This window comes from Diadema setosum, chromosome 5 (genome assembly GCF_964275005.1).
Source record: "Diadema setosum chromosome 5, eeDiaSeto1, whole genome shotgun sequence".
Classification (NCBI taxonomy): domain Eukaryota; kingdom Metazoa; phylum Echinodermata; class Echinoidea; order Diadematoida; family Diadematidae; genus Diadema; species Diadema setosum.
Genome location: NC_092689.1, coordinates 16,509,817 through 16,581,905, shown reverse-complemented (window position 1 = coordinate 16,581,905; position 72,089 = coordinate 16,509,817). Strand labels below are relative to the sequence as shown.

General features: G+C 38.1%; 3 protein-coding genes across 3 annotated transcripts; 2 read left to right on the top strand and 1 right to left on the bottom strand.

Moving 5' to 3' along the window:
* Nucleotides 1-4,124: 4,124 nt before the first annotated feature.
* Nucleotides 4,125-8,375, top strand: LOC140228750 (uncharacterized). The gene is made up of 5 exons (XM_072309028.1): nt 4,125-4,231; nt 4,442-4,610; nt 5,457-5,723; nt 6,988-7,360; nt 8,287-8,375. Exons 1-5 carry the CDS (start codon nt 4,125-4,127, stop codon nt 8,373-8,375), a joined length of 1,005 nt encoding a protein of 334 aa, XP_072165129.1.
* A 20,496-nt stretch (nt 8,376-28,871) lies between these two features.
* On the top strand, nt 28,872-39,015 carry LOC140229149 (tRNA methyltransferase 10 homolog A-like). The gene is made up of 7 exons (XM_072309415.1): nt 28,872-28,911; nt 32,258-32,434; nt 33,458-33,626; nt 35,256-35,402; nt 36,271-36,417; nt 37,649-37,754; nt 38,538-39,015. Exons 2-7 carry the CDS (start codon nt 32,292-32,294, stop codon nt 38,822-38,824), a joined length of 999 nt encoding a protein of 332 aa, XP_072165516.1. The 5' UTR covers nt 28,872-28,911; nt 32,258-32,291; the 3' UTR covers nt 38,825-39,015.
* Nucleotides 39,016-55,429: 16,414 nt separating this feature from the next.
* Nucleotides 55,430-67,868, bottom strand: LOC140229148 (protein TBATA-like). Its single transcript, XM_072309414.1, has 7 exons — nt 67,834-67,868; nt 64,545-64,784; nt 63,141-63,437; nt 59,179-59,423; nt 57,402-57,483; nt 56,594-56,874; nt 55,430-55,921 (listed from the first exon to the last, which is right to left on the bottom strand). The coding sequence occupies exons 2-7, from the start codon at nt 64,771-64,773 to the stop codon at nt 55,652-55,654; spliced, it is 1,404 nt and encodes a 467-aa protein (XP_072165515.1). The 5' UTR covers nt 64,774-64,784; nt 67,834-67,868; the 3' UTR covers nt 55,430-55,651.
* Nucleotides 67,869-72,089: the final 4,221 nt, after the last annotated feature.

Sequence of the window (72,089 nt, the reverse complement as noted above, 5' to 3'; positions counted from 1 at the left end):
GCCCTATATATGCGCCTTGAGTGCTGTACAGAGTGGATTTGGCGTAGTACGTGTATAAGCTATTATTATCATTATTATTATTATCATTCATTATCATTATCATTATCCTTACTAATATTTCATCATAATTTGAATGTTTTATTCCATGTAAATCGGCGCATTGTTTGCTTGTAGGATTTCATTTTCTTCAACATATTCACACACAGATCCAAATTCTTGTCAGTAATATCACAAACTGAATCAATATAGGCCCTACGAATTAAAATGTACATGATTCGAAGAAGGAAAATGAATGTGTACATTAATTACATTAACAAAATATGTATTGTATTACCTAATTTGCCAATAATTAATTGAGAAATTATGCAGAAGGAAGATTGCCACTATAAGCGGTGGGGGGGGGGGGGGAGGGGCTGGGGGATGGGGCGGGTAGAAATTTTGGTTAGTGTGGAGAAAAGACCTAAACGTTTATAAGGCAGTATGGGTTTATATTCTAAGGTGATGAAGATGATAATGATGATGTTGATGATGAAGGTGATGGTGATAAAATGAAATGGTGGGCACAGAAACATCGCGTGTATTTGCAGTAGTTTAAGATCTAATTCACACACACACACACACACAAAAAAAAAAATCTGATCAAAACAAAATCGATGTTTCCAAATTAAATGTAGTCTGACAGTAACATAGTTTCCTATCTTGGTTATAGCCATAAAAAGAATACGTTTTACATGTGCTGCAGAATTGGGTTTGATTGCATAAAGGTGTAGAATTGTGCATGTAATATGTCATCATTCTCCCAATGGAATCAAAGGTTCATAAATGAGGTATATAATCATATAGGCTTATCTATATCTATTTATTAGTGTGTGTGTCTGCGCGCGCGTGTGTGTAGTATGTATATATATATATATATATATATATATATATATATATATATATATACATATACATAGAATCTCCCCAAATCCTCATCTCATCCGAGAGTACCGAGTCAGCGAATTATCCGTGTCATGGATATATATATATATATATATATATATATATATATATATATATATATATATATATATATACACGTATTATACGTTTTCGCTGATCACATAACTAAGTTCGATGTTGCGTATTTCACGAAGAAGTAGGTACACAAGTACCTGGTATCTCCTCAAATCCCCATCTCATCCGAGAGTTCCGAGTCAGCGAATTATCCGTGTCGATGACAGACGTTCATTGCGAACTTCTTCGCAATAATGGAAACACACATTTCTTTTCTGTTACCAATGTCTGTACGTTTGATGTATCGTCGGAGGGCCTTGTGTCTGGAAATGGTACAGTAACAGACGAAACCACAACGATATACAGACTACATTGTACTGATCTATGAAGAAACCAGTCAAGGCAAACTGATAAACTTCTGATGATTATTGACCCATAATAGTCGCAGAGACCAATGTTAAAAACAGGAGGTATGATTATGGAAGTATCTTCGGATCCATTTGGGACCTACCTCTCATTGTCAGGCAGTGAATCTCAGCAACTCGGCAATATTTCATAGATTATCTGAACATTAATGATTAGAAATATCAACTCCGCCAAGGGAGGAGGTTATGCTTTCACCATCGTTGGTTTGTTGGTTAGTTAGTTTGTTTCTTTCTTTCTTTGCTTGTCCGTGCGCAAAATAACTAAAAAGTTGTAAACGTATTTGAATGAAACTTACATGAGGTTACTAATGACATAAGGAAGAGATGATCAAATTTTGGTACTGTTCCGAGAATATTTATGGATTTAATGAAGGATTTTAAATATTTTGGCAGGTATAGGGTCAATTAACTTGGGAGATCAAGCTGCCTCTTGGCGGAGGTCTGCGCTCTCAGAGTGCTTCTCTAGTTCATGATATCATATCTGCGGCTTGCGAATGACATTTAGTGCTTCGCAGGGCGTATCCTCGTGCCGAGAAATGGCGCCGACCCAGAAACGGAGATGATATTGTCTCAATAATTACACAAAACATTATTTTGTTTCACTATATTTGTAAAAGAAAAGAAAACATGATTTCTGTTACTATCTTGTTGTTGTTGTTGTTGTTTTTATTTCACATGAGCTCTGGCAACCTTTTGACCGTTTCTATTTCTTGCTACGCTCAATAAACTCCAAAAATTCCAGAAAGCTTGCGAGCTCAGACTAGCAGTGCTGTAAAATCCGAAGAGCATATATTGTATAGAATTGCCCATCACTTGTACCTTTCGCCACACCTTTTCAATACCTCATATTGACTCAAAAGCGCAAGAGTCTTGTACTTATCGATTTCTACAAGTAAACCCACCGATTCATGGCATCGGTGCACGTTAACTGTCTATCGAGGCGACGTATACATTCATGGGCGGGTGAACACTCCATGACTTCATACGCGCGCGGAAATGAGCTCATTTCAAGTTGCGACCAAAGAGTATAACTGTACGGCTAGGGTTCACCGGTCATTGATAGAGTGGTAAACGAAGTTAATACAAGTCGAAAAACTAGATGTTTGGACCTCATGAAATCATGAATGCATCTACGACAGTCGCTATATGATGCACGAAGTGATGTGAACAACAAGAGAATCTGTAAGTTGACGTCTCCATCATTGTTACCTGCACGAAACTGCTGCTCGTTGACTTCCCACGAATAAAGCGCAGACGATTTAAGGTGGATCTGAGGGTACACGTTCTCCTGCCCCACTAATCCCAGAGCAATAAAAATGAACGGGTTATTGATGGTAGGAGACTGAGCGGACGCCAAACTTTGCACTGTGATGTCATCGAGATCAGGTGAGTTCACCGCGTCATGAGCAATGTTAGCAATCCTTCTATTAGGATCAAATGTGGTAATTTCGGCTTGATTAAATACTATGTGTGCAACCATGATAATTTTCAACGATGTATGAGAAATTGTATATTCCTGAAGCATAGAAGCACCACTGGCAATGCCGATTTATTGGTTGCGTATAAGTAGACAAGTTGACTCTAGAACTCTATAGACAGAGCTCTTGCCTATTACATTCATATCCCGTCTCATAGCAACTTGCATGGAAATATTTGCTCGATTTGATAGGTTTTGTCCCCATACCTGCACAATCGAGCTCTAATGTTTGAACAACGCTTCAGCGTAGAATGATATAAACCCGTACATTGTACGCCTCTCTCCTCTTTTTCACTCTCTCTCTCTCTCTCTCTCTCCACCTCTATTTCACACACAAACGCACATACAACAAAATTAATGTATACATATCTAAGGTCCGACGGATGATAGAGGTCACATATGCGCCGCCTGCTTCCAAACCAAAACCAAAACCAGTATCCCAATTAAAGTGCATAATGATACACTTTACTCAAAGACATTTACAGCAGACATTGTGCAAAAGAAATGCGCCTCTTGCCAGTTGCTTGCGGTGAAATGTACTGTCCATTAAAGGGAATGAGCAGAGTTCGAAAAACAATATTGGAACGTGGTAGAGCCGTGTCATGGAAACTACTCATACTGAAAGTAGTATCAGGTGCTCGCCGTAGTCTTCTCCTTTGTGACTCTCAAGTATTATTTTCTCTTTTATGCTAGGTACATCGTGTGTGCGACGAAGATGTGCCTTTATCGATTACATCGGGAGTTCTTAAGTGGTTAAACATGGTGGATTTGAATAGATGCTATTGATTTTGTCGACGGCCGGGGTGTGCGAAAAGAAAGACAAAGGAAGCGATTCGCGCCGCTGAGTCATTACACTGAAAAAAAAAAATCATTGTCCTCGCCAAGAAACGTAAATGTGTGTTTTTCGCTCCCTGCGCTTGACATTCTCCGAGCACCGTTCCCGTTGACCAGCTCATACCCTGGTTGTTACGCCTGAACAGCTACCCCCCGTTTTTGTCTTTTCACGAGACATGCTCTTCAGGCAGAAGTAAGTGCGAAATATTGGTCTCACTCCTTTATTTCGAATGCTGCCATCCATTTCTACTTGCCCAAGAAGCCAAAGATTACCGGTAGGCCTCCCTACCCATTTATTACATAACCAAACGATGAATGACGGCCACTATTTACGTTGACTAGGACAAAACTGCTGCTTTGGTTTGAGCAGAAAATACATCATTATTACCAAGATGGAAACAAGAATAGATGCTGGAATGAAGGTTGCTTCGCAGAGTGATGTCCAATCACAAAGAGGAAAGCTGGTTGACACGAACGCTAACGTAACGAATGATCAAGCGATGTGGAAGACCAAAACACCTGTCACAGCACCGAGTCTGCAGCAACAAACCAGCGTGGCGATCCGAAACGGAGCTGCTCCTTTCAAGCCGGGATCGAGCAGGTGGAGAGTTGTGGTACCGCCCATGGCAACGCAACGCCACGCGCATAGCAACCAAACGAGAATGCCGGAAGAGTACAATTCTTCAGGTTCAGCGTTTCGAGATCCTTGCCAACTTGGTGACGTCATTTCCCCTCGAACGTGGTCGGAAATCATCGCACAAGACATTGCTGTTCTGTCAGAAGGTAGTCAGTATAGAAACGAAGGCAGTGATTCATGTGCGGAGAATAAACTTGGCAATGCCATGAAAAGTGAAAGCGGAACGAAACGGCGACTATACGTACAGGATGTCACGTTTCATGTCGAAGAACCTAACGGAAGAGATAGTCCAATTCTCCAAAGGAATGATATGAACCTGTCAGATGGACTTATCACATCACGCACCTGGAATAACATGATTAAGGAGGACAGATTTGAACCACAAGCATCCGAAGTAAGCATGTCTGCACCACTACGTTTTCACATTTACACTGTATTTTGCATGTTGAAAGATGCATTATACGTCACATGCATAAAATCGTTGTCTCGTTGCAGTTGGTTTCTGCACACACGAATACTTTGTACCTTCAAATACACCTCACCACCATCATCATGTTTTTTTTCTTTAGCAAATAATTACTTTTCGGAGAGCCCATATCTACAAAAGATTGGAAGCCTTATTATGCTTGCGATCGAATTAATGCATTGAAAACGATGGCCGCTTTGTCATATAAACAGGGAACCCTTTCCAACTAAGTTTCTTTTGTGCAGTTTTTTTTTTTATACAATCATAGACATCCATTATCTATAAATGTGGAAGGTCGACATTTTCTCACACAATGACAGAAATCTCGCTCGCTCCCTTTCACACACCAACATAAAAGCATTTATGCATACAAACGATTAACACATACAGACACTGGGCAACGGGGAACAACAGATTAAATGTGCGTTGTAAATACAGTATACATAAACTAGACTGTCATGATTGGCTTTCGAAGATATACACAATACATAACTATCTTCTTTTTTTTAAACTAAACGGAACGCTATTGTATTGTACATTGTAACTTCCATTAAGTTAACTTTCATGAATACTGTAAGCGTTATCCTCTGTCTTGCTATTATGACCCGTGTTGAATTAAAGATTGCTAACGTCCATGTAATACCAAAGATTGTCAACAATCGCTTTGTATTAAAGATTGCAGCGGCGGTAGAAACGTCCTCGGACCTAAAGGACCTCTCGCCGGACCCACTGTCTTCTTCCATCCAGTACGCGTGGCCAAACGGCATCCGTGTGGTTGACGGACAAGGAAGCAGTGACTCAAACCAACCAGATGAGACGCGTCCTGAGAACACTTCTCCGGGGACGGAGCGGTTGGAGTCGAGCATCCAGATGCTTCGAAGAGAACTGGTACGAATGGTAGACACCGCACCCCTTTCAGTCCTGATTCCAATAAAGTTTAACATGCAGCGTGAAGGCAACTTTTTAATTTCCCCAAGGCGCCAAATTGACGTAGGCGTATCGTTCCATTCAAGTACAAGGCGCCTTCTCACAGTATATTGATTTCCCTATATCGCGACGCTTTCAATAATGTTCATATACATGCAGTATGTGTACACATATATATATATATCATCAAAAACGAAACTGAAATTAAGTTCATGCTGTATTCACCAACAGTTTATTTCGGCACATAAATTTTCGAGAGATTCGCTCTTTCTCAAGTGTTTTTTCAACATTTGTGTGCCGAAATAAACTGTTGGTGAATACAGCATGAACTTAGTTTCAGTTTTGTTTTGATGATATTATCACGCCAACACGTGGACAACTTATTCAATATGTGTATATGGCGCCGCGGAGCGTTTTTTAGTGTGTGTGTGTGTGTGTGTGTGTGTGTGTGTGTGTGTGTGTTTTGGAGGCTGCAGCCCCCTGGTTCGAAAGCAAACTATTGTTGCGTGAATTTTGATTTACCGATCAAAATACTTAAAGATCAAATACCCGGGTCTAGTGATTGAGCATGTGTGCGTAACTTTGGCGTCCAGAGGTACACTCATGATCAAGATGTTCATGACCCGTTCGAAGTTGCAAAACGTCACTTTATTTTAACTTATACTTGCGAATATTCCAATAAAAATCCCCCAAACAGAATTACAACAGTCCTTAAAATTACAAATTCACATGACCATTCGTTGCACGCAGTCACTCAGATTTTACTATAGATGAAAACATACTCATTACAGTGCAGCAAATTCACTGTTATCAGAAACTAAAGTGACTGAGGAGTGAAGACTTAAAAATCACCGAGGGACTTTTAACTTTACTTTCATAAGATATTAGATTTACTTTTTAACTACTTCTTTCTTAATACTTCTTTGATGTTATCACTCACGTCTTAAATGAAGGGACTTCTATACGACAAAGACTTCTCAATTTGAAAAAAAAAGATTAAGAAATTAAAACGTCTTTTCTGAAGAAAATGTTTTAAGATACTTTTCATCCCTTATGCATGGGAAGTCAAAAGTGAATACGTTAATTCCCTCGCACTATGATTTTAGCTGGAAAGTAGAAGTTCTCAGCGTGTTTAGCTTATTTGCAGTTGCCTTTATTTTGGAAATGCTTGGTTTAACACTTTGTTACACTGATAAAAAATGATCATAACCTTTCCCTCCTGCAGAAAAGTATGAGACAAATCGACCAAAAGATTTTCCGCCAGCTCCTGAGAAACTACGAGATGATTGGTGAAATGTTAGATCACGTGCACGTTACCATGGTGACGCCGTCCTCGACACCATCTCCGTACCCCGCCTCGCCATGTTCCACACCGAGCTCGCCGGAGAAGTCGAAGACGTACGCGGCGGATTCTGGAGATGCCGATTTGCTTAACATCGTGAGAGAGGCCCTGGCGCAACCGGGTTCGCTGAACATCCAGAAGATCGTAACCCAGTTATCTCCCATACGCCGCAGGAGGAGCAGCGAACCGCCGCCCGTAGAATACGACGATTTGCCTTTGAACTTTGATGCAGAGGATGACGACATAGAAGCAGACGGTAAGTGGAAATTAACGGGATGGTATAGTTTCATATGGGACGGGCCTTCGTGTTTCAAACGTGTTTTTGAAGATCACTTTTTTAAATAAGATAATGAGAAACATCTTATGAAATATGTGAAAGAGCATTTAATTGCATAAGGGGAATCCAAAGTTCATTTTATGAAAACTAATTTTTGCAATGGCTGAGATATCTAAAACGAAGTGATCCTAATAAAAACGAGGACCCAGATTTTATTAGAATCTCTGTTTTACTTTGTTTTTGGATATCTCGGTGATTTCAAAACCAATTTTCATCATATGAAATTTGAATTCCTCATAGAATTGTATGCTCTTAAACATTTCATTAAGTGGTTTCTAAGTGTCTCGCAAAAAAAAAAAATAAAAGCTGAATCCTCATTCAATTAACCAATACTATCCCATCCCTTTAAACTTACGGTTTAGCGGGATTCACAGTAATGTATCTCCATTATAATGTCATGGTCTGTGTAAAGATGCGGATCTCGCCATTTGTACCAGAGTACCGTTTTGAGTGTAGTAAAAGTTAATGAAATTTTAATAGTCAAAAACTTATGGTTTAGCAGGAATCACAGTATCTCCATTATGGTCTGTGAAAAAGAAAATGAAGGTTGGGCATGTCCATTCGTATCAGAGAACTGTTTTGAATATAGTCAATGTTTATGAAATGTTGTTAAAAAAAAAATATTGGTTTAGCGGGAATCACAGTATTTTCATTATTGTCATGGTCTGTGGAAAATGTAGATGCGTATGTCCGGCAGAGAGCTGTTTTGAGTGTATAGTCAAGGAAGTTTATGATTGGGAAGATCCTTTCATTTCGTTGACACGCATTTAGACGTGTCATGTACAATACTCTTCTTTCAATTTTTACTCATCTTTTTTATTATTTTTCCTCCTCTCCTCTCGCAGATCTTCTGAGTTTTTCCTGTCCGGTATTGAAGCAACCCGTGGCACCATCGAAGAGAAAGAGCCTGCCGAATTTACCGGATGGGACGTGACAGCGTCCTTACTGACCCTCAGCACAATAAGAATGAACTTGATACTAAGATTAGACATGCAGTTATATTCCTTGGCAGTTTCGCAATCTGATTATCCTGAGTCAGCGCTTTCTCCTATATCCAGAGGAAATTTATACTCTAGTTAGAAATGTATACCATTGAAAGGGTGAGAGAAAAGGTAATTGACAGTGTGGTCAAAATCGCATCTTTCGTAAGAGACAAATTGATTACCCGTCTGAGTGTCATCCAGCCGTCAAATCTAAAGTGCTATACGTGGGCATGACAGTCGATTGCAAAAATAAAAGTCTTCTTCTTTTATTGTTTTTCTTTTTCGGGAAGGGAGGGGGTTGAGCCGCCCTTGAGACGATACATGGGATGATTATTTATGATTGATAGTAAGATCTTATTCATCCAGGGTAGCCTCTTCAGTGTTGCCACTGCTCTACCAGAGGGTCCTGGCATTATTATTACCCTATAGCGTTGCCAGGTACTCATTTATACACCTGGGTCGAGAGGGGCATATATGGGTAAAAACATCTTGTCAAAGGACGTAAGCACTGGGCGGGATTTGAACTCGGGTCCTCCGATCAGGCCTCTGATCAGGAGTCGGGAGTCTTATCCACTATGCCTCAGCGCCACCATTTTATACCTTTGTAAAAGACAAATTTATACTTGTGCCTCTAGTTTTGTTTACCCCAAAAATGAGTTCCCACCGCTTTTCACATGATCACCCCTTTATCGTCTACAGACATTGACAGAAGTCGTGGTCTGAGCTTTATCTTTTATCATGTGGCGTACTCGAGCTGTTGCTTGTTCCCATCATGCATATGAACGTCATTTCACGCGCTCAAGACTGCTGAAAGTATGCCGGTAGACATGCATGCCTGTGTATATAACTACACCAGCACACGCACACCTGCAACCTTAGCTCTATAAACTTCATCATTCCCCTTGTGCGCACATGCTCATCCTCCCAAGCGCATATGCAATCATATTAAAATTTCACTGCCATGCCCGGATGAAGCTCAACTATACAGCGTAAATAGCGTTTTTCTTCTCTGAACAACTGTTCTGCGAGACTATATTAATCGAAGTTCCCATTTATGCATGATCATTTGGACAATCAAAACTTTGAGAAATGGTGATTTCTCCATATATTTAATCGCGCAATCTCTCAATCGCTGTAGCCAAGCAAATGAGTGGAAAGCTAGTCACCAAAATCAAAAGTTTTCTTGTTACGGAGATCAATCAAGGCTTTTATTCAAATAAAAGATTTCTGTGTATCGAATGTATACTTAGAGTAGCTTTTGCGCTTAAAATCTGATTGCCAAAAGACTTTTTAGTCGCCTCTGTTTTTAAACACATTTTTTTTTTAAGTAGGCCTATACGTTTCCCTTCATAATGGTCGTAAAGAAAGTTGAGGGATCTTAATATTTATATGTAGTAACTTAATTGCCAGTCTTTAATAAAACCTATTATGGCATGTGATTTGTTCTTTGTGTGTGTTATTTTCCTAGTGTTCACACGTGTGTGTTCCTTGCTGAGTTGTCTCTACAGGGGTCGTTCAGCTGTGCAAATTCGCCTTGTTTAAATGATTACAATAATGACCACATATCATGTCACAGCAGTATGCAAAGACAAATTTGTTGAAATGTACAAGAAGTCAAACACAACAATGTTTTCTCAGTGACATCTAACAATAATATATCCACGAGATATCGAATACTTTTTCCAAAATCTGTGCATATAGTGTATTTTCATATCTACACGTATCCGTTTTTTTTTATTGATTCAAGTTGTAAATCTTATCGTATTTTTGTATCATGTTTGTTTCAATTCAGTTACAAACCAATGATTATAAATGATTACATATATTTACATCACAATATTTCTTAAGGGATCATTTTCAATAAGCCTACTTTGTGCTTCCCATGATTCCGCCACTATCATATTTGACACCATGTATTTTTGTTTGTTTGTTTGTCTGCCTGTTTGTTTTTAATGCAAAGTTTGTAAACCAATCATGAAAGTGGAAATAAATGAAATGAAGAAATGAAATAAACTGAAAACATTAGATTAGAGCGGTGAGATCTCCCCCCCCCCTTATACCATGCCTAAGTGATTCACCGTGTGTGGAAAATAAGAATGATGATATAATGATATTCTTGATATTCTTAATTTTGGTATAAAATTCTTGTGTGTGTGTATAATGTGTGTGTGTGTATAATGTGTGTGTGGGTGTGATTCTCTCTGTGTGTGATATCACACATACAGAATCATAGATATGTGAATGAAAGAGAAACTCATGATTACATCAGTTTGGCTTTTAATCATGATATTGATATAGTCATGGTGATAATCATGGTTAATATCGAATCAAACAATTGAAAAATTGAAAAACGATCGAAAAAAAAACCTATTTCACTGCTAATCGATTTTCTTTAATCCAAGGAGCATTCTTCTCGACTTCGATATTAAAATTCCAACTTCTGTAACTATATTTGAGGATAGGCAACCATAATTATTTTCTTATTAATAAGTGAATTATTTATAAAGTGTTATCTTACATCAAAAGCCTCTTCGTTCTGTCGAGCTCTCCGTAGACCCTGACGAGTAGCCGGCCGTGTCTGTTTCTAATATTACATTACAAACGCACGTAATGGGTACCTTGACTGCTTGGGAAAATAAAATGTTGCGTTCCACATCGAATTTGTAGATTTTGTCTGTGTATCAAGAGCGAACTATGAAATCAGAACAAAACAAAGACATAACACATAAAATTGTTCATGATACATATCATAATTATAAGGTTGTAACTGGCTTTATGCTATCATTCAGGGCGATCATAATCATTTTATGTTATTCACCAACATTTTGACTACACTGAACTTCGCATCGACGAAATAAATAATGCGAATTTTGTGCACACTGAAACTAGTTCTGCACAATGAAGCACAATGGTTCGAAATGCAGTTTGTATTGATTGCTTGTGTGTGCCAGATTGTGAAGTTGATAAATTCAGTGTAGGCCTACCATGATAATATATAGTACTGATGCGATGTCACGGTCTTTCGCCGAGTGATAATGCATACACTTGGAGCTACATCAATATGAATTCAAGGGTAACAAATGGAGAGGTACTTTTCAGTGAAATTCATTTCACGACGTGTGACGCTCCGAAACGAACTCTATAGCACTGTGAAATTGGAAACACAAAAACTAAAGTAGCGGCCCGGAATTTAGAAATGAAATGTTCATGCCTTAGGCCTACTCAAATGGAAATTCGACTGCATTTATTAGGGCCTATATACTTTACTACGCACTCCTTAAAAAGTTTTATGATGTCAAACCTACAACATCTATAAATATTTCTAATCAAATAATGATATGTCCAAACACTATAATGACAATAATTCAACTGACCATGATGACAGTGATTTTTTTCTTTGCGGCTGTTTTAAAATTATTTTCTCAATACGCACACAATAAACTTTGCTCACAGCAATCATACTCTAACCTGATGGAGTTAACTCACTGAGCACACACCTAATATGATTAGTATGCAAAAGATGCACTGTCTTACTATGGGCCTAGTCATATTTAGGCTACGGTACTCGCCTAGCATCCCCCATCGGTACATAAACGGTGTGCACGTCACGAGTTCGAAACCCACGAGTCATACAGTTGGTACAGCCCACTGGCGAGCTCGACACTAGGCAAATAAGGCCCATGAGTCCCACGCTAGGCAAACAAGGCTTACGAGTTCGACACACGGCTAAAAAGGCCCACGAGACCGACACATTAAGCCTCGTGATGTAATGTCGAACTCGTGAGCTTTGTTTGCCTTAGTGTCGAACTGATGGACCTATTTTCTTATTTTTTATTTATTATTATTATTTTTTTTTTTTGCCTTGTGTCGGACTCGTGGGCCTTTTTTGTCTACTGTCGTACTCATGTGCCTGGTGTTGAGCTCATCGGCTGTATGACTCGATCGTGGGCTGTATGGACTTTTTTTTTTTAATGTCGAAGACGTGGGCCGTATGGACTTTTTTTTTTAATGTCGAACACGTGGGCCGTATAACTCGTGGGTGTTGCTCTCGTGGTATGCCTGCACATAAACGACCCCCACTCCCCTGTGATGCGAGTGTGGGCATTTGGCCATCCCTTTCACAGAAGTGATTGGCAATTTGATATAATGCCTAGAGAAAATAACACGGGAGCATGACAACTTTGATTAGTCAGTTCAGTAACCTTGTTTTGTTCACAATTACAATTACAATACAATTACAATAATTTCATTTTATAGCGCTCTTACAAACTCTAACTTGTTTCATAGCGCAGCAGCTGCTACAAACTAGTAGTACTCTATTGCGCTGCATTGCAAAAAAAAAAAAAAGTCTCATGTCAGCTTAACTTCTCTTCAAAATCATAGGCCTATATAATATTATATGCCGCAAAAATCTAAAAGCAAAGACAACTTATCAAACTTGATACACCATTACAAAAAAAAAAACCAACAAAAAACACGGAGACCGTAATAAAAGAGACAAAAAAAAAAAACCACCACAAAGTGTTATAATGCAGCTGTGACAATAACAATAGTACCAACAAACTCGCCTACTAGCCTGCAGTCATGAACACTGAACAAACTCCCTATCAAATCCGCCATCTCCTAGCTCGGGGTAGACATAGAGCTATACAGCTCTATGGGGTAGAAAATACTAGGACATTGTGTATTCGCTCGGCGACGTGACGTGACCACAGAACTCTTACACAAGAGTTCTGGTGTTTTTTTTTCGACGCTTTTTATAGCCTTTATTCAGACCAATCAAATGAAATTGTTACATTGTAGTGACACAAAAATAACTATAATACACTGTTCAACGGACAACAAAAGGTTGCGTGCAAAATATAGATAAAACATACATCAATATATTGTACACATTTGACATGATTCAGTCACCAGTCTGAATAAAGATTTTATCTAAGACAGATACAAAAAAAAAAAACAAACAAAAAACGTGAGAGGTGATGGACTTACAAAATCTTTAAAATGTATTCTATTCACCAGGTATGAACATCATAATGACTAATATCTCTCTGGGTCTTATGCAAGTCAGTGGAGATTCATAGCCAGATAATATTTGATTAAGTTTTAATGGTATGAGGATCAGAGAAAATAAACAAGTGGAGAGGGCAAAGCTGAAAACACCGGATATTCAAATCATTTTAAATAGATTGACTGAGGTAAATACAAAAAGAATATATATATATATAATTATATATATATATATATATATATATATATATATACATATATCTTAACAAGATGCAATAGTTAAACCCGGTATTCTTTCATGAAGTATAATTTTCCCATTTCGCGTAGTGTAATGTCAATTTATCCTTTCATGTTGCTTTTTCATATTCAGACTGTTTTGAGGTGGCGATTGCCCTACATATTTCTTCACAGGTTGGAACTCTTCCAATTTTACGATTAGTGTAAATCATATACTTAATCAAAATTAACACATGATTCAACACGGCATTGAGCTTGACATTTTCCCTGAATCCAAGTAAAACATCCAGTCAATTTATATTAATAAACTGAGGAAATTTTAGTTTATTTCCTACCTCGTTCCATATTCGATAAACTAAAGGACAATCATAAAATATATGATAATATGTTTCGACCTCTTCCCTACAAAAGGAGCACAGATTTGAATGTGTTATTCCAAACTGGTGAAGTTTATCATTACAAAAAATAACATTGTGCAGAAGCTTATACTGGAATTCTCTCAGCTTCCAGTCTAGTGTTGAAATTCTAGGAATAGAGAAACAGATTGCGTTTGCCGATCTATCCATGCTTAAAGCTAATACTTCTGGGTGTTTAGAAAGGAAAGAATCTTCAATTGTACCAATAAAAATATTGTAAATCATTTTTGAAGATACTGACACTAAGGGGTACACATTTTTGTTAATATTAAGATTAATTTCAAAAATATCAGCAGGGTTATCATTCAAAATATGATCCCTCACATTACCTATTCTCGCCACCTTCCACTCTGCTGGAAAATTATTGTACAATTAATAAAGAGAAATTAAATCGTCTACATTTAAACCCTTTCTAATAAAATACGCCCCTGATCTAATTTTTCCACCAGCATCAGTAACGTGTTTAACTTGAAAAACATTAGCGTTAAATAATTTTTCATTAAAAGAAAAATTCCTTCCTGAAATAAAAGTGTTATTAAAAATTATTTGATTTTCATTGTGCGTTTCTTTAACAATAACATTCTTTCCTTTCAAATAATTCCAAATATCTAAAAATTCTAAATACAAATTCGGCGCTTGAATGTTTAATAACCGGGGATCATAATTACAGTGAAAAATTAATCTCCCTCCCACTTTCTTAAATACATATTCAACAAACTGTTTCCACTTCATATTCTTATCACCTCTAAAAAGTCTCTTAATCCACATTACGCGCTGGGCATACACCATGTACCTAAAATTCAGCATTTTCATTCCCCCATTATCATAGTTCATATACAGTATGTTTCTCTTTATTTTGTCACGACCATTCCAAATAAAATTAAAACAAATCGTTTCTACCTCTCTGAAAACCCATCGAGGTACTGATATTATTGAAGAAACGTATAATAGTTTAGATATAGCAAATACTTTATAAACCAGTTGAATTTTCCCAAAGAGGGTCAAATCCCTTTGCTTCCACCATCCCAACAATCTTTTTATTTTACTCAAAATTTCTTTATAATTAATTTCTTCTTTAACATTAATATCTAAAGAAAAATATATTCCTAACACTTTAACTATTTGAACCAATTTGCCCAGCGTTATTCCAGTCAGGTTATCATTAATCTGACTAGAAGACCCCAGTTTCATAATATATGTCTTATCCCTATTTATTTTTAAACCTGATATGTAATAAAAAGAATCCAATATATTATCTAATCTTTCTATATCACGTTTTTCTTTCACAAAAATTGAACAATCATCTGCATACATTACTATCTTTGTCTCCATATCACCAATCCAAATACCCTTTAAATCTTTTTCATTCCGAATAAACAGTGCTAGTGTTTCTATAATCCAAAAAAAAAAAAAAAAAAAAGGTATGGAGACAAGGGATCCCCTTGCCTTACTCCCCTGCCTATTTCGAAGTATCCCGTGGAGAAGCCTCCATTCATAACACAACTAATTGCATTATTGTATAATACTTCTATCCATCTACAGAAATATGGACCAAAACCATATTTTGTCATTAATAATTTCATGTAAGAGTGTGAGACGGTGTCAAAAGCTTTCTCAAAATCGACTGTAACTCAATAGCCCTGCACATTGTATACCTGCGTATATTATCATCAATAATCCTTACGGCCTCTCCAATATTCCTCTCAGGTAAAAACCCAACTTGATCTACGTGTATCACTTCTCCTAATACCAATTTTATTCTTTCAGCTAACACTTTAGATAAAAGTTTATAGTCTACATTAAGAAGAGTGATTGGTCGGTAATTACGAGTATCTAAAGGATCTTTATCTTCTTTTTTAATTATTGTTATTACGCCCTGTCTTTGTTAGATTGATAATTCCCCTCTCTCAAAAGATGCATTAAAGGATTCTAAAACAAGGTTTCCTATATCAGACCAAAATGTTCGATAAAATTCAACTGTTAATCCATCATTTCCTGGTGATTTATTTAAAGGCATTTTATTTAATATCGAAATACATTCACCCATTGTAATTTTCTCATCACATGATTTTTTACTAACTTCACCTATATTCAGATGGGGCATATTAGTAAAAGGATCCTCTTTATTGTCTATTATCTCACACTGAGTATACAAATTTTGGCAAAATTTTTTGATTTCTCTCAGAATCTGCTTCGGATCAGTGATTTCTACATTATCTTCTAATTTTAATTCATCTATAAATGTTTTCCTCTGATTAGATGCTAATAATTGTTTAAAATAATTTTCATTAATTTCACTGTCCTCAAACCACTTAGCTCGCGATCTCACTTTTAACCCCGCTACTTTCTGATAATCCTTTCATCTCATTTCTTTTCAATTCTAATTGATGTAAAGTATCATTATCTTTAGAAATGATTAACAATTGTTCTAAATCAGAAATATTTTTCTGTAATTTCCTTATTTTTTCCTGTATTTCTTGCGCCTTTCCTTTCGAATATTTGTTATTTCACGAATTTTCATTTTAACAAAATCCAAAAGGACTCTAACATCTGTAAACTCCTTCTTTCCTTGCTCTATTATAGATTTAATTTCTGCTCTCAGAAGATGTACATATCTTTATCTAAACACAAACTATTATTAAACTTCCAATAAGATGGTCCTATATTCTTTAGGATGTTATAATTTAAAAACAATCCTAAATGAATAGCGGAATGATCAGGGGCAATTGATGAGAAAATATTACACTCTGAAATTTGCTTCTCCAGTTGATTAGAAATTATCCAATAATCTAACCTACTTTGTATTAGAGGGTTCTTCTGCTTGTATGTAAATTGAATCTTATCTGGATTTCTTTTCCTCCATATGTCTAACGCATCGAAGGTTCCAAGAAAATGTTCGAATTCTAAATTGAACTGATGGCCTGTAGTCCTCCTTTTACTCGAAATATCATAATCAAAATTTCGAATCATATTAAAGTCTCCACCAATAATCATAAGGGAGTTATTTACATTAAAATTGTTGAGATGATCACTAAACTTGTTTAAAAAATCAATTTGCTCTTGCTGTTTTTCTCGAACTGGAAAATAAACATTGCATAAAATGTAACTTGTATTGGATACTTCAATCTCCAATAATATGTATCTCCCTTCTGAGTCACCCTCATGCTTCAATACCTTCATATTCAATTTATTTGATATGAGGACACAGACTCCCCGACTGTGGTTACTCCCATGACTAAAAAAAAAGTGCCCGCCCCACTCCCTCTTCCACTGGTCCTCTACGTCAATTGTACCAAATGTTTCCTGAAGAAGAATTATATCTCCTCTCTCCATACTCCATTTAACTATAGCATTTCTTTTGGTAACTTCTCTAAGACCCTTAACATTTAAAGAGACAAAATTTAATGTATCTGATTTCCTACTCATTTTATATTCCATCACCTTTCACTTAAACATACAAAAACAACACCGGCAAGAACAAAAATATATACAAAAAAAAAAAAGAACGAGTGCAATATCCCTTGTTCTTACAAGAGGAGTTGCTGTGAGCTCTCCCTTTCTCACTCACTTTCATTAAAATGTTTCCATAAAATTAATATACTCTAATGATTGTGTGCAAAACATTATTCACGCTTTCTTCTGCATCCCTGTTTTATAGTACATAGTATTATTAATGTAACTTAAAGCAGAGAAGGTAGCTGGCTAGCCACGACTACGGGTGTTTCTTTCATGGCACATTACACGAAGGCCTAACATAGAATTCCTTGTATATCGTGTACATTAAAAAACAGTGGCAGAAAATTCCAGTTACACATCACCATGCAGTTCCTGGCAGCACTTGCTATAGAAATGTTGTACCTGGCTCTTTCCTTCGTATTGACTCTTGGCACGGCGTGACCCGCACCTTGCTCATTGCGCATAATCTTAACAGTAGCCACGCCCCACACAGTGACTTGTCAATTCCAAGGTGCATTTTCTAAACGCAAATTAAAGAAACTACACTCAACATAAAAACGACCAATCAAACAATTTATTTCATGCCCAGAAACCGCTCATTCTATTGTGTAAGTATCCCAGTGTCAGAAGATTCTATAACTATTGTATCCGGGCCTGTGTACGTTTTGTATGCCTTAAATAACTGTGTCGCGTGACAAAAAATTCTTAACCTGCAATCCAGCGCTGTACATTTGCATACATTTCTTCTACTCGTACATTACTAATACCGAGACATGACCCAACCTAAAGCAGTGCTAATGATCCACATTGCTAGCCACACCCCCTGTTAGCGATTGGGCCACCTGACTTTAACACTAGTGACTTATTATTCAAACAGTTGGTTACAAGTGTATCTTCCATGACACCTTTCGTCAATGACACCCCCTCCCCCCTCGTCTTTGCTTACATGTATTTGGACCGTAATCTACTTTAATGTGGCTATTGATGCGTAACAGAGAGTACTCTGCCTGTAATATACCACATCTTGCATGTGCTGACATTTGCAAGACACGACCCACCCTTATTCACTGCGCATGATTTCATAAATCAGCAACAACACATATTAAACATTTTGCTATATTTTGGTGGTTACATGTGGTCACACTCATGTCTTTACATGTACCGCTGGGTGCAATGCATATAAGACATTGATATTATCAAGGGTCCACTGCACATAGATAGGTCATCACTGCGTTACTCTATACCAAATCCTGAGGATATTGAGCCAGAACTTTGTGTGCATTTTTTTTCCAATTAATAAAAAAAAAGAAAAAAAAAGGAAAAAAAAAGAAACTCCAAAACGAATGACTATATCTACCCACTTTTTCACGTGATCCCTAAAAATTATCAAAGTTTACATACTAATCCATCAATTACGATCATTTTACATCATTAGGTGATCCGAGAATCCTCTCGGATCACCTATTGTATCTGTACGGATTCATTCTTTCTTTCTTTCTTTCTTTATTTATTTCTGGACAAAAGTTGTGCAGAGGTTAGCTCAGAAAGTGCATTGCCTATCAATGTCAAACTTATACCATATATGTATCATGTCCCAAAGACGACAGATCTAATAAAATCATAGTGATCAGTCGACCGTGACGTCACTATGACGTCATTATATGAAAACACATTCTCATTCATATCTCATTAATGGAATGGAATTTTTCAATGAAATTTACGTCACATATAGTTCAAATTAAAGGGATGGTACAGTATTGGTGGAGATGAGAATTGGGCTTTTAACTTTTTGCCAGATACCAAGAAATCACTTATGATATAGTACAGAACATACCATTCTAAGAGGAATTCAGAGTTTATTTGATGAAAATCGGGTTTGGAATGACTGAAACATTAAAAAAACAAAGTAAAACAAAGCGATCATAATAAGTGTGGCTCCCACACTTTATTAGAAACGCTCTTTTTTGGACATCTCAGCCATTTCAACACCAATTTTCATCAAATAAATGTTGAATTCCTCATAGAATTACATGCTCTTTCATATTTCATAAGAGGTTTCTCATCTCACCAAGAAAATGTTAGAAACCTGAAATTAGGTCTCAACCACAACTACACGATTCCTTTAAGCTGATTCTACTCATGTTTTCAAAATTCATCTATACCCTTAAAACGTGCGCGTACGCGCGCGTTGAAATATTTGTATACTCCAATCGAACTTAAATTTTTTTTGCACACGTTTCAGACCATTTAGAGCATTTTTTGAAAAATTGAAAAAATCGGACGGACGCGTACGCGCGCGCATATACGCACGTAGAGCTCATATGCAATAGAAATTTCCCGTTGTTTTTACTTTGATCGGATGTCTGAACTGTCGAGGAATATTTCTACCAAGTTTCAAGTCAATCCGACTCAATATGACGTCATACGAGCCCATCAAAGTTGAAATTCCGCGCGCGCGTCAATGGCGATATACAGTGCGACTATGCCAAATAACCGCCAATTTTAAATCCGAGTTTACTCGTCTGGATGGACGGTGACCCCCCATTTTCTCTACATATTTTGAAAGCTGATGAGTTGTACATTTCATTTCATGGGTTGGCGATGCTGAAAAAATGATTAAAAGATATCAAATTCCTTAATAAAATAAAAAATGTAAATTTTCAAAATGACGTCATCAAATTTCAAGTTTACTCGCGCGTATCTCTCTTATCCTTTGCCAATTTTCACCTAAATTTCAGTATTTTGTAGCTTATTAAATGGTCTTTCATAAATGTAATAACACAATTTTAATTGGATGAAGGCATCACCTCGTTAAAATGGATTGAAAGTAACCATGTCGAATTTGACCAGTTTACGTGTTATCTCTATGGGAGTGCAGTTTTTCTGGAAATGAAAATTGACATGACTGTCCTTTTCGAGCACTAGCTCACTTATGCTTCGGTGAATTTCTTCCAGATTTTAATATGTTGTAGCTGAGACATTGGGCTATCGTGAATGTGCCCTTCGTTTTTTCATGCGATGTCGGGATCACGTCCAAAAACTTGGTTGAAATTAAAGCTTTTATATCTTCGATGTATTGGAATATTTCTTTCTTTCTGCAACTTTCTTTGCAATAACTCAAGAAAAACATACCCTATCACCACCATAATTTGCACATGTTTAGTTCATGTCACGTACATTATTTCATAAAATAACAACTACTTGATCGGACGCCATCTTGGGTATGTAAATTAGGGTCAAAGGTCATAAATGTTTCATCCTGTATCTTGGTGAATACATGTCCTATCTTTCCCATATTTTGCACACGTAAAGACCATGTTACAAGAATCATTTCACAAAATAACCACTTTTTGCTCAGGGCCCTGTTTTATGAAGAGTTAAAATTAATTTTAAAGTTGATTTCAACTGTAAGTCTATGGCAGCCTGTGTGGTAAGGAAATTTAAAATCGATTTTATCTTTTGATAAAACGGGGCCCTGATGCCATCTTGTCTGTGCAAAGTGGGGTGAAAGGTCATATGTACTTTTTTTCTGTATCTTCGTTATGACGTGTTATCTCTATGGGAGGGAATTTTTCTAGATGTTAATATTGACACGATTGTCTTTATCGAGCACTAGCTCAAATTCCCTTCGGTGATTTTTTTCTCAGATTTTAATATGTTGTAACTCAGACTTTGCGCTATCGTTACGTGCCCTTTGTGTTTTCATATGATGTCGGGATCATGTTAAAATACTTGGTTGAAATTAAGCTTATCTTCGATGTACTGAGATATTTCTATGTTTCTGCAACTTTCTTTGCAATAACTCAAGAAAAACAGCCCCTATCATCCCCATATTTTGCACATGTCACGTACATTATTTCATAAAATAACAACTACTTGATCGGACAACATCTTGGGTATGTAAATTAGGGTCAAAGGTCACAAATGTTTCATCCTGTATCTTGGTGAATACATGTCTTATCTTTCCAATATTTTGCACACGCAAAGATCATGTTACAAGAATCATGTCACAAAATAACCACTTTTTGCTCAGATGCCATCTAGGTTGTGCAAAGGTCATATGTACTTGTTGCTGTATCTTCGTTATAGTGTATACAGATTTGGTACCAAAGAAGGCAGATATGACTCCCTTTTCTAAATGAGAATCCAAACATCACACGGCCAATGTCTCTGAACACAGATGAAACCTGCATGGTCATGCCTATTGCGATCAGGGGCCCGTTGCATAAAAGTTACAATTATGGTAACTTTGCCATCCAATGGTAACTGCCATGGAATTCTTGATTTTGATTGGCTGTTGAGTAGTGTTGCCATGGTAGTTACCATTGGATGGCAAAGTTACCATAATTGTAACTTTTATGCAACGGGCACCAGGATTTGAATCATTGATTAAAAAAAAAAATCGGATCACCTTAATTTGTCAGTGATGACAAATTACAATCTCTAGTTATGTATTCCATGTGCAGTGGGCCTATTATTTGACAGTGTATTTTCTTGAAAACATGAATATACATATCCCCAGTATATCCAACACCTGGGGAGGTTATTTTGAGACCAGAGATGTAGCTACAGGCAATTGGTTACAATGATATCTTCCATGCATTACAATACAAAGAAAACACGCCCTCTGACACAAGCCGCGGATGTAGCTACAAGAAGGTAGCTGGATAGCCACGGCTACGGGTGTCTCTTTCATGGCAGATTACACACAAACCTAATATAAAATTCCCTGTCTACTGTGTACATTAAAAAACAGTGGCAGAAAATTCCAAAATTATACATCACCATACAGTTCCTCGCAGTACTTGCTATACTGTTTTGTACCTGGCTCTTTCCCTATGTGACACTTGGCAAGGCGTGACTCGCCCTGACCTGCACCTTATTCATTGCGCATGATCTTAACAGTAGCCACGCCCAACAGAGTGACTTGTCGGTTGCAAGGTGCATTTTCTCAACACTAATTAAAAGAAAGAAAAAAAAAAAACTACATTCAATACAAAAGCAAAACGGCCAACCAATCATTTCTTGCATGCCTAGAGAACCGCTCATTCTATCGTGTAAATGTCCCAATGTCCGAAGATTCTATATCTATTGTATCGTTTACTGCGGGCCTGTGTTGCATGACTTCAAGTGTCTGGCCATACATTTTGTATGCCTTAGATAACAGCTGTGTCGTGTGACAAAAAAAAAAAAAATCCTAACCTACAATCCAGTGCTATACATTTGCATACATTTCTTCTATCGTACATTACTAAATAGCGAGACATGACCCATCCTAAAGCTGCGCTAATGATCCACATTGCTAGCCACACCCCATGTTAGCGATTGGGCCACCTGACTTTGAAACAAGTGACTTCTTAATATACAAACAGTTGGTTACAAGTGTATCTTCCACGACACCTTTCATCAATGACACATCCCCTCGTCTTTGCTTACATGTGTTTGGACCATAATCTACATTAATGTGGCTACTGGTGCGTAACAAAAAAACACACAACAAAACAAAACAAAACAAAAAACGAAAGGAAAGAAAAATACTCTGCCTGTTGTGTACCACAACTTACATCTACTGACATTGGCAGGACACGACCCACCCTTATTCATTGCGCATGATTTCATAAATCAGCAACAACACATTAAACATTTTACTATATTTTGGTGGTTACATGTGGTCACACTCATAACCGTTGGGTGCAGTGCATATAAGACATTGATATTATCAAAGGTCCACTGTACATAGATAAGTCATCACTGCGTTGCTCTATTTATACCAAGCCCTAAGAATATTGGGCCGAAATAAATGTACATTTTTTTCCCAATTAGTAAAAAAAAAAAAAAAAAAAAAAACTCCAAAACAAATGACTATATCTACTCTTTTTTTTACATGATCCCTAGGAATTATCAAAATTTGCATACTAATCCATCAATTACAATCATTACATCATTTTGTATTCCATGTGCAGAGGGCCTATTATTTGACAATATATTTTCTTGAAACATGAATTTACATACCCCCAGTATATTAACACCCGGGAAGGTTATTTTGAGACCAGAGATGTAGCTACAGGCAATGGTTACGACGGTATCTTCCATGCATTTTAATGCAAAGAAAACACGCCCTCTGACACAAGCCGCGGATGTAGCTACAAAAAGGTAGCTGGATAGCCACGGCTACGGGTGTCTCTTTCATGGCAGATTACACACAAACCTAATATAAAATTCCCTGTCTACTGTGTACATTAAAAAACAGTGGCAGAAAATTCCAAAATTATACATCACCATACAGTTCCTCGCTGTACTTGCTATACTATTTTGTACCTGGCTCTTTCCTTAGTGACTCTTGGCAAGGCGTGACCCGCCCTGACTTACACCTTATTCATTGCGCGTGATCTTTAACAGTAGCCACGCCCAACAGAGTGACATGTCGGTCGTTGGGTGCATTTTCTAAACACAAATTAAAAAACCACACTCAAAACAAAAGCAAAACGGCCAACCAATCAATTTCTTGCATGCCCAGAAATCGCTCATTCTATTGTGTAAATATCCAAGTGTTCGAAGATTCTATATCTATTGTATCGTTTACTGCGGGCCTGTGTTGCTTGACTTAAAGTTTCTGGCAATACGTATTGTGTGCCTTAAACAGCAGCTGCGTCGCGTGGCAAAGATTCTTACCCTACAGTCCAGCGCTATTCTTCTACTCGTACATTTATGCTAAGAACAAGACATGACCCAACCTAATGCAGTGTTAGTAGTCCACATTGCTATTCACACCCCATGTTATCCGATTGGGCCACCTGACTTTTTGACACAAGTGTAGAGATCTTGCACGACACCTTTCATTAATGACACGCCCCTCGTCTTTGCTTACATGTGCTTGAACCGTAATCTACATTAATATGGCTATTAGTGCGTAAAAAAATACTCTGCCTGTAGTCAGGTAGTGTACCACATCTTGCATGTACTGACATTTGCAAGAAACGACCCACTCTTATTCGTTGCGCTTGATCCTTAACACTTGCCCCATATACTGTAATGAAGTTTTCAAACTTTTAAAAATGATTTTAAAACTTAAAAAACGCATTAAATTTTTACAATTATGTCATTATTTAAAAGGTGTTTCCCCATTCACTTCTAAATTGATATCCCGACCAGCAAATTCCACTATAATACATGTATATTCCTCGACTCAAGTTTCCGTCCACTTGAAATTCTACTTTTCACAAACAGTTGGATCCAAAGTAGTGTATCCTCCATGACGGCATGCACGGAAGACACGCCCTCTGCCGTTTGTTATAATACGTATGAGCCGTACTTTTCAATTAAAGTGGGCCATTGTTGCGTGACAGAAAAATTTTCCGCCAATCGTGTAAAGGCGGTGTGTCCGATTCAACAAAACATTGTAAATTTAAGACAGTGGTCACGTGACAAGAAGTTCCAGTTTCACAAAAACACTGTGCACATTTAAAAGGCAGTGTGTGTCGTGGCAGAAAATTCCGATTTCACAGAACACTGTGTACATGTAAAAGACAGTGTGTTGCGTGGCACAAAATTCCTATTCCACGAACACACCATTGGAACTATTTGCATATATTGTTTTATTCCTCGCGTCGGATGACGTAAAAACTAAGCTTCATTTTGCAATAATGACAACATGCGACCCTCCTTCATTGCGCATGGTCCTTAGCACGTGCCACGCCCCATGGTCCTTAGCACGTGCCACGCCCCATATAGTGATTAGGTTGATTTGGGCGACTTTGTAACATGAGAATTGCATTTTCCTACATTCGCTTAAAGCACAACTCGAACTATACACTCAAAAACACAACGAGCAGTAAAATAACAAAATAAATTTACAAATTGACTTATATTCTACGCCCTTCATGACCGAGCTTGATATGTGCGCGAATAACCCAGTCGAAAACCCGTAATACTGTGAGTTACATATCAGGCACATAGGGTGTAAGTTCTTGACAAAACAATACTGAGTTTCCATGACGGGAAAAAAAAAAATCGATTTTGTGTGTGTGTGTGTGTGTGTGTGTGTGTTTAAGAAAAATACAAATTATTCTTTATACAATGAGCTTAAAGGCACAGGAGAACATTGGGGAGCAGTGATTTAAAAAAGAGAAAAAAAAAACCCCTCATATTGCAGGGATTTATGCATCTAGTCATGTACATGTATGTATGAGTCTAAAAACAACCCAGGTGGCATACAAAAAAGAGAGAGAGAAAAAAAAAAAAACCAAGGGAAATCCATTCATATTTGAATAAGCCATGTGAAATGATAAAAACCGCGTGATACATGCCTTTAGTTAACCACGTGGCCTATAGCGCACGTGGTAAAACAATAACATCATTCATCTGTGTATTATGCTTATCACAGTTTTCTTTAAAAGGCGAACATTGAACTCCCGTGCCTCTAAACATTTCATCTGGTGAAGACTGTAGTGTTAGCCCTCCACCATCGGATAAACATAACATATACTGTATATCCTAAATTCCGTGACTTTTTTTCTTTTTTTTTTTTAACGGAACACCATAATTAGTCTTTCCCCCTTAGTGAAAGGAGAACGACCTTCCGTGCACCATTAAAAAATATAACTTTCCCATTGCTCTCGGAATTTTCATCCATGAATTTAAAGTCGTATTCACAAGATGCGCTTTTTTTTTTTTGCAGCGATATCGTGAATTCCATTACTTTAGTAAATTTTAGCTATGTTCGCGCTCTTTAGTCACCTTTTCGACGAAGACCAAAAACTAATGCCATTTATTTTTTTGCCCCTGTAACACATTAAAATCATTCACATGTATAACAGCGTGTCAAATTTCAGATCTCATATCGCTTCAACTTTATAATACATAATTTTAAACATTCAGAGATTTTATTTACCCTGTGTGCAAAAAAAAAAAAAGAAGGAGAAACTATTCCAATATTACCTTGAAATCTAAATTCTACCCCTGTAACTCATTAAAATCATTCGCATGTTTTCATTTCATTTCAATTTATTTTCATATTTTCTCACATATATCACAATAAAGTATATAAATACGAAAATCATACAAAACATAATTTAGATGAGACTTCATCGGAATGTACAGAAGTTTGATTTGGTATAAACACAAGGTCTGTATGCATGCGAATTAAACTGTGGTCATGATGCGAAGAAAATACATGATGGGGCCTGCGTAAAAGCATTAGCTTGTACAGCCGCAGGTCCCGTGAGTAATCAGATTAGGGGAAGTTTAAAATACGGATTTTTTTTTTTTTTTTAAGACCAAATATAACTGGGAAAACCTATTAAAACAAACAAAACAAGAAATCCAATTAAACATATGTCAATAAATAAAAATACAGAAAGGTCACATGTTGCAGCAGTATAACCTACTTAGTAAGGACATTGGTAGAACAACAACTGCAGAGATTCAAGGGGTGTGTTGCAGAGTGTGGAAGATGGCGTAACTGTATGACATAAATACATAAATAGAAGGTAGAATAATGAGATTTGTCGTGAATGTAAAGTCGTGAATGTAAAATGTATAACGACATGTAAAATTTCAAATCCCGTATCCCTTTAAAAGATTTATAATACATGATTTTAAACATTAAGAGATTTTATTTACACTGTGTGCAAAAAGGATAAACCTCAATTGAAAGCTTTTAAACCAGCGACTTTGAGCTTTATAGCATATCCTCGAGAAAGGGAATGCTGTAATTTACAGAAACATCAATTTCATGTCAATCTGAACTGTCATCTATAGTGACTCGAAATAGTATTCGCTCAGTCGACATAAATTAATCTGCTTTTTGTACGTATTTTACCCCTTCACATGCATTCTGAGCTCAGTCTTGGTAGGTTTTCCACACCGTGGTGCCTTTCTCACGAAACTCCAAGATAACCGAAGTTCCGCTTACCGATATTTTTGTTGAGAGACCCCTTTCCTTTCGAAGTTTGTAGGCCTGGTTAGCCAAGAAACCTCTACGTCTCCTAGTTGCCGGAGGCAGGTCGGTGCGTACCGAGATACGGTTTGGTGGGGGGTTCCTCGACGTGTCGGCTGAACTGTCGTAATTGCTGGCCTGAGGGCGGTTTCGGGAGCTTTCCACGTACGCTGCAAGTATGTCGTTTCTGTCCTTCATGTGACAGAATCGCGCGATGATCGGGGCGGGGCCTTGCTGTGGGGGTTGGGATCCGACTCCTCGTCGTGGTAGTCGATGGGCGTTGGCCAACAATATTCCCTCAGCGGTCGTTTCGTTGATTCCCAGCGTGACGAAAGTGTCTTTTAAAACGTTTTCCACATTTTCTCCCCTCGTTTCGCGGATTCCGTAGAAAAGCAAGTTGGCCTTCCTGTCATGAATTTACATTAGTGTTATTGTTTTCTCAAGAGCCTCATTTTTTTTTTTTTTTTTGTTGTTGTTGCAGAGACTCTTTAACCATAGGAATGGTTTCCTTTTCAATTTCTAAGAGTTTGTCGGAGTTAAACTTTACGCTGGTTTCAATTTCCTCAAATCTGTTGTTAATAGCCGAGACGTCCTGGGAAATTTTGTCCAACTTCCCGTCCACTGAGGTCTTGAAATCTATTAGGCTGTTCTGTAAATCCCTCAGAGTGGGTTGGGCTTCTTCAGCCTCGCTTCTCGAATCTCCAGCTGTTGGCACGGCCGGTGGAGAGGCGGTCCCCGGTGCTGGAGGTGTGGCAGACGTAGCTTTAGGCCTTGCGGCAATTGCACTCCCGTGGCGAGTTACTCTAGTAGACATGGTCGAAACGCATTAATGTTCACACGTGTATAGTTAGCAAGAAGGGGATGAGCTCACACAATGCAGAGAGCTCACGCTGCCATACGTCTGCTCTCGACGATGTCAAGCTGACGATGTCAAGCTGACGATGTCAAGCTGTGGACGTGACTAGAATAGTTTTTGCGCCCTCTCCGGCCGGTCGATGTATTTGCTGTAATAACCACCGAACTAAAACATAGTGGAATGCGTGTCCCTATTCCCAACATACACGAGACCGTGCAGCCAAATTACCGTGTTGCGTCGCCATCTTGTTCGGGCAATTTTTCCTTATATGGAGTGCACGCTTTGGCGCGGTCAGACTGGGCCACTGGTACGCGCGCAAGCAAGAGTACGCCGTCCAGTGGCTAGTGATTATGACGTAACAATGCACGTTTGTACATGACAATGGTCAATTGCGCTTCGGAGACACAGCCCGCACTCCTTATAAGGAAAAATTGCCCGAACAAAATGGCGGTGGTAGCAAGTTTTGGTGGCTGCGTATTTCCTGGGTGAACACGCATTCCACTATGTTTTAGTTCGGTGGTAATAACACGCAGCTGGCTGAACCAAACCAACTAAATTATCATCAAGTTGGTCAGGTAAGGTTTTATACTACGCCTTTTGGAGACCAAACCCGTCCTTCAATATTTGAACCGTTTTTTTGCTCTTTGCTGACCAAAATACCTTTTTTTTTTTTTTTTAAACAGTATAAACATTATGAATTTTGCGAATTTTGCTAAATCTGTGGCATGCGCATGCATAGCGTATCATATCGGTCCCACACCTTTATAACGGCGTTTGCAGTAATTTTGGTTTCACCTCGCCTCGTAGATTGGCACAAGACTAAAGTAAAAATATAAACGTTAGATCTTTAGAGTCTATACCATTTAGTCGGGAACACACCGATGGTGAACACACTTCCCTTTTCCTTTCACCTAGATTCCTCGAGTTGTAGGATCAATGAGAAATGAACATGCCTACTCTGGCCAGATGTTCGTAATTTATTTGTAGTTGTGCCGTACTTGTTGTGGGGAAACGGTGCAGTGATGGCGTATAACGTTTAAGTTTACAGCTAGTCCTGAGTTACGTTACCCGGCCTTCCTAGTCTAGCGGAGGTCTTCGGGGGATAACTACTAACGTTACAAGGTACAAGGTAGATTCTACATCGTCATGATTGTAGCGTAGCCAAAGGGAAGTGAATTTATCTGAGACATCCCAATTTAACAAGACATCTGCATCTTTTTACTACACTACCATGACTACAGCCAGTCTATGCTTAGTCTTAGCACGGACTCATTGTTACTGAACAACATCAGCTGAACATGATACTTATATTATAACTAGAGTTCTATATTTAGTATCTAGTAGGCCTAGTAGGCTCTACACTAGTTGTAGGTCTTACAGAGATAAGGGTGCAAATAGAGTCTACTGGTCTACAGGTAGACAAGTATTGTAAATTTAAATGTACCAGTAGGGCCTATGTTAATTTTGCAAGTTTGTTTTCTGCAATTCTGCTGTCTTATTGAAAAAGAGTTTCAATGGCCAAGTGGCAACTACTGAGCTGGCAGATCACACTGCTTTCATGGGCAAATATTATGGACATGGATGTTACTGCTGTTTCCCGTAAATTTGTGACCCGCTACAACAAAATGATCCTAAAGTCGGGTGAGGTCGATTATTTGAAAATTGCATGACACAATTCCCTAATCTTTCTGCTTTAAATTGATATATAACACATCTTATAAAAATAATCGGCTGCGGAGATATCGATTTTTAAAAGAGAGCATGTCGAGACGTCTGGGAAATCACTGTTTCGAGAAAAGCGCCCTAAAAGTTTTCCTTGCGACGCAATCACAGTCAAGGAACACGCAGGTCAGTATTCACCTCCGAACAATAGAAGGTAAGCCCTAGCAACTCCCGAAATGCTCATTCAAACACATCGTCGGCGATCTCCTCACCGACCAATCAGTGACCAGGATGCCAGGAGAAGCGGCTGGGCATAGCGCACCCCGCCAGCATGCACCAGTCGACTTGGCAGTGTGCGAGCTTCACGCTTCGGTTAGCAGCAAGCAGCAAACTGACCAATGAGATCACTCTGGTCGTTGTTAGGGGCGGAGCCTATCTGTGGCGCTCAATCCAAATGTTCGAACCAGTTTCTGCTTCCTTGAAACGCCAAAAAAACATGGCCCAGAAAAACGCTATTTTTTGGTCTTTCCTTTCATCATTTTGCTTCAAAATTTCGACAGATGATAGAAGACATATCATACTCTAATAATAAGTCAAATTCAGAAAATCGTAAGTTTTGACCAATTTTGATGCTCTGACTTCAAACTCGATTTTCACGGCTTCGACGTGCGCGACTTTAGGACCATTTTGTTGTAGCGGGTCACATTTAGTTCTCTTTGTGAAACAAAGATACAATCAAATATGTTAATTAACAATGATAAGGATATAGGCACATATTCTAGTGCTAATCAGTTTTTGTCCCCGCCGAACGAGTTCGAGCAGGGGACTATGAAACGGGCTCCGTACGTGTGTGTGTCTGTGTGTCCGTGTGTCCGTGTGTCCGTGTGTCCGTCCGTGCGTCCGTGTGTGATCAAAATGTTCAAAATGCTACTCCTTCGCCATTTCTAACCCGATTTTGATTCTGTTTGCTTTATATGATAGCACTACATGGCAGCTTTGAAACTTCTATACAGAATTTCAGTTGTGACCTTTGACCTTGACCTTTGACCTATATTGTACATTTTGCTTCAAAATGCTACTCCTTCGCCATTTCTAACCCGATTTTGATTCCGTTTGCTTTATATGATTGCACTAGGTGAGGGCTTCAAAACCTCTACACAGAATTTTGACCTTTGACTTCTTTGACCTTTGACCTTGATTTTTTACCTATATTGTACATTGGCTACAAAATGCTACTCCTTCGCCATTTCTAACCCGATTTCGATTCCGTTTGCTTTATGTGATGGCACTAGGTGAGGGCTTCAAAACTTCTACACAGAATTTTGACCTTTGACTTCTTTGACCTTTGACCTTGATTTTTGACCTATATTGTACATTTTGCTACAAAATGCTACTCCTTCGCCATTTGTAACCCGATTTCAAGTCCGTTTGCTTTAAGTGATGGCACTAGGTGAGGGCTTCAAAACTTCTACACAGAATTTTGACCTTTGACTTCTTTGACCTCTGACCTTGATTTTTGACCTGTATTGTACATTTTGCTACCAAATGCTACTCCTTCGCCATTTCTAACCCGATTTCGATTCCGTTTGCTTTATGTGATGGCACTAGGTGAGGGCTTCAAAACTTCTACACAGAATTTTGACCTTTGACTTCTTTGACCTTTGACCTTGATTTTTTACCTATATTTTACATTGGCTACAAAATGCTAATCCTTCACCATTTCTAACCCGATTTCGATTCTGTTTGCTTTATGTGATGACACTAGGTGAGGGCTTCAAAACTTCTACATAGCATTTTGACCTTTGACTTCTTTGACCTTTGACCTTGATCTTTTTACCTATATTGTACATTTTGCTACTAAATGCTACTTCCGGCGGGGACATATATTACGCACCGCGTAATTTCTACTTTTCCTTGTTTCCTACTATTTTCTGCAGACAAGTAGTAGGAACGCTAGAATAGTGTGATTAGACCTATTTGAAATGTATGGTGTACATGTGAAACCCAAGGAAATGTATGAAATGATGGTGACTAATGACAGCTGTGCCAGCAGCAGCTAATGATTCCCCTAAACATCAACAAAGTTCTATTTTATAAAAACTATGTCTCTTGGTATTTACTCATTGTATTTCTGCATGATTATCATCCAAAGAAGATTTTGAAGGGTACATTGTAACCAAATCGGCGAAAGCTTCCAATGGAACAAGTAAATTATTTCATTAGGAAACAAACAAAACTGTTCCCTGTTTATAATTTCAGATCAGGTTAAGTCTGAGAGGAATATATTGCTGCTATGGATGATGCAAACCAAGAGAATGATGAGATTGGAAAACAGGACCAAGATGAGGTGACTGACAGTGTTGTGCATCTGTCCAAGAACCAGCTGAAGAAACAGCTTCGACTCCAACGATGGGCAGAAACAAAGAAGGAAAGGAGGTATATGATTTTCTTACTTAACCCGTTGAGGACGGTTTGATTTTGCAACAACACGCATTTCCCATAGACACCTGCCCGAGTATACTTGGGACTCGTCCTCAACGGGTTACTAATCATAACAAAAAATGTATAGTCAGAGGTGTAAATATCAATTTATGGTATAAATAAAGACTGTGGGATAACTAGCTTACCTAGGAACCATATTCAAGTTCAGAGGGCACATCTATGAGACATTGTGTAGTTTGTATGCAACCTGTTTGCCAGAACTAAGATGTATTCTCAGGCTAAGAGTAATCATTTCTCTTGTATTACATGCAATGTGTATTGTACAATTACGTCCTTTCAAAATACCATGACTAATATAGATCTCTGAATGACTCTGATTAGAATCACTGGAAAAGAACTTTGCTCTCGTTTTGTTTTCCTTTTGCCTATTGTCTGTACACATAGTCCATGAGAATTTAGCTTAAAATAGAGTGTGTGGAGAATCTAGAAGCAAGTGATGATGATTTGCTTTGCAGGCCAAAAAAAAAAGGGTTATAGTATCTGGTATATGCCCATGATGCCGTATTGTTACATTTTTATATTGTAGTATTCTCAGTGAGATTCTTAAATCCTGAGAGACTACAGCCCCCATATGTTCTAATAGGAATGGCTTGACATTAGCAGTGACCCATGTCCTGGGGCCACTAAAAATCGATGTTGGGCCACCAAATGTCCATTTTGGTGGCCCAATCTGGCAACTAAGATTAAACATGGATTGTTACATTTCCTTCTATCTCTGTCCACCAAAATTTCAAATTTAAGGATCTTAGTGATGGCCCAGATAGGCCCTCAGAAAAAAAAAAAAAAGAGGTAGTGTTGAACCCTACTATAGGTAACAATTTAAAAAGTCCAGAATTAGATTGTAACATGCAAACTGCTGCTCATATTAGATGGCTTCACTTTTCATCAAAGTTTAAACCACTCTTTGAATAGCCATCCCTCTCTCACTCACTGTTTTGCTCTTTCTCTCTTTGCAAGGAAAAAGGAAAGGGAAAAGATCAAGGTAAAGAAAAGAATGCTGATGGAGGAGCGGCAGAAAGAGGGACTGGAATATACCGGGATCAAGAAGAAGAAGATGAGTGACCCTGAAGCCAGCGACATCAGGGTTGCCATTGACTGTGCCTATGATGACCTGATGTCTGAGTCGGTAAGACAAGACTGAATAGTGACTTTGACAATGAACAATAGACCCGTTCGTAATTCCACTTTGCGCATGAGCAGAAAAAGGTCATTTGTACCAACAGCCATTTTGGTTTGTAAATTCACTGAGATGAGCATCTGTGATGCGATGATTATTCACGTGATCCTTATCTAAATGGTGCTTGCCAGCACATCCACCTGACAGCAAGAATGGTATTTCGTCAAATGAAAGGAACAGGCTGTTATTGCATTCAGTACAAAACAATGAAATGGATGCCTGCTAAATTGTCAACTGATGGAGTATTCTGATCACCTGATCTAAACGCAAGTTCATTCCTTGTTTGAACATGAATTCCATAAATTGTTATGTCGGGCAAACCTATGCATTATGCCGTTTTGAAAACGAGTGAAGTGCTTAACCAAATGAGAAAAAAGAAAGGTCATTTGTACTAATAAGCCATGTTCAGACGTATTTTTAGTCGGAGTGAAATCTTATGGCACAGCGATTAAAATTATTGATACTTATCTTACCACGACCCTGTGTCCACACGATGGTCATGGGAAGAAACTCCGACCAATTTATCCCGGCCTTCGCGGGGATCACCATGGAGGGTCGGTGTAACTTTCGGAAGTTGTAGCACCACGCACGTCGACCATACGACTGTTTTTTTACAAGTGCATTTGTCTTATCCATTCTTATTGAAGAGAATTTCTGAGCACTATACTTCCATAGCTTCTTCGTCGCGATCAGCTAGGTTAGAATTGTACTGCACGCGCACATGTACTCGCAAAATGTCAACATTGCGATTTGACCCCGGAAGTTTCACCTAGGTTGTAGGGTATGTAAGGTCATAGATACTTTGAGGGCTTGTCCGCATGGGCAATTTACTCCGACCGGCTAGTCGTAGTAGCGAGATACTCCTGATAAAACTCAGGAGTATCGTGGTCGGAGGAAGAGGTCGTGGTAAGTTTCCCCGAGCGGAGGAAGTTACCACAACTTTGTTCAGATGGGCACAACTCCGACCTTTCCTCCGACCTTCCTCTGACCAAGCTTCCTCCAACCCTTCCTCTGAAGTTACTCCGACCAAAACTGCCTTCATCTGAACACAGCTAATGTGTACATGAGCTAATTACGAACTGACTTATTCATGGCAGCTTTCTTTTCTCCTAGCCTTCCACCAAACCCCCCACCCACCCAATACACACCCTTATGCATCATGTTGCACGAAGGGACACTGATTCGAGAAGATCAGTCTAGACAATGATGGGCATCATCATCAGCCGTGTGACATTCGTAATACACACATGCATCATCCATACTTGCATACACACACACAAACACACACGTACATACAATCAATGAACATTTGGTGTGAAGAATGTGTGCATTTCGTTATCTGTAACACAGTGAAATCATCAAGCTACTATAATGATATGATGTGAAAATGCTGAGTGGGTTAATGGATAGAAACAACATCCAGATTCATCTTTTGTCACGCTGACATAATACTATCATGGCAAATCATAATGATGTGCAGCTTTGTGTGTCGTATCACATCACCATTATATCTTGTTCTCTCTGTCTTTCTCCTTTAACTCTCTCCATATTCTTCCCTACCCCTTCACTGCCTTTCAGGATATCAAGAAACTCATCAAACAGATTCAGCGATGCTATGCTGAGAACAGAAAATCTGCCAAGCCACTCCAGTTCTACCTGTCCAGCTTGAATAACAAGACCAGAGACTACATGAGCACTTTGGTCCAGGGCTACAAAAACTGGGATGTGAGTGATGAGCATGCTGTGGCAGAGAAGTGACATCACAATGTAGTGCAGCTAATACCATTAAACGTGATATATCTCTTGCAGCATTTCTATTTTTTCGTGAATTTCATGAGTTCGTGGATGTTTGCCAAATTAGCGAGTTTGAAATTTTGTCTCCTGTAAAACATATAATGCACTGTATACCTTTTTCAAAGTGAAAAATCACCAACTTTGCTCCCAAAAAGGGAAAATTATCAATTGTCAATCATCACTGTGATTCTCAATTGATTCTCAATTGCAAATTCAATTACCGTAAAAGTGGATATTTTCGTGCGACTAACTTTTCGCGCTTGGCCAGTTTAGAAGAGTTTCATGTGTTTTTAATTCCGTGGAATCAAGACATCAAGTACTGGAACATATGGCAAGCAAAAAATATTCGCGTGCTTGTATTTTCGCGCTAATTTCTGGTTGCGCAAAATGCGCGAAAATTTCAACACCGTGAAATTTTCCACTTTTACAGTACTTTTGTGATTGTTTTACTAGTCCCAAGTCACAAAATATAACCATGAAATATTAGGGTATACTGTATGCATCATGCTTGTGTTTAGTATGAATGCAGGATTGTCTCAGTCAGGATAATGTTTTGTATGGGCTGACTGATGTAATATACAGAACTGTACATTCTGCTTTGGAGTAAAGTTACTAAACACCATTGCAATTACTAACAAATAACTGTAAAACACAAATGGTCTGCTGCAGAAAAAATAAAACACTGGCAAAAAATGTACGAAGTTTCTATGTAGTTCTCAAACAGAACCTAGTGACATTTTCCTCTTCTTGATCTTTCTGCATTATTAATTGTTTGTTACTATGGGTTTGGTTTACCCAGGTCCATCTGAAGTCTGATGATCCAGAGGGAGCGTTCGGGGCGGATAGCATCGTGTACCTGGCTGCCGAGTCGCCAAACGTCCTGCAGCAGCTCCACCCTGACAAGGTTTACATCATCGGTGGTCTCGTTGATCATAACCACCACAAGGTATGACCAACTGCCATCACTCTTTATCTCTTCTGGTGAGCATGAACATAATTTGACAGTTTTACTGGGGAAACGTAATGAATTGCGCATGCTCGATATATTTTCATGCACAATTCTGTGTGTGTGTGTGTGTATGTGTGTACATGATTATGAATATACCATAGCTTGCCTGTGTAGTAAGTAATTGTATCACAATGTACAAGTGTAATTGATTTATTTTGATATTTTTTTTTTCATTCCACAGTATTGGTATCCAATTTCATTAGTACAACAATTGCAGGATTTCATATCTCAATTGAAGTATGATTTTATGATTATTTTTGTTATTACCCACTGGAAATGTACAATTATTTTGAGATTTTGTATTTCAGTTGAAGTATGATTTTATAATTATTTTTGTTATTGCCCACTGGAAATTTACAAAGTTTTCAGTTCAGCCATCTTGCTGCAAACGAATTTTGAATAAACCATTACTGCTATATTACTGCTACCATCACATCAGTCCATGATACTTGTTTGATATTTAGACAGAAAGGGGAAGACAACAACAACAACAACAACAACAACAACAACAACAACAACAACAACAACAACAACAACAACAACAACAACAACAACAACAACAACAACAACAACAACAACAACACCATCCCTCATATATGCATGACAACAGGTTTCATGCTGTTTGTTGATGATTTTTTTATCAAAAGAGGAATGTGTGATATGAAGATATCTTTGACGTAATCAGTGTAATTTAATTGTATTCGATCTTTGCCAGTCTCTTCGTCATTTGGAATTTATATCATTGATGAGATTTACTATGTTTTTTATTTCCAATGCAATCTTGTAAGATGCAGTCCATCAAGGGTTTTACCTTTGAATAGCCACTTGTCTTCATCATTCCCTCAGATCCGCTGCATTTTTGTACAGTTTTACTATTTTTTCTACGTTGAGCATTCCTTGTACTATTTGTGTTTTTTGATTGTTTTGTGTTCTATGTATATTTTCATGTTACCTTCTGTTTGTACATATTGTATGTCTGTGTTTGTGCATTTTTAAGAGTATATGAAATAAATTGAATTGATTGAATTGAACTGAAAGTGTACTGCCATTACTTAAGGGTTAAAAGTGTGATTACAAAGGTGACACCAGTCACATGTTGTATCTTTTGACACATGTTGTATCTTGTGACACCAGTCACATGTTGTATCTTTTCATTTCTGGCTGGCAGGGCGTGTGCTTCGAGAAGGTCCGAGAAAGGGGCTGGAACCATGCCCAGCTCCCAATTGGTGATTACGTCAAGCTCAAGTCAAGAAAGGTGCTGGCAGTCAACCATGGTAAGCCTCTGATACTTCACCCTAGATTGCCCTGTTGTCAATATGAACAGTTATTAGCATATTTTGCATAACACCTGGTGCCCGTTGCATAAAAGTTACAATTATGGTAAATTTGCCATCCAATGGTAACTACCATGGCAACACTACTCAACAGCCAATCAAAATCAAGAATTCCATGGCAGTTACCATTTGATGGCAAAGTTACCATAATTGTAACTTTTATGCAACAGACCCCTGATGGGCTGTGTACTGAAAAATTTGTAATTACAACGTTCTACAGACAAGAGGTTAACCCTGCAAGAATATTCAGTCAAGCATAATTTAATTGAGTGGTAAAACAAGTTAGTGTTTTGTTTTGTTTTTAATATATAAATAACATATATGCTCAGTGTTTCCCATTTGCAGTGGACTTGTTCATTGTTAAAACTGAGAGTTGCCTGTAGTAGTTTCCATTTTGAGTACTGGTAAATTTCGTGGAATGTGTCATCCTGTTGCATTTTGATTTTTTTTTTTTTTATAGGAATTCTGTGTTTGCATTTATAGGTAAGACATTTCTTAGATGCTGGTTATTGACACTTGTGTGTCATGCAGAAATCAGTTTATAGTTGCAAACCAGACTTAATCTCCAGTAATAGAAACACAACAGTGCTTAAAAAAAGCAGCAACCTTAAAAAACAACAACACTGAACAATAATTATAGAAGTACTGTAGACATCATCGTTTAATATTGCTAAAACATCTCCTTTTTCTCCATCATCAATTTGTTGCTCCTCGATCCTCCAGTCTATGAAATCATTCTGGCCTACGTCCAAGTTGGAAACTGGGCGGATGCCTTCAACCAAGTCCTGCCAAACAGGAAAGTGACGGAATTCCTACCCGCCAACGGCGCAAACGAGGAGGAGAGTGAATCATTGAGGACACGTGGCGAAAGGGACGCTGAGAGGAATGAACAACAGGTTCCTAGTGATGTCCAACAGAGTGACTCAGACTGTGATGAAGAGAGAAAACAGGACAATGAGGGCGCTGTCTCAGGGAGTGAACGAGAACAGGTTGATTCCAAGGATTCATAGTTCACCCAAAGCTGTGAACAGCACTGCCTCTCAAGGACCTTTGATGGTGCAATTTTTGTTGTTGTTTTTTAATCTTCTCTGTGAGCAGGTGAGCACGGTATTCTTCTATTCCTATAGTGTAAAGATGCCCTTCTGTGTTATCAACTGGTTTCTCATGTTTTGTGTGTGAAAAGAATAAGTTTCACTTTTTCAAGACTTAGTAGAAGCACAGGTAAATAAAATACATGTATCAACCCATTGAGGACGAGTCCCGAGTATACTCGGGCAGGTGTCTATGGAAAATATGTGTTGTAGCAAAATCAGTCCGTCCTCAACGGGTTAAGAAATTTTAAGTGGATGGCAGGGTCAATTCAGTGACTTTGTCATTCTTTCACTGGGCTGTCTTAGAAGTGTGTTGAACGTACACTGCACTCTCTCACCATTTGCTGAGAGTCCATGCAAAACATGACACTGTAAATGTTACTTTTCATTTCCAGTATGTTTACGTTCACTGTGGTCTTAACAAGGTACAGAACAACTGTGTGGCAACCTAACTTTGTCATGTGCAAAGGCGGAATGAACAAAGCAGCATCAGGAAATGTTTTGATGCAGAACTGCCTATGAACATCTCAGTGTTCACAGACTTTTTATGTGATCCAGTCTTCATTATACCTGTCCTTCCCACTTTCAGTAATTTGATTGTCTGATGGACTATAAGCATGAGATTCAGTATTTAAATGCAGTGGAGATGAGATGCTGTGATGCAGCATCTAAACAACCACTAAATGTGACTGTGCACCTCAAAACGAACATAAAGTCGCACACACTGATTTTGCGTGAGGACTGAAAATAAGTGAAATGGGTCAACCTAGCCGAACTTGACTTTTTCATATTTTCTGAAAGAGCGGGTCTTCTTTTACATTATGCTAAAATTTGGTATCATAAAACGGGCAGAAAAGTGTGTTTTTTTATACCCCCGCCAAACGAAGTTTGAAGGGGGTATATAGGAATCAGCGGACGGTCGGGCGGTCGGGCGGTCGGGCGGTCGGTCGGGCGGTCAGGCGGGCGGGCGGTCGGTCTGTTGCAAATCTTGCGTCGCGAACTACTTCCTCAGTTTTCAACCGATTCCCATAAAACTTGGCGCAGATGTGTGCCTTGGGTTGTAGATGTGCAAGACGTATTTTTTGACAGTACCCAAAAGTACGTTGCCATGGTAACGGCATATTATGGGCAAAAATGGGTACAAATCTTGCGTCGCAAACTCCTCCCACAGTTTTTGATCAATTTTTATGAAATTAGGTACAGATGTTCATCTAAATATGTTAATGTGCAAGACACATATTTCCGCAGTGGCAAAAAGTGCGTTGCCATGGTAACGGCATGTTATTTGTAATATATAGGGCAAAATGCTTCATGGCAAAACTGCTTCATCAGTGTTCTTCAAATTCTCATGGAATTCATATTGAATGTTTGTCTTAGGATATAGGTCAGCATGACACATTTCTTGACAGTGACAAAAAGTATGTTGCCATGGTAACAGTTCACATATTATGAGCCAAAATGATGGAAAATTTTGTGTTGCAAACTACTTCCTCAGTTTTTGCCCAATTTCCATGAAACTTGGTACAGATGTGTGCCTTTGGTTGTAGATGTGCAAGACGCATTTTTCGACAGTACCCGAAAGTACGTTGCCATGGTAACGGCATATTAATGGCAGAAGATCAAGGAAAGATCTTGCGGATTTAACTACTTCCTCAGTTTTTTGACCAAAGCTTACGAAATGTTGTTTTGACCAAAGCTTATGAAATGTTGTTTGGCGGGGGTATAACCAGTCGCTGTAGCGACATTTCTAGTTTTAGCAGTTTATCTTGAACATTTTGGGTAGAATAGTGTGATTAGGTGTGTCTTTAGAATTCCTTTTTCATTTCTGAAAAACCTTGTCCACACTCTTCACTTTCAACTCTAATAACTTTTGAAAAGGTAGTGCTACTGCTTTTAAAGTTGGCATTAATTATGGACAGAATGTGTTAATGAGGCATGCTTAATTTCAGTTTAATCTGATAATCCCTTCATTGTTGTTACTCTGGTGGTTTACTTCCTGTTTTTTGTCCCATTCATCGCACAGCCAGCACAGCTTGGTAAAGATTAAGCGCTTGAATAGACACTGTACTTCAGAGCCTCTTTTCTCAGTTCACACTTTTCCTGAGTTCGTGCTTTCTTTCCAATATTTAGATAGGTTAGGAGAGTCCATTTGATTGAGTTATACATCATTTTAAAGCTTAAAGTCTGCTCTTTCAGAATATGGTCTTAACTAAAAATTCATGTCTGGCGACCTTTTTGTTTGTTTTGAGGTGCAGGGTCACAAATTGTCTATTCTCACACTGTCATTGATATTTATTAAGAATCACCTACTGTAAAAGTGGAAATTTTTGCACAAAGCCAGGAGCTAGTGTGAAAATAGAAGAACTCAAATATTTTTGCATGCCACATGTTCCAGTAATGAATGTCCTGACTCCTCGGAATAAAAAATGCGCAAAGTTCTCCTTCCTCGGCTTAGCGCGAAAAATTACTCGCACAGAAAATATCCACTTTTACAATATTCAATTTAAAAAAAATGGCAAGAAAGAAAATAAAACATGCATCTTGTTTCACATATGATGTCATAAGTGACAAATGTGTTATGTGATGCAAAGTGTTGAAAATTGAAATTTGTCAGAGTAGAACAGTGACAGTTGCCTCCCTCCTTTTCATCCCGTCCTGAAATATGTATATACAAAAGAATTATTTTTGTCTCTTGTGCATAGTGGAAGCAAGATATAGGCATCACTTTTTCTGTCGTCGTCATCAATAATTAACGTGTGGTGTACTCGCTATAACTTTCAACAGTTTGAGCTATGACCACTTGACTCACACCACAGGTATATAACCTAAAGCTGCTGGTCAAGTTTGAATATGGATGAAGTCCGACAAGGTCAAAGGTCATATAATAATGAACTTTACTGGATAAGCACTGTACACATGGTATTGCTGTCTACTCTCAATAACTTTCCACAGTTTGGAGCTCTGACCACCAAGTCACACCACAGGTACATAACCTAAAGGCCACGTACTAGTAACTTGCACTGAAAAACACTTACCACAAATTGTGATATGTAGGCGAGACATTGCCTGCTGATTGCTGCCTTGTTCTTGAGAGGGTTACTGAGACAAGCAAACTTTTGTTTGTGACATTTTCAACAGAGATCAGATAGCCGGAACATCTTTATTCACTATGCCAAAGAAAGGAGTAAAAAAAAAAAGGCTTCCGGGAGAGGGATAAATAACCCATAAAGTTTATATTCTACAAATATGATCAACCCCCCTGTCTGTTAGCAGATGCCCCTTGAACATACAGACTCTGTCCTCCTTCAAAGCTGTGAGATCAACACTGGTCTTAGATAAATATTTGTGATAGCCATGTGTTCAAAATCCAATTTCCTTATCATCGGCACCGTGTTCACATTGAGATTAGGTTTGTGCTGACCTCACCATGTTGTGGACAAAACAGTACAACTGTCATCGACGTGCTCCACCCATTTCTGTTCCATTTCTGCCCATTTTGAAGTCATGATTAGTGTGTGACCCAACACATGGCTGTGATTCGATATTGCAGTACATGTAGTGTACATAGAGTAGAAATGGTATTATGAAGGTTGAAATTGCTATTTTTTTCTTACATTTACTATTATATATTTTTCTTTCATTTTGTTCAATAACTTGTCTGTTTCCAATTGAATGGATTGTCTTGGAAGTCTTTAAAAAGAAACATGCAGAATTCCACCTTTTTTTTTAACAACCATGTTTTTTTGAAGTGTCACCAAAGTGTCTAACACTAATTTCAGACTTCTGTGTGAGGCTTTTATTCACAGGAGCATTTTTTTTTTGTCATAATTTTTGATTTGCTTGACTGTCTAAGAACTATATCATATCTTGCTTGTTGCCAAATCTCAGATGTGATAAATCATACTGTACATACATATTTTATTAAAAAAAACAAACAAACCCAAAGTATATCACTTGTCCATGTCAGACTATATCTCAGAGTTTGTTGCTCTTCCTTGACAATTTTTTTTTCAAAAGATAAATACCAGTATGTTGTGTGTGTATGTGTATGTATATGTATGTATGTATGTGTATATATATACATACATACATATATATATATGTATATATATATATATATATATATACATACATATATATATATGTATATATATATATATATATATATATATATATATATATATATATATATATATATATATATGTATATATATATATGTATATATATATATATATATATATATAAAACAAAGAATCAAGATATGAACGAGATATGAAACTCGTCACACTAAGGACGAGTTAGGTGATACGCTTGGGGTCATCAGATGTCGGTCATCCGTGATCGACAAAGAAAAGAATGTGATATAGGCACCTTGAAATTATTCAGCGTGCATGCAAATCCGTTTCTCTAACCACTCGGCCACGGGACATCCACGGAAATGGTTAGGCAAAAAAAAAAAATGTATAGATATTACAGGGGGAAAAAGTCAATGCCCACTCAACAAACGGGGCCGCGTGAACATGTATTGCATTGCTAGACGGAAATGCGGCCTTGTAACGACTGATGTCGCTATGCCATTTCTGGCGACTTGGGAAAAATACGTGCCGTAGACATAAAACCTATAATCGGCTGGTTTTGATACCTTGCCTTTAATCACAATTTTCAGTGTGATGACGTCATCAAAGTACGAAACAATAAGCCAGTTCGGGGTTCCACTTTGAGCATGAGCAGAAAAAGGTCATCTGTACCAGCAGAGCATGGTGGTTTTTAAATTCACCGAGATAAGCATCTGTAATGTAATGATTATTCAACTGATCCCTATAAGTGGTGCTTGCCAGCACATCCACATGACAGCAAAAGCGGTGTCTGACAATATCAATAGAAAGAGATTGTTAATACATTCAATGCAAAATAATGAAATGGATGCTTTCCAAAATGTCAATGGAAGGATCATTCTGGTCACCTGGTCTATGCAAGTTCATCCTTTGTTTGAACATGACTGATGAATTCCATAAATTGTTACGTTGGGCAAGCTCATGCCTTCTGTCGCTTGAAACTAGTGGAGTGCCTAATCAACTGAGAAAGAAGAAAGGTCATTTGTACCCATGTGCCCATGAGCTAACCCCGAACTGGCTTATTGACATGGTCTTGAAAGACAATTTTTCAAAGTACAACACCTCCGTCGTCGTCATTACATACTATGATCGGTTTGACAAAGTCAGCCTGCAAAAGTTTGCAGCAGTCGAAGCAATGTGGTCTCCAACACAAAAAAGAGGGATATTGTGTGTGTGTGTGCGTGTGTGTGTGTGTGTGTGTGTGTGTGTGTATAGGTGCGTTTATATACGAACTTGACTTCTACATGGACGAATATGTAATACACCATTGAAGAAAAAAAAGTAAAATAGCAAAGTATTTTGTTTCGTGATCTTGTGGGGTTCGAACCCGCACGTATGCAACCTCGCTTCTCTGAGACGTCGCCTTTAATCACTCGGCCATACGTCTCGACGAGAAAATATGACGAACGTAAACTTATGTGTGTGAAAGATGAATCAGGAATCGTTTCATCCACATTCCATTCTCATTTTCAGTTTTAAACTGCAAAATTGTCAACCTGATGAGGAGATTTCAAAGAATAAAATGCATGATTACTGCAGCTTATTGTCTCAGCTACAACATACTTTAGTTTCAGAGGAAACGAAGCAAAATCAGCTGAGATAAAGGTGCTTAAACGTTGTCAAGTCAATGCATGGTTTAAAAGAAAAATCACCTCCCATAGACATAACACGTAAACTTGTCCGATTTTGCGTCTTTACCTCTAATCACAATTTTCAGTGTGATGACGTCATCAAAGTACAAAACAATGACATGGTCTTGAAAGACAATTGTTCAAAGTACAACACCTCCGTAGTCGTCATTACTTATACTATAATCGGTTTGATAAAGTCAGCCTGCAAAATTTTGCAGCAATCGAAGCAATGTGGTCTCCAACACAAGAAAGAGGGATATTGTGTGTGTGTGTGTATAGGTGCGTTTCTATACGAACGTGATTTCTACATGGACGAATATGTAATACACCACTGAAGAAAAAAAAAAAGTAAAATGGCTAAGTATTTTGTTTCGTGATCTTGTGGGGTTCGAACCCGCATGTGTCATGGTATACCCTACTGTAAAGTCATGTAATGTCGTTGTGTTTCTACTGTCTTGTTCTCTCCTGTCTTTGTAAAAAAAAAAAAAAAAAAAAAAAAAAAAAGTTTAATGTATTCACAAGAATCCTTTTGAGTGGTTCACAATTTACAAGCATGCTTTTCAGTGAACCTCTCAGTTCTTTCTTTTTTTTTTATCCTCCAAACATAACTTTGTATTTTGCCGGTATGCATGTATAATTTCGTATTTGTTAACCATTATCTACCATGTAAAGTCGAATACATGCCTATGTTATATCTTCTGATACATTTCGTGTTATGTTTGACGAAAAAGAAAGAAGGAATGAAATAAATGAAATGAAAATGAAAATGAATGAATGAATGAATGTGTGCAACCTCACGTCTCTGAGACGTCGCCTTTAACCACTCGGCCATACGTCTCGACGAGAAAATATGAGGAACGTAAACTTATGTATGTGAAAGATGAATCAGGAATCGTTTCGTCCACCTTCCATTCTCATTTTCAGTTTTAAGCTGCAAAATTGTCAACCTGATGAGAAGATTTGAAAAAAAATAAAATGTATGATTACTGCAGCTTATTGTCTCAGCTACAACATACTTAAGTTTCAGAGGAAATGAAGCAAAATCAAGTGAGGTAAAAGTGCTTGAGCGTTATCGTCTATGCATGGTTAAAAAAAAAAAAATCCCCCCATAGACATAACACATAATCTTCGCTGATTTTGATATCTTGCCTTTAATCACAACTTCTAGTATGATGACGTCATCAAATTAGAAAACATCGACATGGACTTGATAGACAATTGTTCAAAGTATAACATATTCAACGTATGTCGTCAGTTTGGTATTGACTGGACGATCAAACACAGGAACATGAGGCAGCGATTAGTAATCTTCGCTGATTTTGATATCTTGCCTTTAATCACAACTTCTAGTATGATGACGTCATCAAATTAGAAAACATCGACATGAACTTGATAGATAATTGAAGGGGTCGATGCAATATAGTGCTAACCCACACAATGTTCATTTTGAGCTAATCGCTGTTGAATGTTTGGAAAGTCCATACATTGTATATTGATAAAACATGAATGCATGCATTTTTTTACCATCTTATTGGTTGAATTCAAATATGATATTTTCACGGAGGTTAGAGTGAAGGATAAGGATTATGAAAATGCTTAATCGTGTCATTAATTCCCAATCAATGACATCCCTACTATAGGCATATCATAATTTCTCATCTAAAATCAATGGTCTATAGGATTCATGCACCATTACTTGTATAGTGCATAAACTTTGCTTTTTAAGCTTTGAGTGAAACGTGTCATAGCATAATTCTGTAATTCCATCAGCAGTGATTGACATAATGAAGAAGAAATATATATCACATTGAACGTTTAGAACCTAACGGGGGGGGGGGGGTATTATAGCATGATACTCGGTTTTTTACTGCCCAGCTAGATGCCAACAACATCCATCACTCACGGCTACGCATAGAGAAACAGCCATGGCGAAAATAAAACTTTGCTTTCTCATAGGCACAATGACACAGAACTCCGTCAAACACACTTTTCTTGGCAGGGATGGACATGAAAAAGTTCATTACTAATACTAAACAGCGTATGCATTCCATTCATGTGGAGCTAGATACCTCTATAGCAACATAAAGCCTGTCTTCAACTCCGTTGATAGAACAATGACAACCTGAAATTTCAAAGAGATGAGCGAGACGCTATATACACCTGGCCTAGAGTTAATTTATTCAGTTCTCATTCCTACGTCAAGTTGGGTTATGTTATTGTAATCATTCCCATCTGCAGTATAACAAAACCAAAGTGAGGGAAAAGGGGAGAGAAAAACGAGAGGTGGCAAAAGGAAAACTGCATGCACAACTGCAATCCATAGCATTGCGTGTGACAAGTGAAACAAATGTTTTAGTTGTTATAGCAGTGTTTCATGAGCATAAACAGACAAATAGACAGACAATGTCAAATTTAAAAACCATCAATTTAATGTCAGAGAAGATGGTAAACAAGATGCATTGAAACCGTAACTAAATCGAACATATTCAGATATAACATTCTTGAATTAAAAACAAGATAAAGAAAAATAATGTCCACGTCAGGATTAAAAAAAAAAAACGCCGCACGAACATGCATTATATTCTTGATGCAAAGTTCCAAGGATTGTCTCATTAATTTAAAAGCAATGATTCCCTTACCACCACCAGCACCACACCACAATGACGTCTCTAAAACCAATGGTAGCACATATCATTGTATCTTGCATTGAATTAGCTCCCTTTTCCTAAACTACCAGTGAAACGTGCCATATTATATGGTGTAATTCGATCAGTAGTGATTGACTTTAAAGAAGAAAGATAATGCAACAAATTGAATGCTTACCACATTGCTTATAGGGCTATTCCAGTTTGGTACTGATCTGTTCTATTCTCCCAGATGCCAACAACACATATCACCTATGGCTAAACTAGTGAAACAGCCATGACGAAAATAAACGACAGAGAACCCTGTCAAAATCACTACACTAATTGGAAAGGTATTGCCCGAAATTCCTCATATAATATGAAGCAATATCAAGTCACTTCCTTCCCTGCCTGTCTTTAACTCCGTTTTTGTCAAACAATAACAACCTGGAATTCTAAACAGATAAGCGAGACGCCATACACCTGGACTAGAGTTAATTAATTCAGTTCCCATTCCTGTTAGTTATGTAAACGTACACGTTCCTAAATATCCTGCTACAGTATAACAAGAACAAAATCTAAATGAAGAGAAAAGGAAAGAGAAAAAGAATGGTAGCAAGCGTGGCACTGTTTCAAGGGGCAATTTACAACATTACGCGTGACAAAATTAATGAAGCAAACCCAACCTCCAAACTCCAATACAAAACAAGGGAAATAGAGTAGCTGTGTTCATGACATCAGAGTGAAGCTGAACTGCTGAAAAAAAGAAAAGAAAAAAGAAATAAAAGGAAAAAGTCCTGCGGGACTCGATTAACTTCTCTCCTTCCGGTCGGGCATTATAAACACGCAGCGTGCTAAGCGATTCTGCCACACGGAAGATCCGAAGATCCTGTGCGAAACTTAAATCTATCTATGTATGCTATACACAACACAAATTTACATTGATATTCAGTTTTTTGGCGATATACGTCAAGTGACTGATAGCGCTGTTCAACTTCCCACGAGTGGCCGCGTGGATTCGATCAATATACAGTTACAAAGATAAATCGGGAATCGTTTCGACCAGATTCCATTCTCATTTTCAGTGATCGACAACGAAAATAATGTTAAGTAGCGACTTGAAGTATAATATAATATTGAGAAATATTCGTGAAGTCCAATTCTTTATGCAGTCCTACATAATTCAGATGAAATTGTTTCTGTCATGCAACCAATTGAAAATTTCGTGTGGTGTCGGCGTGTCCAAGTAAGTTGATTGGAAAGGATATGTGAATGAATATTTACCAATAGGTCTTTATATTGTAAAAAAAAAAAATCAAACATGGCCATGCGGTCTTTTAAGAGCCATCTTCACTTTAACATTTGTAATTTCAAGTCCAAGTTGCCAGTCAAAGCAATGTGGTCTCCAGCACAAAACAAAGGGATATTGTGTGTGTGTGTGTGTGTGTGTGTGTGTGTGTGTGTGTACGTTTACATGAAAACGTGATTTCTACATGGACGAAGGTGAATACTCCATAAAAGAAAAAAAGCAAAAGATGTAAGTATTTTGTTTCGTGTTCTTATGGGGTTCGAACCCGTACGTGTGCAACCTCACGTATCTTGTGACGTCGCCTTTATCCTCTCGGCCATACGTCTCGACGAGAAAATATGAGGAATGTAAACTTATGTATGTGAAAGATGAATCAGGAATCGTTTCGTCCACATTCCATTCGCATTTTCAGTTTTTAGCTGCAAAATTATCAACCTGATGAGGAGATTTGAAAAAATAAAATGCATGATTACTGCAGCTTATTGTCTGAGCTACCACATACTTAAGTTTCAGAGGAAATGGAGCAAAATCAGCTGAAATAAAGGTGGTGAAACGTTGTCAAGTCAATGCATGGTTTTAAAAAAAAAAATCACCTCCCTTAGACATTACACGTCAACTTGTCTGATTTTGAGTCTTTACCTTTAATCACAATTTGAAGTATGATGGTAAGTCTTCTCGAACTAAGAGTGTGGAACGGAAGCTTCTACGTGAAAGATGAATCATGACGATCACCCGTGACCGACACATCTTTAAAGGGATCAGTTATTAGAGGTGGAAGACCTCGTGCCAAGATATTGTTTCAGCAATTCCAAAGCAATGATACCCTTACATTTAGGTATACCATAATTTCCCTCTGAAATCATTGGTATTATTCATGTACAATTGCTTGCCTTGTCCATAAACTTTGCTTTATAAACTTTCAGTGAAAGGTGTTATAACATAATTCTGTAACGCCATTAGCAGTGATTGACTACATAAATAAAGATATATCAAATTGAACGCTTAGCGCGTATAAAAGGGGGATTTTAGCCTGATGTTGTGTTATTCACTGCTCAGATACCAACAACACTCATCACCTACGGTTACGTATAGAGAAATAGCCATGGCGAAAATAAGGTTTTCCTTTTCTTTGGCATATAGACACACAACCCCTTTGAACACACTATAATTGACATGGAGGGACATGAAAAAGTTCATTACTACTACTAAACAGTGATGCCTTCTACTCATGTGGCACAATATACCTCTATAGCAGCATAAAACCTGTCTACAATTCCGTTATTGGGTCAAACAATAGCAACCTGGAATTTCAAAGAGACGAGCGAGACGCCATACACCTGTCCTAGAGTTAATTTATTCAGTTGCCATTCCTGCTCCAGTTGAGTTATGTAAATTATTTTCCGACCTGTCTTGTGCAGTGTAACAGGAACAAACGTAGAGAAAAGGAAAGAGAAAACGAAAGGTGGCAAGCGGGGCACTGTATATCAAGGGCAATTTACAACATTACGTATGATAAATGAAGCAAATCCAACCTCCAGCCTCCGACAAAAAAAAAAAAACGGGAACTTGAGTGACTGTGTGTCGTGGGGTAATGACATTGGAATGAGGCTGAACTGCCAAAAGAAAAACAAAGAAAGAGAGAGAGAAAAAAAAAATAATAGCGTCCTGCGGGTCCCGAACATCTCGTCCTAAGGTAGTGCATAATGACCATGCAGCGCGCTAAGCGACTATAAAGCCACACGGCTGTCCCGAAGATTGGATGTGAAATTCATATCTTTATATCATTTACAACATGAAAAAGTTCATTACTACTACTAAACAGTGATGCCTTCCATTCTTGTGGCACAAGATACCTCTATAGCAACATAAAACCTGTCTACAACTCCGTTATTGGGTCAAACAATAACAACCTGGAATTTCAAAGAGATGAGCGAGACGCCATACACCTGGACTAGAGTTAATCAATTCAGCTCCCATTCCTGCCAGTTATCTAAACGTACATGTTCCTACCTATCCTGTTACAATATTACAAGAACCAATGAAGAGAAAAGGAAAGAGCAAACGAAAGGTGGCAAGCGGGACACTGTAACAAGGGGCAATTTACAACATTAAGTGTGACAAAATTAATGAAGCAAACCCAATCTCCAAACTCCAATACAAAACGAGGGAAATAGAGCAGCCGTGTTCACGGGTTACGTATACTTGGTAAAATAATACGATAAATGACATCGGAGTAAAGCTGAATTGCCGGAAAAAAAAAAAGAAAGAGAAAACTTCCGCGGGAGTCGAACTTCTCGCCTTCCGGTATGGCGTTATGAACACCCAGCGCGCTAAGCGATTACGCCATAATAATGGCTGTCCTGGAGATTCTATGCGAAACTTAAATGTATGATTATACTGTCGTGACAGTGCTGACTGAGATGGCGCTATTCAACTTCCCACAAGTGGCCGCGTGGATTCGACCAATATACAGTTGCAAAGAACAATCGGGAATCATTCCGTACAGATTGCATTCTCATTTTCAGTTTTTAACTACAAAATTGTCGACCTGATGAGGAGATTTGAAAATATAAAATGCATGATGACTGCAGCTTATTGTCTCAGCTACAACATATTTATGTTTCAGAGGAAATGGAGCAAAATCAGATGAGGTAAAGGTGCTTAAACGTTGTCAAGTCAATGCATGGTTTGAAAAAAAATCACCTCCCATAGACATAACACGTAAACTTGTCTGATTTTGAGTCTTTACCTTTAATCACAATTTCTAGTATGATGACGTCATCATATATCAAAACCATCACATGGACTTGAGAGGCAAATGTTCAAAGTACAACATATCTGAATTTGGGATAATATTGAGCTTAAACAACAGAGATACGAGCAAATGAATGTCAGAAACAGTACCTCAAAAAAATCAATTCCACTTTTTTTATATAAAATGACGATTTGATGACGTCATCGCGTTTCTCTGGCAATATTGATACTTGGAATGTTATTTACAATTCATATGCTTTTGTAATATGCAATAGAAATATAGGGTCAACGGACGATTTAAAGAGCTATGACGAAATAAACAAAGACATGTTTTTTCACTATATTTGCAGAAAGACGCGCGTGCGGAATTTCAACTTTGACGCCTGTGCATTCCTTTGTTATGGGTCGAAATCGATCGGAAATCAATGGATACTGTTACTCAAAGTATCAGGAATCCAAATCAGTCAAAAAAATTGCATTTCCATGTTTCTTAAGCGCTCTGCGCGCGAAATTGCGCGGACGGACGCGCACGCGAGAAAATGTTTGAAACGCTTATAATTGTCTGAAACTTCGAGATTTCCCATTGGGAAGTCGTTTTGAGCCTTTTAAAATTTTGACGCGCGCTTACGCGCGCCTAATGATGACCTGGGTAACTAGCGTTAGAAAGTAAGATAGAGCGTGACCTGAACTTTATGTCCAGCGAAAATGATACAGAAATGACATCTAGTTATGAAGTTATGATTGATCATGTGACAAGGTCCGAAAATCACAAAATGGCGCCTAGATGACGTCATAGATATGTTACTGTCATGAAAACCTTATTGTGGCTACATATTGTTATGAGACATGTTGACTGAAAATGTCATGTCATTCCGTGATGTCATTGTTGAGATATTGACGACACAAAATGTGGCAGAAAGAAAGAAGAATAAAAAAAAAGAGAAATTTTGACAATTACAATAGGTGATACGCTGATAGCGTATCACCTAACTAGTCATGCATTATTTCGCCAATAAAGAATGAGTTCATTGTACTCAAATTTTCGGTGGCCTCCACCTTCTTCAGGAGTCTTGACGGGGAATGAAGGTGAAGGCCACCAAAAATTTGAGTACAATAAACTCATTCTTTATTGGCAAAGTAATGCATTACTAGTTAATTTCTTGATTCTTCGTTTTACATATGTATATATATATATATATATATATATATATATATATATATATATATGTGTAGCGTATATAGCGTATATATGACATATGAGAAAATATATATATATATGTAGCGTATATGTGAGATATGAGGAAGGAGAAATCAGTGCGTAGCTTTGACATCATTATTCCTCTTACTGTTCCTCTCTTTCGGAAAAGCACAAGAGTTGAATAATTGGTCTCCGCTGGGAATCGAACCCGTGTCTTTGGCATATATATATATATATATATATATAGAGAGAGAGAGAGAGAGAGATTATATGTGTGTTTGTGTACTTTATCATTTCACATGAGGAAGGATGTGAAGTGGGGACAGGGAATTTTGTTTGTTTCAGAGTCCATTGACTGGATCTGCAAATAAAATACATTACATTATAGCATTCTAAGCTTGTCCAATTTCTGAGCTACATACACACAAAACATAGATTGACATAGGCAATTTTTAAGGATTTGATTGATATATATTTCAAACGTAATGTCATCACATGCATCATATATGTACAGATATTAGTTTTCACAAAGTACACGATAGTACACAATTGCATAGCTCAAACAAAGAAGGGGATTTCACAGCTTATAGCCGTTGTATTTCAAGAATGAATACTAGTAGTCGAATAGTCCACAGATTTATGATCTTTAAAAGCCTACAGTGTCATACGATAATCCCTGCAAAAGCACATCTAAACTGTAAGAATGGTGCATTTGACTGCAAATAAATCAGTTATCATCAAACGTGTGAGACATGAAACGTGAATGGCAACTGTACTTGTTAAATGTAGTTACAGTTTCCAGAGGACTTTTTTGAGGTTTGACGATGGAGGAAATTTTCCATTTTGCTTGTTTGTGAAACATGGCTTGTGATTTTGCTTTCTTTTCTAGTGTCCCATCAACTGTTATTGGCTCCTTTAATTGTCTCAGTGGGTATAGTTTCGAGAAGTCTTTTGACTACAGTAGCAAACATCCAGTGTTTTTCAGCTGCCGTTACTCGTAGCAAGTGTTATGTTTATACAGTCGACTTCTTTATTCACCCGAGCTGAACGGTAAACAGACAGGCGTGCAAAATAGAAAGTGAAAAACGACAACAAACAACGGTTGTGCGCTTTCTGAACAGTGCCCCCCCCCCCCTCCGAAATTTCATTTTCTGTGCATTCTATGGGTCCCGTTTGTTGCTTGTTTATGAAATCCTTTCCGCTCGTAGTACTGTTAAGTACTGGCCATTTACATTGAATTCCTATTCTATTTACACTTTATACACTGTATATAACTCGGACGGACTTTGCAAAGAAATTATACAGTTCAACTGTGGACAGTGTATACGAACATTCATGCATAGTAGTGAAGATGAAATATCAGTAATAGTATAAATTAGAAGTTATAGCACAATCAGCACATTCACTGTTAGCATTAGCAGCACTGCAACATGAGTTTGATTGTATGATAAACCTACAGATTGCAATGAAAAAAAAAACACTTTCATAATGCATAGGACTACACAGTATAAAACTCGAATATTTGACACAGAAGAACACTTAATAATCGTAACAGGAGTTGCATAGTTATCAAATACTACTTCCTAACTACGTCAAGTATTGCATCATATGCAAGGCGATACGCCATTCACCTTTCATTTTTTCCCACATCACTCGTGTATTAAAATCGCTTGCCTTCCATAGCAGTTCCTAAACGAATAAAAAAAAAGAAATAAAAAAGAGTGATAGAAATAATAAACCCACTGATATTTCTGTAAAAAGACGTCATTGGTAACTTTTTTTGACGGAGTTTAGATTTCGTCCGCCATCTCGTCATTTTCTAGAATCATTGAAAATAAAGAAGAAAAACATCAACCAACGACCTGCTATTCACGTAATGCGCTAAATGATGCCACCTATTTATAGCCATTTCACTCCGAACTGACCCGGAGTGTACAAGCATTACCGTCACTATGTAGTCAATGCCCAGTATCAAACGAACATGTCGTCGAGCCTTGATTAAATGTTCAGAATCAAACTGGAGAAATATTTTGCGCTCGCCATATCTAAAGTAAGCCATCAACAGAATACTGCATGTTCTGTGGGTCTTCAAACTCTTATTTGCTGTTCTGCTATACTGCTGTTAATATATTTGTGTGTGTTTGTGTGTGTTAAAGCAGTGTTGATGAATGGGGTCATTTTCAAGGTTTGAAAGTAACTCGCTTTAATCTTTAAGAGCATCGTGCCTTAATCTGCCTATTTATGCTCTGTAGTATACAATATAAGGTGTACAAACAGAACATTCTATTTTGCGCTCTGACGGATACAAGTCTTTTTTTTTTTTGCGCAATGACATGACACATAAAATCATGACCATGACCTTTAATTTATCTGGTTCCAGTCTGTATTGCAGAGAGCTATGCATCAATCATGGCTTGTCATAGTGTAAACAGTCTTTGGACTTCGAACGTTTTGGCACCAAGGCGCCGATATTCCACGCAGACAAACAAAAGGCAAAAAAAATCTTAGCATTGCATATATGATAATTTTCTGACGCTTTGACGGTAGTTCACATAGCTAGAGGTGTCTACCTGATAAAAAGACAATGAGCGGAAACACTCACAAGGTGCCAAGTATGAGTAGATTGTCATAAAACAATTTCAAGGGGCGTTAATGTCGTTTGAACTATGTATTCATGTAGCACATCATTTTGGTCGCTGTCCAAAATATTGCTTGTATTGTGAATAATTGGCAGGCTGGCAATTGTGAAATAGTAGAACCAACATGAAGTCTCCCTTTGGCTTTACCATCTTCACTTTTTGCTATTATTCTCTCTCTCTCTCTCTCTCTCTCTCTCTCTCTCTCTCTCTCTCTCTCTTTTGTAATCGGAAAAGTAACTCCTAGTCAGCCTTCCAAACATGAGAATGTAATTATACAAGATAACATTAGATGAAGTTGGACCATGATTGTTCTAAATGAACGGTAACAATGTGCTTCCTTTTTCCACAGTAGAATGCGACCAGACTCCAAGCAGCCCATAACAAACTGTAGAGGAATGAAACCATGAAAATGTCTTTAGAACATAATGCCGCTGAAAAAGAGCCCAAACAGAGGATACTTTGGTCAGAAATCGCGTTATTCCGGACCAACGACTGCTTCGTCCGGTTTCCACGAATCGACTTGTTGGGCTTGTTTCTCTTCGCTCTTGGGCGAGAGCGGCGGTAATCGCGCGGGATGTTGGCCGTTGTGTGTCGGTGGACGCGGCGAATTGTGCTCGATCCTAAAGACATCTGGCTTGTGACTCACTGGTCTAAGGGCAGGGTGATCTGTTGCCATTGGAAACGAGAAAACAAAAACAGACATATCAGAGAGACGGGCTAATATTACCGTCTGGTTTAAACGTAACTACTTGGAAATCGGAAATTATTGATGACGATTTTGTTACTTAATAATGTCAGCATTTAAACAGACTTTTGAGAACAAGAAATGTGCGTCTCGTTAGAGTGGCAAGGGTGTCAGTTTAAAGGGAAAGTTCCTTCAAACATCAAACAGTTTGAAAAAAGAACTTTACAATTTGTAATATTTCGCTGACACCTTAGGATTAAGAAACTGTTGAAGAGTCCATATCTTAAAAATACAGCAAATGGAATTCATCAAAACTTTGACATGAATTACAAGCGTTTTTAGGGCTTAGTGGTGTAATGGTGTAATATCGAGCCCGTTCATAGCTCGACTGTCAGACCTACCTCCATGAGCTTTGATCTATTGATAGCCATATCATGATAGGCGTGCGAGGTAAGGTTCCTTATCATGATATGCAGTATAAACAAGGTCAGCCATACAAAGCCAGCAGGTGTTAAAAGGTCGTGATATGAATTTGCATTAATTATTTTTTCTTCATTTTTCAACAGTTACAATCATCAGTGCCCCCTTTTTATATTAACAATTCCTTGATAATCATTCTATTAGCGTGAGAAAGTAGTCAAGGGATTTTGGCGAAAACACGCTTTAAACTTGAAATTGAGTAACGTGAAATTAAGTCAAGAGTCAAGAATAGGTCAAGATATGAAAACAAACCGACATACCTTCATCATCGAAGATAGTTTTCTCTTGAGTTTCACCGTTCTTCAGCGGCGTGCCGAGGCGCGCCGCTGCGTTGGACACCGCGTGGAACCTGCCCAAGAACGGAGGCGGGGACGGACGGTCTGTCTCGGCGTACCCGCTGGTCACATTCATGTTGGGCGGCGGGTTGCTCGACGGGCGAGGAGGTGGGACTTTCACCTCCGCAACCTGATGCTGGAAATACGACTCTTCGCTACTGATTGCCGAGCGAATCATGTCGAGCACGAGGTTCTTTTCTGCAAGATTTCGAGAGGGAAACAAGAATTAGTGTGTCTCATCATCATGTCCAACATCACAAACTTTTGATAACTTACAAGTATTTGACATAAAAAACTTATTGGCGCTATAAATGCAGTTAATGTATAATTGCATCCCGACTAATTGACCAGGGAATTGCAAAGTCAGTCGTCTATGTTTTGATTGATTGATTGATTGATTGATTGATTGATTGATTGATTGATTGATTGATTAATTGCTTGCTTGCTTGATTGATTGATTTTTTTTTTATTGTCACCAATGGATATTCTTTGTAAATCTTGGTGGATATTATAACAAATATAGGTCTACATAAAAAAAAAACACTTCAAGTACATTGTATGTACCCGAAAACAGTCATATCAGAAAGCGCAAGTGAAACTTAAACAGAAAGAAATCAACATAGTATAACAGCAATATTTTCTGAATAGCCATGCAACGGAGATATTTGTTATTGTTTGATACAAAATAACAAACATATAAAACAGAGGTAGATTAATTAACCGACCTCTTTCTCCGGCTGAGACCAGCCAGGCTTGGACCGCACTGATTGAGTCTGTCTGGAGAATCTGACACAGCATTTCCAGCACCTGGAATGATTAGAGAAAATCACAAAGGGAAACGAAACGGTAAACACTTAACTGTCATCAGTCTAAATAGCAAAGTGCTCAAGGGACATGATTATTTCGATGAATATGAGGGTAGTTCTCTTAAAGAGACCCTCAAAGAAAAAAAAAGAACGTGCAGACACCAAAGGCTAGCTAAAAAACTAAAAATGTATAAATTTATGTGTGTACATATTATGTATGCCCTTATTTACAAAATCATTTTTTAATGTTCAAATTTTTAGATTCAGTGTCGCGCTGTAGCAGGTCATGAGACTCAAATGAATTTATTAGTCCTTCGATGCTTGATAAGATATGAAATGACTTCAAGTCATACTGCCTTTGGACATGACCCGGAACATTCAAATCACCTTGGATTTGCATCTGATTTCATTATCTTGATCATACGCGGGGTCGGAGGGGACCATATTCAATAATAATGGGAAGGGGCCCAAATTAACTGAAAACGGCTTGACATGAAGATAAGCGGCTTATACTTATGCGAGTGAAGACAGCCCACGATAAGGGAAAGTGTTCAGATAAGTTAGGAAGAGCAGCCCAGCATTAGGAAAAGTGGTCCGACATAAGGGAAAGCAGTCCAACATGAAGGAAAACAACCCGATTAACAAGGAAGCGCGGCTCTCCCTTTACACGAATCTCTCTCTTGAGTTTTTGTGTTTGTCATTTCTTTGTACCTTTCTAAGAAACAAATGCATCGATCTTATTATTGCATAGCACAACAAAAGTATTGATCTTGCGCATGTAAACATGCAACGAAACAAGGCCGAGCCGTGATTCTTTCAGAGACAATAAATGACCTCGTAGGAGAATAAGGACATTAGTTTAATTGACACAGCGAAAAGGAAGAGTGAGAAAAACAATACCATCGGATTTAGTGGTTGGTGGTTCGCCTTCATCGTTCAAGGACCGCTTTCAACACTTTCCGAAATAATAAACAACAGCTTGCGCTACACACACACACACACACACACACACACAAACAGTTTCTTAAGCGAAAACATTATCGAGTATACATGGAGGATTATTATTCTCTTATAGACCAACCGAATACAATAAACAGGACCTCGCTCGCATGCACCAATTATTATCATACTCAATCTGTAAATCGTTTTGAGTAGAAAAGTTTACAACATATTGTGCAAGAAGTAGATACAAAAGTGGGCTCCGAGTCTTTGCACGTCTTCCAGCGGTACATGTACGTGTATTTGGCTATTCAACATCAGTTGAGTGAATGATAATTTGACCCATTATGTGAGCTCATTTCAACGTTCATTCAGCCGGTTTCCATTTCCCGAACAGTTACTCTGTATTTGATAATCAGATCGGAGTATCTCCCCGTCATCTGTATATCAATTATAACCATCCAATACGTGTATTCATGTGATAGTGTTATCTATCTTTTAAAATGATAAAATAATATAAAAGATCATTTAAATTTCAGTAGAATGAAACGAGGGAATATGTAACTTGCAAAAGCTAACATTATCTTCTCATGTTTCTGATAGTCCTGAGAGGTAAAATCTGCTTTTTCGTATGCATTAATCAAATTTCCTGGTATATGGGGGCGGAGACAGCCAGACATGTCCAAATTTGTGCAAGTTAAAACTTCTAAAGAAAAATACTTGAGAAAAGAGTCACGTTAAAGAAGAGGAAACTCACCAGGGACTCGTTGCTTCCTTCGGCTGCGATATGGTACATGAGTTCGTGATCGTGCTGCTTTTGTCGCGAGACCCCGCGGGACATTGCTCGCGAGGGTGGCGGAATTAGCCGACCGGTTTCGGCCGAGTATACCGAAGTGCGTTTCGGCTGTTCGGCTTGCACCTCCTTGATCTCTCGGGGCAAGCCGAGTCCCGCTTGCTCCGTGATCGCACGAAGCTCGTCTCGCCACCTGTCGGTAACGGGAACTGCAGGAGATGAAGACAGAGATCACGTTACCAGTCAATATCATGCTACTTATACCCACTTGTATAATCTTTGAATGTTGTGAATATGATGTATTATAATCACTTTATTCAATTCGTATATCATTAATATGCAATTCCTGACTTTGAATGATTTCACCAGAGGAGTAGCTGAAATGGATATCGATCATCAGTGCTATATTCATGCGATGTTTTAGTCTTAACTATTCTATCGATTAGGCAACATACGTTGAAGAAAATGTACTATACTGACTAAAAGGAATTGTTACGTCAGACATATACTTTGAATGCAAATCAAAATATTTTACCATTGTGATTACCTATGCAATTTTATTCGGCTATAAACAACAGTCACTTTTACGATGTAGGCCATACACGATAATGCAAAACATCAAGTATACAATTAGAAGGTCTTTACTCGGAAATAATGTTATGTTAGCATGCATCACGTACAGAATTATGTGTAACAGCAAAAGGGATTTTGTAAGGGTTAAGCTCAATTACCGCGAAGAAAAAAAGAAAAGAAAAGAGAACTGCCTTCAAGTCGCTGACATAGCGAGAGCGGGTAGGCTCAATGAAAGCATGCCATGGTTGCTTTATACAGAACACCAAAGCATGAAGAGTATGACCAAAGCGATAATGATTCACGATGCAGCGCTCGATGTACCGCTGTCTTGTGTCTTTATTGTTTTTCCTTTTGTGGCATTTCGTGCAGTCTGCACTAGATGGTGCATACTGCATTGAATGCGCTAACATTTAGCCATGATGAAATTCAACGCCGTATGAACTTTGATGTTGGGTTGAACTGTACTTTCTGTCTAGACGCGTTTTGGCTCAATATCGACTGATTTGATAGAGATTTGGTGTAATGAATAAATTACTACTGATATTAGGGTGAAGCCATCGAGCGAGTAACGATGGCCGCCATTTCATTGTTTTCACCTGCCTACAGATTGTTAAATGCACGGAAGCATTAATAAAGTAATGCAACCGGTGGAAATTGATTTGATTCTGCACAAAAACGTCACAAAGAATGCATGATTAAAAAAAGGCTGTTATATTGGACTGATGAAAAGCGAATTTATTAGTTGTACATTGTTTGATATGGGGAGCAGGCCTAAACGACACTAAATAAAGTGATGTTGATACATCCTTACCAAATTGAGGAGGTGGGGTGGGGTTGGCGAATGGCTATGACGTGGGTTCATATCGATACAAGCAACGAAAAGAGCAATCAGCGTGTCTCGTTGAAATTGATCTGTAAAAGCCAACGCTGCTTTGCCTTTATACATTTCATGTCTTACTTTTCATGTAACAACGTTATAATGTCGGGAGAATCGATATTCACATGAAAGGGAAAATACTGAAATACGCTGTTGTTCTGTTGTGATGCATGCCGACACTGCAAACGGTATTGATTAAATAGACGAGCGTCTTCAATTGTACCTCGTCACACAGTAGATAAACTGGGCACGCAGGAAGAATCAGAGGAATCATAGCAACGTTCAAAATATGAAATAATTATGAAGAAATAGCACACATTCACAGCACAAAAGCCTTGTATGGGTTTCAGAACACATGCTGAGGTTAAACATGTTAAAAGCAGTTTAGTGTGCCAGGCAAGAATATTGACAGATGATTTGCGTGCGATGCAAAGTTTGTAGTTAGTAGCACGAGTCAAACTTCACGAAATACATTGTATTAAATGGAGTGATGGCAGCAACACAACAAGAAGTGATTTTTTTTTTCAACGTAAGAGTCAAAGCCATGAGAGAAGCATTGGAAAGTAACAAAGAAATTTGATGAAGATGTTGGTGTGGGTGAGACTGAAATCAAACAATGTGAATTATGTTAAATGAGTTTTATGTATCATAGATAGCAAATAATGGAAACTTAATTGCTATCATTCACAGAAGTGGTGCATGGTGATTGTGACTTTTTGTGATGTCGGGAGTGTACGGATTTGCCGAATAATGTGACTGATATTTTCAGCAGTGAGTATTTGGATGGAAACAGCCATGTAAGCGTATATTCCTCTTGATTTAAGGTACCTAAAGGTGAAGTATCAAGTAACAAAGGGTGCTCAAGCTCAGAGGGTATTTTCATCACGCTCTGCTCTGACAGATTGTCATAACTTGCGAGCTGAAGAAGTGCACTGAAGATACAGATCAGCCATGCACTGAGACACAGGCCGACGAAATGATATGCATGAGGACACGTCATACTGTTAGCAGCAAGCCAAAGTGTTCAGACTTCAAAGCAAACCAGATCCACCAGGCGGTGGAGTGGGTGCATTTAGGGTTGAAATCACGTACTGAGTCCAAATATCGGTGCGTGAGTCTTTTCTCTGAAGCCTTGTGGGAACATGCTTAGACCAGTGAGGGTGTTGATGGGGTACCGAGATGAGTTTAGGGTTGGGTTTTGGACGTGGACCCGGTATTCTTGCTGGTTGACGTGAGGGATGCGGAACGTGTACATGCCCCGGGCCTCGGCCGTCGCCGGACGCTTCCGAAGCCGCGGGTTGACGAAGTAGCCTTCGTCGTGCACGGCGCAGATCGGCACGTCCAGTAGGCCTGTGTGTGTATCGACGGCAAGACAAAACCAACCAAAATCGATTGATCATTTTGTGATTGGCCAATTCCTGTGGCTTGCCACATGGGCGCCATTCGTCCTCGCCAACCCAGGGGGGATGTTTGAGGTATACACACGCTTCTTTTGACCTTGCAGTCGAACCCGGAGACAGAAAATATTGATATATAGGACGGCACCCTTGACTCATTAGGCCAACATGCCATGACAACCAACAGTGTGGCTTATTCAGACTTAAATCAATCTTGCCTTTTCTATTTTCACAAAATTTAAAAGCTGACTTTTTTTTTTTTTTTTTTTTACTGTACACTATTTTGGAAATATGTTTTTTCGCACGTTTAGAGTAATCGTCTGAATTTAGAGTGTTTTATTAATATGCTAAAATTAAGCTAGGAGAGAAAATTTAATTTACCCATTAATTAACGTTTCATTTTTGAACTAACTAAAACATCGTCAGCTACCACTGGTGCCAGACAATAGGGGTTTTATGCATAAGTGTCGTTTGGGTCTAATTTTGCAGGGACCAAAACGATGCGTGTATAAACCGTTTAGTTCACTCCATTTTTGCCAGTATGATTTGTTCAATAACTTGTAGGTCCGTCCTCTGTACGGTGTAATAATCCATGACAGGCTGACGAAAGATACTATGTGTGGAAAAAAAATAAATGTTTTGTGATCGTTTGGTTTGTATTCAGCTGTGGGTAGAGGTAGATGCACGAAATATAGGAATCAATGAGTTAGTAGGCGACAAGATACTTACAAAGACATGCATATAAGAATATACATTTAACACCCATGCCAAAGGATCATTTCACTAATGCTGTCGTCACTGAAACACAATTCATGACTCGCTGAATCTGTGGAAGAAGAAATGACAAAGGATGAACCGATTTCCGTGTTAGTTGGTATGACATTTGGCGTGATGCATGCATGACGGTCGAGCGTTAGTGTAGACTATGTACACCACTGTAACCATGGCAACACCGAGATGACAAGAGAAAGGAGAAGTTGTGGCTCAGTGCCAGTAGCTGTGTTTAGCATGTGTTTAGTGCGACTTCGAGAGCATGTAGCAATCGGAGATGCGGGGGGGGGGGGCATTTGATGACTTACTCAAACCAAATGTTGGGTCAGCTCTCTCTTTGTATGAGAGCGGAAATCGCGGATACATGGTGTTAGCATCAAGAAAATTCAGCTTGTGATTCCCCAGGGAAGGGTTGATGTGTTTGGGGTGGTAGTTGATGGCGTGAACGGGGAGTCTGCCCCCGTTCGTCGATGCCTGCGGCCACGACCTCCTCAGTAGATCCATGTCATCCCTCGCTCCCATTGTGGTCGGACGACGGAGACTCAGCCGGGAGTTTGCGATGTAGCCGTCATCGTGCACGGAGCAAATCGGATAATCTAGTAATCCTGGAGTTACGTGTGTGCGGTAAATGTGTTAGTTTGGTCATACGTTACAGGAGAGATATTATTCGTGCAGTAATCTTCAAATATATCCCCCGGATTACATCATCAAAAAGTGATAAGGTTCTCTGATATTGTCACACCATGTTGATGTGGTCATTCATCGTTCTCAATTTTTATCATTTATCACAATAAATGGAGACAGGTGTTAGACATCATTGCAACTGGCCTCCGGTGAGAAAGTGAAGCTCAGGTGTATCGTTTTGAGTTATCATTATCTATGAAATTATCTTGGATACGTCTCAAACCAGTTTGTGATACATGTAGCCATGTGGTTGTGATCAAAGTCTATCAAGAACACGAGGCACGTTGAACTGTCCAGCTAAACAATGAAAATGCTTATCTTCGAATTTGCAGTAGTAAGTCTTTGTCAGAAATCCACTTGTATTTACTGGAATGAGAATCATTATGATTCAGAGCTTTGAACTCTTCTAAAGAAATGTAACAAAATAAAATCAATTACATGCATACACAAGAAAGAACGAACATGTACAAAAGAGGATAAAAACATATATTTTCATTCTTATTATATTCCTTCGCTTTTCATGTCTTTTCGGGAATTTCATTTAACAGTAATTTTCTAGTCATTCTACTCAGTGGTCTTTCAGTATGTGGGTCAGAAAGAAAGATATGAAAAGGGGAAACACTATAGTCCTTTTGATGATATTACTGTGAAAAATACGCAGAATCATTTTCCATGTTTCTGACACACAAAAAATACACCAAATGAACGAATCAGCATAACCGGTACAAAGTGAACTTATTTGAAATATTTGAATATTTGCAATAGAAATATGCTTGTGCTAAAAACTATGAAGAAAGAAGGGGAGGGGAGGTCGGTCAAATTGAAGACGGTTTTTAAAAGTGAGCTGAAAATAAACAGCCATTTTACGCGGTATTCTGTTGAGAAGCCAGTTTCTTAACCCTATGAATTAATGATAACAATTTTACCATGCAATTTGTGAACACAGCTCAATACAAATAAGATTCCCTGTAGATATTTGAGAAAATGTCAATTTGTCAAAGACTTTTCTTTCTCTGTGGACACATTACCTTTGATATGTCTGACGCGCTTAGAGTGTGGATTGTGACGCGCAAAGAAGGAGCTCTGGCTGAGCTGGCCGAATCGCGCACTGGCCTGAGTGTGTGGTCGGCGTCCGGCGAAGTCCTTTTGTGTCATGGGGAGCTTGGCGGTACGGGTGTTGTTGTCGGTGACGAGGCCCATGGTGTTGCGGACGACTAGGGTGTCGCCCTTGGAGGGCCGAAACACAGGTATACTCATTTGGGACGAATCTGTCCATGGGAAATTGAGAAAAGATTTAGGTTGATAATGCACCGGTGTATAATGTGAGTACATTACATAATAAGAGGAAACTATTGAAAATGACGCTCAGTCAAATCAAGCCATTTGTACCATGTTTGTTTTGATAGCACATAATTATACTTATTATCCCACAATATATTTTCCGGTGCACGTACATGTAGGATATTAAACGATGCATCCTGTTCCGCGGAGACAAGAATATACGTATCAATACGAATAGGTGGAATGATCAAAGATAATACACGGAAGATGATTAATGCGAAGCAAGAGTATCAATTACTTAACAGCAGGCATACAATGTACAAGCTTTCAATACACGATATTCCATCCCAATCTCATTATGATTGTTTCCATGGTGACATGTACAACGGCGTTTATTATTCATAATCTTAACGGCGACGTACACTGTATAATGTACAATGTATGCTGTTCCCATGCAGTTCATATCAATATTGAAAGTATACCCACTTTGTTTGTGTGTGATCACTTGTGATAAAAATTGTTCGTAACATAATTATCACGTATGGTGCCAAAAATTTGCCTTACTGTAGTTATTTTCTTTATTACAGACTCCCATTTTCTTATTCAAAACTCCCATTATACAGCGAGTTCGACAGGTATGATATCAATTTTCCCCTGGCGACAAAGTTTGTACAACTTATTGTGATTATTGTGAGTAGGCATGAGGTTTAGAAAGTGGATTCCGTTCCATTTTCCTGGTATGTTGCACATACGTACAGAGCAGCGCGTGAACGTACACCGATGGAATGCGAGCAAAGGATATTATAGAAAGATAGCCTCTGGGATATTAATACTAGTAACCAGCACACATCGTGGTATCCGTGAAGCAATATCCGAGAGCGCGCGGTAAAGATCACCATAGTAACGATGAACACCTGCTATGTGTGAAGCAAAGTTCAGCGGTTTTGTGTTTCATGCTGAATTTTGAATGAACGAAATAATAATTCAGGCCGGGAAATGGCGATTCCAAATGAGGGGATAATTCAATCTCTAAACGGTGTAACAGCGTCAGAATTAGAAATTGAGTTTCCTTGAGCTGTGCCAGTGTACAACGATACTATATTCTGTATATGCTGTGTGACGTACCCATATAGGGATATACCAACTAAATTAGTAATAATTATATATTCTTCTCATCATTACGTTTCGATGATTTTATTTTTTATCTTTGCCTTTGAATAAGGTTCAATATCTGGACTTATAAAGCAACAAATTTAAGGTAATTTTGTAAAGAAAGTGGAATGAAGGGGGGGGGGGTGGAGTTGTTAAATTTGTGTGAGCAAACACTTTCTCCGAATCTCGCACACTACGATTTAATTGTGAAACTACGTACATCAGTATCTGTAGATCGATTTCCCTCCTCAATTTGATTCCAGTTTACAGCAATGAGCATTTAAGACTGACTTTAAAGGTCCAGTTTACCTTTGGGAGCAGTGATTTCAAAAATGTTCTAGATATCACATTTGATGCATATGTGTAGGTCTGTTGTATCATAAAGCATCCTACCGTATGAAATATTTGCAATAAAACCTAAAGTACAAGGAGATATCAGTGTTTTTCTCAATAAACCGTAACTGTACACGGTTTAGTCTGGAAACATTTTTATTATAACCATTGTTCACATTTTGTGTATTTAACAACACTTAACATCGATTATACGGATTCAAATTTCGACAGTGGCTGTTTCTATCCCTAACTCACATTTTAGAACTATTTTAAAGCACTAATGCTTTCATCTGCAAATGGTAAATTATGCCTTTAATAATTGACTCCTACATACAGCAGGCCTATACTGTGTATACAAATATAGCCATCTTCTCAATATACTTGCATGAAGTAATTTAAAGCTTCAGCTAAATTCTGATCAAGCAGCTCGTACACTTGTATATGCCACACTGTACTTCGATTCCTTTTTTTTTCTTAATACCTCCAAAATATACAATGCACTTTAAAAAAGAAAGATCTAAAACACTGCTTACATAATATGACTTTCCCGAAATTTACATTATAGCTGGGCATATCGCCGTATGCATATCTAATTTGTTACCACCAAACCCAAACAAACAAACAAACAAACAAACAAACAAACAAACAAATAGCACACGCACATACTTTCCAGATGATAACAAAGTACGTGCGGCCTACATTAATAGACGGATGCATTGTACATGGAATGAAAATGTGTCTCACTTTGCAGTATACAGTGCCAGATAAACCATATTGCTGGTGTTCAACTTTGAAATTTCTTTTAGAATCCCAGTGGAACAATACCGTGCCGAATCACTGACCATTTTCCACGGTCGCCATATAATGATACATACAAATTGTATATCTATTTTCCACTGTCATTTTCCGAATTTTAAATTTCTATTGATATAAATAAATCGATCTGTACAGATTCACGAACGTCCCATAGTTTTCATGTTGTTGGAAACAAAGGGGGCGTTCATTGCCCGCCCTGGCGACTTACATTGTACGTTAAATTCATATGTCACATAGCACTAGTGTACAACATGTAGTACAATGTCTATGCATGTCGTAGGCCCTGCAATGCATATAATACAAATCTGTTGAAATATAAACAGATTAGTAAACTGTCAACGGCGCTATTATTGAAAATACATAAAAACAAATGATCATTCATTATTCAAAATACTAATTCTGGCAAGCAGTCAGATTGTAAGTATTGTTCTGCGACACATATTTCCCCGAGCGTTTCTACATGAAACGAATATAATTCATACCCAGGGCGTGTAAAATTACAGCACATTACTTAAGCAATTTTAATACTTTAACAAAGCTATTATGACGCAAATCTACCATTCCTGCAAGAGAGAAGTCATATATCCTGTTTTCAGTAGTATCTTTGCAAGTTGTGATGAAAGACAATTTCTGCATGCAATTCAGAACTGGTATCAGCAGTACCAATCCATAAAATGATACAGAGAGATGATGATAACTACAATGAATAGTTACTATATTGACATTATTTCTCACCTTTATCTATCAGTCTATCGACGTCACAAAATGTCTCGAAGGACGAAAGAAAAGTATCCCGGGAGTAGATATCTCCAGTTGCTGGTTGTCAGGGGCATGCGAGAGCGAAACGTCGCTCGGTGGTCTGTCTGTAGTTTACGGCAAACATGCAAGTGTGCTGTGGGCGAGTGATCGCGAGACTTCGCAACATACGGCACGTAAGTGCATAACACAATCAATTTACTGGTGCCCCAGCCCCGTTGCTAGGGGACGCCTTTCTCCGCGCCGGCACTATGGGGTCAACCCCCAATAGATCAATGAGCGGGTTTTGTACCTAACAACCGGCCCGGTGACCGCGCACAAAAGGTCTCGTCTCCGATGAATAGGGGGCTACGTGTCACGCTTGCAGGACACAAACACGAGAGAGTTAATAGTGTATTTTGCGAAAGGCTTTCAGAATCCAATGTGTATTGAAAGGCTTGACTGGTTGTCGAAAATGTCTGGCCACTGTATGCGGAGGACTAACAACCTACAAAGCGTGATACATTAACGCATTTGAAATATTACGGAAAGGAAACTGCAGGGGGTGGAGTGCGGATGATAAAAGAATTTAAGCGGAGCGCCCGATCGCGCTTTCGAAATGTAAACAAAATCAGAAAAAAAAAATAGAAAGTGAGGATTATTTCGATCAACGTCGTACACGTACATTCTCTCGTATCTGTTTACAATCATAATGATTATTGTCGTATGCGCATATGTGTATATTTTTTTTTTCATGTATGCATAATTCATGAGCATCCAGTGGTAAACTGGTCTGCTCTGTCATTCACGTTCGCCCATCCAACATGTCGTGTTATAATGGAAGCCAGACGCAGACAACCTGTCTTGTTCACGTCTACGTTTCTTTCAAGTCATCGACTTGGTTAATTATGTCCGACAAAGCATCGCATAACAACAGTGGAATCTCCTCATCCTACAACGCTTCCAACTGAACTAACAAAAAAAAAGTGTAAAGATGGAGCAAATACCCTATAAAATAGAAAAAGCAATGAAATTTGGAAAACAACTCATGCATTCTAAATTATCCTTTCTCTCACACGCATATACCTTCATGACTAAAATGTCACGAAAAGATCAAGGTCATATTATGATACCGTCTCCCCTTTATTTACAGCCATATCCAATTACAATATCCTAACCTTCAGCAAATGCGATATCATGATCGATCACGGCATGAGTAATTGCCAAATCCATGACGCATTTACAAGTAGCGTGCGGTGACGTGATCTCGGCAAGAAACACATGAAACACGAAACCCACTGAGAGATAGATCGTACATCGAAGATCTATAGAAGCTGAAGACCCGTGCCATTGATCAGTCCAGAGTACAGATGAACAGAACAAAGGCAAAAGGCAAAGATAATATTATTTTTTTCGGGGGGGGGGGGTCGGAAGGGAAGATAAGGTTGGGAACTTCGTTGCAAGGGATATGCATATTAAAGGCTGCAAGGGATATATGGGAGAAGGGGGGGGGGTCAAGTTCAATGGTAAAAAAAAAAATATATATATATATATATATGTATATACATATAAAGAGGTGGGACTGCAGATCCCTTCCCCACCCCCTACCCCCGATTCGGCAGCCCGTGCGATTCATAGACGTTTCTTATCGTATACTAACCCAGTTACGAAGAATTTCATTCACTTGTTACCTCCATTGTATAAGTTTCTAAGGCAGGGATTCACTTAATTGTTGCAAGGCAGGGCAAGTCTCCGGCAAACTCTGTGGTTGTTAAGGGCAACTTCTGTAGCAAAATATGCATAGAAGAGAGTGAATATGAAATGATCTATTGGACTTAATTTTCTTCCTCAATCTTTCCTTCCTTTTATGTACGATACATGAAATACATGTACTGGTAATACTCAAATATACTTGGTGTAATTAAATATCAATTAATCATATTATAAGCGACTTTGAGGCTGTTTCTGTCTGGAGACGGACGTGAAACATTGCAAATATGTGTCACTGTGATTAACCCTTCTACCACTGGGAATCTGTGACAAGAAAAATTTGTTTTTGCTTTTTTTTTAAACGTTTAATCATTTTATAATGAATCAGGATGATTTCAGCCTACAAGAAAAAAACAAACAGTCAGTGTCCTAAAAATTGTGCAATTTCCAGTAGACCCAAATCATGACCAGGCGAGATTTATTGCGTTTCAAAGGAAAACACACACACACACACACACACACACACACACACACACACACACACACACACACACACACACACACACACACACACACACACACACTTTTAATCGGCGTTTCCTGTTAGTTTTGATTTGTTTTGTAATGACTATTTTTGGCATCAAATAAAACGTGCTATCGCTCAGTTTTGTTTCCACTGAAGCACTAGCCACTCGCCAATATCTTTGCTACTACACTATTTCTTCAAGTCGATCGAAGTTTCTACAGAAAAACAATATACTACAACATGCAACGATTTAATAGGAAATTGGCAGTATAACATATTAATGTATATACCATGTTTTCTTTAATAAATACATTTTATGTAGAGGAATGTTTTGTTTTGTTTGTTTCTGTTTGTTTGCTTGCTTCTTTGTTTGCTTTTTTTTTGGGGGGGGGGGGATGTATCATATGTAATTAATTCTATTATGCACAGTGTATATATAATACAGTAGTGAAATATCTCAGGCTCTATAGATAGGAAGCCCTATGCAAAGATGGATACCTATCATCAATATATCAAATTGTCTGATAGTGATGATGATGATAATACATGTAATAATAATAATTATAATAATGATAATAATAATGATGATAATAATAATAATAATAATGATAATGATAATAATAATAATAATAATGATAATAATAATAATGATAATAATAATAGCAACAACAATGATGTTAATATCAATAATGATGATTGATACAGAAAAAAAAACATGAATGAGAGTTACAACTTTAGAAGATATACAACTTTTGGGATCATATCATATAGTTTTGGTTGAGACCTAACTTCAGGTTTCTAACATTTTTTTGGTGGGATAATGAGAAATCTCTAATGAAAATGTGAAAGGGCATGTAATTCCAAGAGGAATTCAACGTTTTTTTGATGAAAATTGGTTTTGAAACGGCCGAGACATCCAAAACGGAGCGATCCTATCAAAAGGTGGGACCCATCTTTTATAATGATTGCTTTGTTTTACCTTGTTTTTGGATGTCCCAGCCATTCCAGAAAACCGATTTTCACCAAATAAACTTTGAATTGATCTTAGAATGGTATGCTCTGTACCATTTCATAGGTGGTTTCTTGGTATCTCACAAAAAGTTAAAAGCTCAATCCTCATCTCCACCAATACTATACCATCCCTTTAATTCTTCATGTAACATATCTCTGGCTCTATAGATAGCAAGCCCTAAAGAAAGATGGATTCCAAACATCAATATATCAAATTGTCATATAGTGATTATAATAATGATAAGAAACCACCTATGAAGTTGATTGTACAGAGCAGGGCCCTCTGGTAGAGCAGTGGCAATAATGAAGAGGCTACCCTGGGTAAATAAGACCTTATAATAATGATAATAATAATAATAATAATAATAATAATAATAATAATAATAATAATAATAATAATAATTATTATTATTATTATTATTACTATCATTATTATCATAATCATTACAACAACTACTACTACTACTACTACTACTACAAATCATAGTAACAATTTCAATAATGATAATAATAATGGTAATAAATAACATTTATCTAACACTTAATACAGGCAATTTTATGCACACTGATACAGAACAGATCATGAATAAGAGTTACGAATTCAGATGTAAAAGTTCTGGGATCATACAGCTGATGTTCTTTAACATGCATTTCTTCCTTCAAAGGGACTAAGAATTCATTCCAAATACAGAACCCCATCAGCCACTGCTCCACAACGGTAGGCTATATTTAAACCTTAAGACTCGAATTCACAAAGATAGTACAATTGAAACCATTACGAAATCAGTCATTTCATAACAAAATAGGCCATGCGACACTTGGCGCTCCATACAAATTGTCCATGGTTTAAACCACCGTTTCCATTGTACCACCTTCGTGAATTCGGGCCATGGTGAGCATTCTTGAACACGATTCTTATTTCATACACAAAAGACACAACACATACATCCATGCATTGGAAGTCAGTTTTATTGCTGGAAATCATATAAATATAACTAAAATAAACTCA

Coding starts and splice junctions, on each gene's coding strand:
- LOC140229148 (XM_072309414.1), bottom strand. CDS start 64,773: ATGAGTATACCTGTGTTTCGGCCCTCCAAGGGCGACACCCTAGTCGTC. Junction 59,424..63,140: donor TGACCCAACATTTGGTTTGA/GTAAGTCATCAA, acceptor CATCTCCTGCAG/TTCCCGTTACCGACAGGTGG. Junction 55,922..56,593: donor TCGATGATGAAGGTATGTCG/GTTTGTTTTCAT, acceptor ATTTCCAAGTAG/TTACGTTTAAACCAGACGGT.
- LOC140229149 (XM_072309415.1), top strand. CDS start 32,292: ATGGATGATGCAAACCAAGAGAATGATGAGATTGGAAAACAGGACCAA. Junction 35,403..36,270: donor AGGGCTACAAAAACTGGGAT/GTGAGTGATGAG, acceptor TGGTTTACCCAG/GTCCATCTGAAGTCTGATGA. Junction 37,755..38,537: donor GGTGCTGGCAGTCAACCATG/GTAAGCCTCTGA, acceptor TCGATCCTCCAG/TCTATGAAATCATTCTGGCC.
- LOC140228750 (XM_072309028.1), top strand. CDS start 4,125: ATGGAAACAAGAATAGATGCTGGAATGAAGGTTGCTTCGCAGAGTGAT. Junction 4,611..5,456: donor GAACGAAACGGCGACTATAC/GTACAGGATGTC, acceptor GTTGAATTAAAG/ATTGCTAACGTCCATGTAAT. Junction 5,724..6,987: donor AGATGCTTCGAAGAGAACTG/GTACGAATGGTA, acceptor TCCCTCCTGCAG/AAAAGTATGAGACAAATCGA.